Source organism: Gymnoscopelus microlampas (assembly GCF_963454915.1).
Source record: "Gymnoscopelus microlampas genome assembly, chromosome: 21".
Lineage (NCBI taxonomy): Eukaryota > Metazoa > Chordata > Actinopteri > Myctophiformes > Myctophidae > Gymnoscopelus > Gymnoscopelus microlampas.
This window is the reverse complement of record NC_139958.1, coordinates 38,846,640-38,918,728: the sequence shown is the minus strand read 5'-3', so window position 1 is coordinate 38,918,728 and position 72,089 is coordinate 38,846,640. Positions and strand designations below refer to the sequence as shown.

The 72,089-nt window shown below is 42.3% G+C and overlaps 5 protein-coding genes across 7 annotated transcripts; 2 read left to right on the top strand and 3 right to left on the bottom strand.

Moving 5' to 3' along the window:
• Nucleotides 1-15,233: 15,233 nt before the first annotated feature.
• crb2a (crumbs cell polarity complex component 2a) lies at nucleotides 15,234-44,291 on the bottom strand (the record flags this gene model as incomplete). Its single annotated transcript, XM_084047258.1, has 21 exons — nucleotides 15,234-15,455; nucleotides 16,433-16,559; nucleotides 17,103-17,219; nucleotides 17,846-18,178; nucleotides 18,750-18,994; nucleotides 19,545-19,852; nucleotides 20,765-20,930; nucleotides 21,954-22,244; nucleotides 23,704-23,993; nucleotides 24,719-24,862; nucleotides 25,353-25,677; nucleotides 27,007-27,515; nucleotides 28,867-28,980; nucleotides 30,134-30,304; nucleotides 32,129-32,268; nucleotides 35,307-35,502; nucleotides 36,848-36,962; nucleotides 37,704-37,938; nucleotides 38,125-38,275; nucleotides 38,947-39,138; nucleotides 44,225-44,291. 21 exons carry the CDS (start codon nucleotides 44,289-44,291, stop codon nucleotides 15,234-15,236), a joined length of 4,458 nt encoding a protein of 1,485 aa, XP_083903384.1.
• A 4,808-nt stretch (nucleotides 44,292-49,099) lies between these two features.
• On the bottom strand, nucleotides 49,100-50,209 carry LOC311037962 (UDP-galactose translocator-like; the record flags this gene model as incomplete). Its single annotated transcript, XM_084047257.1, has 1 exon — nucleotides 49,100-50,209. One exon carries the CDS (start codon nucleotides 50,207-50,209, stop codon nucleotides 49,100-49,102), a length of 1,110 nt encoding a protein of 369 aa, XP_083903383.1.
• A 6,316-nt stretch (nucleotides 50,210-56,525) lies between these two features.
• isoc1 (isochorismatase domain containing 1) lies at nucleotides 56,526-66,343 on the top strand. Of its 3 annotated transcripts, none has more exons than XR_014599991.1 (6): nucleotides 56,526-56,802; nucleotides 59,360-59,479; nucleotides 60,731-60,934; nucleotides 62,657-62,773; nucleotides 63,629-63,868; nucleotides 63,900-64,864. XR_014599991.1 is itself a non-coding variant. In XM_084046922.1 (6 exons), the coding sequence occupies exons 1-5, from the start codon at nucleotides 56,527-56,529 to the stop codon at nucleotides 63,773-63,775; spliced, it is 864 nt and encodes a 287-aa protein (XP_083903048.1). In that variant the 5' UTR covers nucleotide 56,526; the 3' UTR covers nucleotides 63,776-63,793; nucleotides 66,068-66,343. The 3 variants fall into 3 exon arrangements, 2 of the variants coding, with proteins under 2 accessions (XP_083903048.1, XP_083903047.1); XM_084046922.1 differs by lacking the exon at nucleotides 63,900-64,864 and adding an exon at nucleotides 66,068-66,343 and having other exon boundaries at nucleotides 63,629-63,793; XM_084046921.1 differs by lacking the exon at nucleotides 63,900-64,864 and adding an exon at nucleotides 64,993-65,181 and having other exon boundaries at nucleotides 63,629-63,793.
• LOC311037286 (coenzyme Q-binding protein COQ10 homolog B, mitochondrial-like) lies at nucleotides 58,155-58,883 on the bottom strand (the record flags this gene model as incomplete). The annotated part of the gene is made up of 1 exon (XM_084046408.1): nucleotides 58,155-58,883. The coding sequence occupies one exon, from the start codon at nucleotides 58,881-58,883 to the stop codon at nucleotides 58,155-58,157; it is 729 nt and encodes a 242-aa protein (XP_083902534.1).
• A 362-nt stretch (nucleotides 66,344-66,705) lies between the features above and the next one.
• Nucleotides 66,706-70,265, top strand: minar2 (membrane integral NOTCH2 associated receptor 2). The gene is made up of 3 exons (XM_084046863.1): nucleotides 66,706-66,863; nucleotides 68,907-69,149; nucleotides 70,040-70,265. Exons 1-3 carry the CDS (start codon nucleotides 66,717-66,719, stop codon nucleotides 70,235-70,237), a joined length of 588 nt encoding a protein of 195 aa, XP_083902989.1. The 5' UTR covers nucleotides 66,706-66,716; the 3' UTR covers nucleotides 70,238-70,265.
• The last annotated feature ends 1,824 nt before the right edge of the window (nucleotides 70,266-72,089 follow it).

Genomic DNA, 72,089 nt, shown 5'->3' with positions numbered 1-72,089 from the left:
TGCTGTAAAACACAATACGTCGGTCAACTCTAAAGGTCGCGACAGAAGGGGAGCGGTGGACGCGGGCGTTTTTTGTCCTCCTGTGTGGTGTGGGGAACACAAAGGCTGACCGCAATCCAGCTTTTGCCGTGCACAAGCGCGAGAATTTCACGGGACCGCGCCCGCCGGCCTCACCGCCCCCCAACTTATCCACGTGTCCCAGATAATCGCCCGCCTCTCATAGAAAATAAATTACATAGTCGCGTCGGCCGCTCCCCTTTTGAAATGTCCTTAAGAAGGAAAAAACAAACCTGGACAGACACAGGGAGTGCCAGTGGAGTGGTAACTTCCCGGTGCATTACAGGAGGCGAGGAGGATGCGTTAGATTCCTTTACTAAAATGCGCGTAGCAGCATCCTAAGAGAATATAAACATATTACACATACAATACAAATTCTCTCCAAATACAAATACAGTAAAAAATGTTATTCAATACGCCTCAATGTGGCGCAAATGTAATAAATGGTTGCTTACCATGCCCATAACATGAAAGGTGCCAAAACACAGAGAACGTCATGTGATTTGAGAAAACGTGGCGGGGAATTCATGTGCCACTGCAATTTATCAAGACAAACCTTTACCTTTGTAGGAGACCTTCCAACCTCAGACCTTTTCTGCTCTTCAGAAACTGGTCTGTCAACAGCTTTCTGAAATTACGTATGAAATAGAACCACAAAGATACAAATAAGAGTTTCACATCATTTCTTTCTTAATAAGTACATCTTATTAGTAATTTCTTTTTCTTGATATGTAACCATCTCTACACAGGAAAACGACAAACCTGAGCAGAGAGTGGGACTGTCGGGTCCTGTTGCCCTACAGCAGGCGGGGCTGCTGATGCAGTAGGTGCCTTTGTTAAAAGACCCAGAGCTGCACCCTAATATGAAAAATAATAAAACATATTACAAATAATACTAATTTTAACCATCTATACATATTTAATAGTAGAAGTGGTTACTCGATGTGCCTCTATGGTGGCACAAATGTAATGAAGGGTTGCTTACCATGCCCACAAACACAGACAACGTCATGAGACTTTAGAAAACGTGGCGGAGAATTCACGTGCCACTGAATGTTTTCAAGACAAACCTTTACTTTTGTAGGAGACCACATCACTGGAATCTTTGAGCTTCTCCTCGCTCCAGAAACTGGTCTGACGTCAGCTTTCTGAAATGTTGTAAAAATATTAACACAAGGACACTTTTAATGGAGACCAAACACCTTTTCTTTAATCCAAGTGTTCTTAATTTTGTTATTGTTTGCTGTAAAACACAATATGGCTGTGAACTTTAAGAAGTGAAAAAACAAACCTGGCCAGACACTGGGAGTGTCAGTGGAGAGGCAACTTCCTGTTGCATTACAGCAGGCATGAAGGATGCTGAAGAAGTCTTTGCAAAAAGGCCCCTAGCAGCATCCTAATATAACAGAAACATATTAAACATGCAATACAAATTCTCTCCAAATACAAATATAGTAAAAAAAATGTTCAATACGCCCCAATGTGGCGCAAATGTAATAAATGGTTGCTTACCATGCCCATAACATGAAAGGTGCCAAAACACAGAGAACGTCATGTGATTTGAGAAAACGTGGCGGGGAATTCATGTGCCACTGCAATTTATCAAGACAAACCTTTACCTTTGTAGGAGACCTTGCAACCTCAGACCTTTTCTGCTCTTCAGAAACTGGTCTGTCAACAGCTTTCTGAAATTACGTATGAAATAGAACCACAAAGATACAAATAAGAGTTTCACATCATTTCTTTCTTAATAAGTACATCTTATTAGTAATTTCTTTTTCTTGATATGTAACCATCTCTACACAGGAAAACGACAAACCTGAGCAGAGTGTGGGACTGTCGGGTCCTGTTGCCCTACAGCAGGCGGGGCTGCTGATGCAGTAGGTGCCTTTGTTAAAAGACCCAGAGCTGCACCCTAACAGGAAAAATAATAAAACATATTACAAATAATAATAATTTTAAACAACTATACATATTTAATAGTAGAAGTGGTTACTCGATGTGCCTCTATGGTGGCACAAATGTAATGAAGGGTTGCTTACCATGCCCACAAACACAGACAACGTCATGAGACTTTAGAAAACGTGGCGGAGAATTCACGTGCCACTGAATGTTTTCAAGACAAACCTTTACTTTTGTAGGAGACCACATCACTGGAATCTTTGAGCTTCTCCTCGCTCCAGAAACTGGTCTGATCTGTACATTAAATATACCAGTAGAATAACATGTACACACTTTACCCATACATCACAGGTACATTACACCAGATTTTACATTTAGGAAGATGACAAACCTGGACAGACTCTGGGAATGTCAGTGGAGTCATGTCTTGTTGTATTACAGCAGACGAGGGGGCCGATGAAGGGTCAACAGGTGTTGCTGAAGTGGCCCTAGTACGCTGATAGAATAAAAAGGTATTAGACCAAATCACAAACAATCTCCACCCAGATGGTTATGACAATCACCCTTGCTCATGAGGGACTAATATTGCTATTCAAGAAAGTTATTACAATTAAATGTATGAGTTTACTTTCTGTAGGTGTTTGTATCGTAATACAATAGGTGAGGCAGGAGGAGCAGCAGAAGCAAGGTCTTCAGAGACATTCTCCGTCTGAGCATTGAATACACCAGTAGAAAACATTAAACATAAAAAATGACAATGACAGCCATACTGGTGCATGATGGACTAATGCTATTCTTTGTCACTTACTTTGCATTCTGTCTTTAAATGCCCCCTCTTTCCGCCCGGCCGCACCCCGATGATCCGCGGCATAAAAGCAGGTGAGGCAGGAGGTACAGTATAAGAATGCTCTTCAGAGACAATCGCCATCTGTACATTAAATTGACCAGTAGAATAACATGTAGAAAATTAACACATACATTACACCAGATTTTACATTTAGGGAAATTACAAACCTGGACAGCGTCTGGGAATGTCAGTGGAGTGCTATCTTCTGACATCTCTTGTGGCATTACAGCAGACGAGGGGGCTGATGCAGCAGCACCCTAATAGAACAGAAATAAGTATTACACAAACAATAACAATTCCCACTAGTCCTTGGGCCACACGAGATATCGCTACCACTAAGTTGGCAAAACCTTACCTATACTAAATTGTTTTTTGGGCCAATATAAGTAAATGAAAATATGATAGAGTCTAGACTTTCCATAGGAGCAGCTTTTTATATTTTTTGACATGTTGTTATTTTTCTCTATAGGCGGATTTTCATTCATAGCCAACAACATATTAAAAGTTATATAACACACTTTTTGGACATCACACTGCTCCTTTTTTTTTATAAATTAAACAAACCTGTGTCCAATTAAAGTAGTTGATGAAGTGGGTGTGGCCTATTTGGTGGTGGAGCAGTTTTTTCAGGAATCAAAGCTGAAGTAGTAGAGGCCCTAGGAGGGGTCCACGCGCGACTGCTTTTTTTTTTTTCTAGTTTGGATTTTTGGCATCCATAGGACCTCTAATATTGGGATTTTGATGATCCCAAGAAAAAAAGTGGTCCCAAGTGTGTTTTTTTCAATGTTTTATTAACCCTATGAGACCTGCGGGATGGCTGGCTGGAACGCCGGCGAGACTGTCTTTCGGAGACTGTGGAACACTCAAATTTAGACGTAGCCCAAAGATAGAGATACCATTTGATTCCAGACAACCTCAGGTTTCCAATGGGACCAACCTTGTCATGCTACCTTGTCGGGAAGGGGGCTAAATACCTAATGATTCAAAGTTAAGACAACATTTTGGCGAGGGAAAAACGACCATCACCATTTTCCAAATGGTCCCTTGAGCTGTCACCTCAATATATGTGAATGAAAATGGGTTAAATGGATACCTACAAGCCTGTCCTGTACAGACATGCCAAATGTATGCCTATCTCATGCAGTTCTGGGCAAGAACCATGCAGTGTTTTGCATGCAGTACAAATATGTAATTTCTGCCTATTGTAAAAAGGAGACCACTTCTTGGAGAGGAGAATGCATCTATAGCTGTATGAGACCACTGTACTGTATCTACAAACCACTGTACTGTATCTAGACCACCACACTGTATCTATTGCTATATGAGACCACTTTACTGTATCTAGAGACCACTGTATTGTATATATACCACCGCACTGTATCTATTGCTATATGAGACCACTTTAATGTATCTAGAGACCACTGTATTGTATATATACCACCGCACTGTATCTATTGCTATATGAGACCACTTTACTGTATCTAGAGACCACTGTATTGCATCTAGACCACTGTGCTGCATCTATATCCCACTGTACTGAATCTATAAACCACTGTGCTGCATCCAATCCCACTGTACTGAATCTATAAACTACTGTACTGCATGTATAGACCATTGTACTGCATCTATAGACCACATACATTGACCACTGTACTGTATAGACCACTATACTGCATCTCAACTCAACACAGCTTTAAACATGTATATATAAAGCACATTTCACATGACTATGTCGCCACAAAGGCTCGGTAGATGCAGTACAGTGATCTACAGATGCAGTAGAGTGGTCTACAGATGCACTAGAGTGATCTACAGATGCAGTAGAGTGGTCTACAGATGCAGTAGAGGGGTCTACAGATGCAGTAGAGTGGTCTACAGATGCACTAGAGTGATCTACAGATGCAGTAGAGGGGTCTACAGATGCACTAGAGTGGTCTACAGATGCAGTAGAGTGGTCTACAGATGCAGTAGAGAGGTCTACAGATGCACTAGAGTGGTCTACAGATGCACTAGAGTGGTCTACAGATGCAGTAGAGGGGTCTACAGATGCACTAGAGTGGTCTACAGATGCAGTAGAGTGGTCTACAGATGCACTAGAGTGGTCTACAGATGCACTAGAGTGGTCTACAGATGCAGTAGAGGGGTCTACAGATGCAGTATCGGTGTCCAGAGATGTCTACAGATCACGACAGTAGTCTACAGACATACTAGAGGGGTCTACAGACACACTAGAGGGGTCTACAGATCACGACAGGGGTCTACAGATGCACTACATGGTCTACAGATGCACTACAGTGGTCTATCGATACAGTACAGCAGTCTACAGATACAGTAGCTAGTCTATAGATGCAGTACAGTGGTCTTTAGATGCAGTACAATGGTCTATATATGCAGTACAGTGGTTTATAGATTCAGTACAGTGGGATATAGATGCAGCACAGTGGTCTACATGCAATACAGTGGTCTCATATAGCAATAGATGCAGTACAGTGGTATATATACACAATACAGTGGTCTCTAGATACAGTAAAGTGGTCTCAGATAGCAATAGATACAGTGTGGTGGTCTAGATACAGTACAGTGGTCTCATACAGCTATAGATGCAGTCTCCTCTCCTAGAAGTGTTCTCCTTTTTACAATAGGCAGAAATTACATATTTGTACTGCATGCAAAACACTGCATGGTTCTTGCCCAGAACTGCATGACCATCTTGGATGGCATCTTGAAAATTATGCCTTTCTGCTAAGTATATTTTCCTGGATATTTGGGATGTTCTCAAGCATGCCTAAAGGTACCAGAATCAATTGAAAACCCTTTTGTATCAATGTTTAGGGAGGTTTAGTGGTACTCTTTCTTATATGCCTATTGACCGGTCTATTTCTCATAAAAAGTGCTTGTTTAAGATAAGGCTGAAAATGACCACCCCAGAATGAAATACTATGGGTAAATTATACATTTCCTGAATCCTTAGGGTCATGTCAGTATTCCAGTTGTTGTGTTTTGTGTCTCTGATGTTTCTTGATGCCACAGAACTAAAAGAAAATATATGGTTTAGGCGGAAATTGTTTGAAGCGCTCCAGTGACCACTGTACTTATCATACATAGTCACCAAAGGGCTCGAATGAAAGCTCAAAGTGTCCCCTTAAAAATGATACCAAACATAAAATATAAAACATTGTAATATGCCCTGAACGTGAGCCAATACCAAGATATGCACATGTGTCTAAAATGCCATTTTTCAATGGGGGGTGGTAACTTTAGCAGCTGATAACCCCAATTTAGCTGGGCCTCAGGAAGGTCTATCATACAAAAATAATATCTAGGGATGTATAGGAATAAAAAAATCCAAACTAGAATTTGCCATCCCAGGTGGTAGCGATATGTGAGATTTTGGGGTTTGGCCCAAGGACTACACCACCTACAATAAGTAAGAGTGTTCAGAAATCAACCAGGCGCAACTACTCATGCATGTGGTCGACTAATGCCCTCTGAAATAGGCTTTGAGTTGGGAGGAGTATCAAGTAGTTATTGCTCAGACCTGTGCCTTTGGTGCATTTTATTTACTATGGACAAACATTCCACTAACAGTCTAACCAGGTCAGTAATCACACATATTACCAACAAGGCCAGTTTAACTTAGTCTAAATTCAATCCTGCAAGTAGGCTCACATTCCACTAACTAGATCTTGACCAGGTCAGGTTATAAACTTCTATCATCTTCAACTCCAACAATGAAACTGAATGTCTCCCTCAAAGCTCACACACACAAAGGGAGATAGGACCCCCTGGAAGTCACTTTACTTTATCTTCCAATAGCACGCTTCGCCTACCCCTCACCCCCCATGTCATCTGAGCCTCTCTCTCTCTCCTCTGGAGATAAGGAAATCTAAGGTATTTATGACCTACAGCCTTCCAAACAAGCATTACTCCCCTTCATGCATGTATGTATCCACCTCTGCCTGTCTATGTCAGCATATGACTCTGGTAACATCCTAAATGAGCAGGAAATACATACATAATAAAAAGCCAGAGGTGTGGAATAACTCGATCATTCAATCTTTGGTGGGCCAATATGTAAATCATTACATATAATTGCCTATGCCTAATGCCTACCATGCCCTTAACATCAGAGTTTCCCAATCTACTTATTGATAAAAACACAGTGTACTTCATGTGATTTGGGCAAACATGGATGGTGTGTGAAGTCTAAATTACAATTGACTTCAAAGTGGCATTTGTACTTTGACTTTCTGTTGCTGCGCATTATTATTAGGTAATTACAGTATTACCATTATACTGTCGACATATAATCCATTGGCCAGATGAGATGTCGGTGTCACTGAAGGTGGCAAAGGTTCCTTATCATTTTTGAGAAGCTCTATGTGTCTAAGCTCTGGTGTCTAAACCTAAAACCTAGGGTTACACACCAAAAACACCTTTATAAGTTGAATAGTATTTGAGATAAGCTCCCAACAGCCATCTTGGACAACATCTAGAAAATGACACCTTTCTGTGATGTTTTTTGGATGTTCTCAAGCATGCGTGGAGGTAACAGAATCAATTGAAAAACCTTTTGTATCAATGTTTTGGGAGGTTAAGTGTTGTTATTTCAGATAGGCCTATGGCCCTGTCGATTTCTCATAAAAAGTGCTTGTTTAATATTAGGCTGAAAATCACCAGCATATGGGTAAATTATACAATTCCTGAATCCTTAGGGTCATGCCAGTATACCAGTTATTGTGGTTTGTGTCTGTGATGTTTCTTGATGCCACAGGACTAAGAGAAAATATGTGGTTTATGCAAAAATGGTGGGAAAATGTGTGCTAAACACTATAGTAAAACATATTGATATATGTCCTGTCCTGACCTGAACATGAGCCAATACCAAGATATGCTCCCATGTCTAAAATGCACATTTTAAATGGGGGAGGGTAACTTTAGAAGCTGATAACACTAATTTTGCTGTGACTCAGGAAGGGTTATCATAAAAATATATTATTTACAGACATAGAGCTTTTTAAAAATTAAAAGTAACCTTTGCCACCTTCAGTGAGACCGAGATCTCGTCTGGCCCATTGACTAGTATAGTAATAACGTTATATCAATGTTCTGTTTGTTTTCTTTGACTGATCTCCTTTCTCCCTCCCCCCCTTTTTTTACTATTGAAATTACATTACGATGGGAACTATGCACAGCTGATCGTTTGTGATTGTGAGCAGTATAAAAGCAAAAAAAACAAATGTAATATTATTAAATCAAATGTCATGATTGGGATTTCAGCCAAAGTCAAGCCATTTTAATGTAGTGTTACAGGACACAGTATTTTAGATTATTGCAAACTATTATCCATGCTTAATCTACATTATACACCCAGTGTAATACATGTTACATTACCGTTATTTCAGCTGCCAATGGTAATTCTGCGTCTCCACTTGTTGAATCTTCAAAAAGCGAACGTCTTGAACGGGGCAATTCCTTTCCCATTCGTTTGCGCCTTGTTGGGTCTTCTTTGACCGTTTTGGTTGGTGTTTTTTCGGGTGATGCCATGTTTACAATGTTTTGCTAGAGACTGACTACACGATAGTTTGTCAACAGCATTTAACAACTACTTGCGCATGCGTGACTCGCTCTCTCGTAGCCTGCTATGAGAATATAATTTCCCCGTGGGATAAAAAAAGGTGAACAGACGCTAAATAGTCTCCGGAAAGTACACTCACATTTATATATTATTTTGTATTTTAAATGTAAGATAAACTACGCCGCATCAAGGATTTTATTGGGTAGGCCGTAAAAATTACAATGCCCTTGATCGTGGACGGAGCTGTTTTGGGGTGAGACGTCTTTCCGGTTTGTCGCGATCCGGTCGGGTGATGACGCGTTTGACGTAGTGCGGTGACGTAGGGCAACTTCCGCTCCCGACCGGATCATAGACACGAAAAGGAACGATGCCCAGGCTACCCCTAACCTAAACCTAACAAAAGAAAAATATACATTTACTAAACTTACTTACCTAACTAAAGAATATACAAAAACAAAGTGGTTTAACCAACAAAAAGACCAAACACCCCTACAAGGCGAGTGAATAACTAAATACAAGAAATAATGGAAGTGGACAAATAGTTACAAGATAATGCTTAACTCAAAATAATACTGGGCAAAAAGCAACAAGTTTAACTATAATCAAATTATAGATTAAACTAAGAAACTGAAAAGTATAACTGAAGGGCAAACAAAGGTAGCTGAAGAACAAACAAAATAACTGATTGAATCAGAAGTCACTGATGGACAAATGAACAAACAGAAGGCAAAGAAACAGAAACAAAACAACACAGAACAGATCAGACCAGGCTACATGGGTTCGGGGAGACAGAGGGATTGAATCTCTGCAGCTCTTTCAAGTGAGAGCAACCAGTCCCCATGACAGACAGAGCAGAATGAGCTTTTGTAGGTGAGCTTCAGAGAACAGCCAGCCCTGGCTAGGGCGGAGACAAAGGGGCGACGAATGGGAGCAGGAGAACAGGGCCAGAGGCTGGACCTGTCAATCTGGACAGCTGGAAGGCAATCACTCACTCACTCATACCAGCACCACACCCAGACTCAGACTCACAGCTTCCACCACCACTCATGACCTTATATGGAACACAGAAAGACAACAATATAACACAAGCCACACATAGCACAGACATATAACCAAAATATAACCACACATAATATAACCATACGGCTAGGGCCGTAACATATAGGTTTACCATTTTCGGAGAGTTTTAGAAAACATTTAACCAACGAAAAGTATTAAAGAGCTTGTGATTAATAACTAGACACAGATCCATTGAAACTTCGGTTCTTATTTTTTCCATTTCCAATTTTGTTCCCAATTTTGAATGGACATACAGTATGTTGCTACGAGGCTCTCCCATTTGTTAAATATGCATTTTTCAGTATGTGAGAGAGCTTGCACGTTCATCTCTGTCCCTGGACCTAAAACGACTTAAGGCATGTGGAAACTTAGTGGAGAGCTACTGTAGACAGTCGCTCCCCCGGCTTCGGTGTGTAGTCAGACTGGCCGGACTTAAACAATCTGTACTGTTGGGCTGATGTTACCTTGAAGTGGGTAGGGTCTAACTCTGAGGCGGTGGCTGTCTCCGAGGACTTTATATCTGACCCCAGTATCTCTGTCAGAGCATCTATGACTGTGTGTGGAACAGAACACCAACTCCCACTGACTAATGCCCGAAGTCGCCTCTTATGGGCACAACAGCAAAGGCAGCGGCAACACTGGACTGAGCTGAGACTGCAAGGGAAGACTGCATGTCTCCCTGCTGTGGACCATTCTGTCTCTCACTCTGTGTTCAAAAATGTTGCCTTAGACAAGAGCATTGTTGTATTTACTCTGAAAGCGAGGTTGCAGGTTTTACCATCTAAACTTAACCTCTCCATCTGGTTTCCAGGCAACCATGCTACTCACTGTATACATACATCACATGGTCATGAACAAATAGCTGAAACCATGTCCCACATCTTAAATGGGTGCCATGTATACAGAGGACTCTACATAAGTAGGCATGAGAGAATTGGATTTGATATAAAAATATATCTCTTCTATTTCAGGTCCTCCATCATGCTGTATAACCATTCTAATGTGAAGCCGAGCATATTTAGCCTGTGTAATGATGATTCTGTGTTCTCTAACATTTCAGCTAACACCCCCGATGTCTTTGTTGTTAATGAAAACCATAGGGAGGTGTTCATTCTCGAGGTCGGCTGTACTTTTGATTACAGCTTAGAGAAAGCCTTCCTAACCAAAGTGCTAAAATATCATCAGCTATAGCAGACCATCTCTCAGCTAGGCTACAGATGTAAACTTTATTTTTGTATCTTTGGTAGCCTAGGGCACGTGCACATGTTGGTTGTGAGGGGTCTTCAAATGGTCGGCCTCTCCAAAAGGAGGGCCAAACAATTAAAATGGTACTGCTCAATATCAGCTATTATAGGAAGCCACTCAATTTGGAGGAGGCGTTGTTTCCTTTACCCATGTAAAGGGTAAAGTACTTTTGTAATGCTGTTTGATGTACATTGCTCTTCTCATGCTTCTGACAAGCATCACCCATATTTTTCCAGTATTTAAATCCCTGTCTGAATTTGTCCTCCCCGTTTAGCGCAAAATGCAGACACATCTTGCAAAACACAGCATCGTGACTGATGCTGTACTCGATGAACTCAAACCTGCCATACCAGGCGGAGGAGAAGCTCCTGGGCTTCTGGCCGAATAATGTAGCTGGGAAGCTCTTTAGTATGGGCTGGGCAGCCGGCTCGTCTATAGAGGACAGGTCTGATGGAGCAGCCGCCACGCCGGAGTGGGAATCTGCCTTCAGTGCCTTGGCCGTGGTCACCGGCCAGGAACGCGGTGAAGCACAGGACGAGGTGACCTTGGTGACGGAGGCCCTGGTATCATCAGGAGAACTGGTTCCTTGTGGTGGAACTTCCCCAGAGCTCTGTGGCACAGAGGAGGCAGTGATCTGAGGGGTGGAGGACAGGGATATTATTGTTAATTAAAACAATTGAAATAACGAAAACAAAACATTTTAGTAAACTAAAATTAACATCAAAATATGGCTTTAGAAAAACAAACAATACCTAACTGAAACTGTGTTTACAAAACTAACCAGAATCATAGAGCAATATTGCATACATGAGTCTAATATTTTGGTTGGACATATAAAACATGTCATCAAAATTGTCAAGCATCTTCAATAGCAAAAATAACCACAATTTACATGTTTTTTCCCCCTGGCTTCTTAAATCTCAGCCCTGACTATCCCAGATAACACAAAACTGAGACTATGCTAGACTAAATCTCAGACTTAAAAACAAAAACGAGCTAGTTCTGTGCCCTGTTGTCAAACATTGTCAAGCAGCAAAAATAGCCATAATTTACTATATTTTCCCCAAGCTTTTTTAATCTCTAAACTACCCCATATAATACATAACTGAAACTAACAACAAATAACCCAGCCTTAAAAATAAACTACACTAAGGCTTGAACATATTAAATATACTAAACTATCAAACCCACTTTGAAAACTAGTCAAAACTAAACTGAGATTGTGAACAAAAATGAACAAATAAACACTAATGAAAACATGTAAATGTATAATAACCTTGGTGGAGGTCCTGGTATCATCAGAAGAAGTGACCGGTGTAGAAGCTGAGGTCAGCAGTGTAGATGAAGGAGGTCTAGCAGCAGCAGAGGTGAACTCAACATGTTCTGGATGAATGTCTTCTTTCCCTGTGGTTGACTCATTGTGGTTAGCTGTAGTGATGATGACACAACCACTGCTCTGTGTTGTTTATATACAGTGTGTGAGGATGTTGTTGAAGACCTTATGCAAAGCAGGTGGGTGTGGTCTTGTCTATTGTTATCATTAAGTACCGGTCCTACACACTAAGACCCCAGTGATGGGTGTAGTGGGAGGGGGGCATCATTTAACCATTGGTGGACAAAGTACTCAACCCCAATACTTGAGTCAAAGTATAGATACTCCTCTAGTTAACCAAGTTAAAATGCTGAAGAAATTGCTATAAAATACATACTTTGTGAGTATCAGTAAATGTATGAAATGAATTCAAGAGTACACACATAGATATTTCTGGTCAAATAATTACTTTCAAGTGAAGGATGCTCAGTCAAACTTTTACTTGAGTTAAAGTACTCGGAATTGCTTTAAAAAATATACTTTTTGAATATAGCATTCAAATGTAAAGTGCTTTTAAATACACTAAAGAATAATTATGGTGTTGGTGTGTCCAGCATAGTTTAGGCCTACATGCAGCATTTCCCATTGTAAACTATTAAAAACATAGGCTGTAATCAGGGTGGAAAATCTCTTTAGTGGACACAGCACCATAAAGTAAACAGAGTAATACAACAATGAGAATAAAAACAATTAACCACATAAACCCAGTTTAATGGAGTCCCCCAGGGCTCTATACTGCCTCGGCACCCTCTTTTTTTTGCTCTACACTACACATTGTTGGCAAAAAAGTTCACGTCTTACATTGCAATTAACACTGAGTGTTAATTTGAGCGTATTGCAATGCGACTCATTGAAATACCGAGCTTGTAGATGTGCTTTTTTAACGTAATGTTTTACCCCCAGAATAGGGACAATATAGGGTTGAAGTGGTTAAAAAGGCTAAAAGCAGTGACAGTCAATACAACTGGTGTAGTATTAGTTTTAGTTTTGTACTATTCATTGTTTGGATGTCATGTCTGTGAACAACATCACGATTAAGCAGGGAGGTAAAACAGCTTCATAAGGCTGTTTATTGGTAGATAATGTCTCATAACTATATACAGTGATTCATCTTAATGCAGAATACATCTAAAGAAATGAGAGTGAAACTGAACCCCCAACCATTAAGTAGTTAAATACAGAGAGAAAAACTTCTTCAATTATTCCTTGATGTATAAGAAAAACAAAAGAGGCTATCTATCTATTTGTAAAAGTTTCATTTAGTCTCAGTTGTCATAACAGCATGTAAAGGCAGTCTAATGGTAACATGCTGGATGTGGTGTTCACTGGTCAATTTATCAGAGCTATAAGTTATCCTTTGTCTTTTACATTCTTGCATTCACTTAGGAGGGTATGTTAATCACACCAATCTGCTCCATTGTGGACAAGATGCATCTTTATTTCCATGCATGCTGTATGTTGTGTTAATGGCTCAATGAATCAAAGCAATGTACTCCATTGTTGAGCTAATTGTTAGGAGGTTATGTTAAACACATCTTCATCCAGGTACGCACGCACGCACGCACGCACGCACGCACGCACGCACGCACGCACGCACGCACGCACGCACGCACGCACGCACGCACGCACGCACGCACGCACGCACGCACACACACACACACACACACACACACACACACACACACACACACACACACACACACACACACACACACACACAGTATGACTGTAAACTTGTTGTGTATGAATGTGTTTATGTGCTTGGAAGGGTGGAACAGCCAGAGAATAAAATATGTAATAATGAAAAATGAAAGTTTTTCACCAATTCAGTTTTGAAGCATCTTTAATACGTAACGTAACACTGCTGATTGATCGATTGTATTTTATTTATTGTGTAATACAGTGGTTTTCAAACATTTTGTGTCCAAGGCACACCAATACCCGAGTGAAAATCTCAAAGCACACCTGTATTCATAGAGCCGAAAATAACCCATTTACTGTTTTCACTATAATGACATACTGAAAATAGAGGCGCCAGGGTTATAATATATAATTTATAAATAAATATATATATTTTAGGGTATAGAATTAATTTGCCCCTGTATTTGGAAATGAGTGTGCACAAAGTGCTGATTATGGTACATACAAATATAAAAGAAAAGGGAAAAACATACCTTTTTTATAGTTATATATTGCAATAATAGTGTGGTATTCACAAAATCCCAAGGCACACCTGGACTTGTCTCTGGGCACACCAGTGTGCCTTGGTACACCGTTTGGGAAGCACAACTAACCCTGAGGCAAGTGTATTTAACCTTGCCATGTTCAAAACTCTACCTTGGGGGAAAAGATTTCCCAAATGTTTACCTTTTTTATATACATAAATTCCTGAGCAAATGTTTAGTTTATAACCGCGATGTGCTGGTCGTACTCAGACATATAAAAGTTTTTTGTGTGTTTTCATTAACATTATGTGGATGAACACATTCCTGTTCTTTCTAGTCTCACACTAGAAAGCTACACTTCATCTAAAGAACTCATTGTGTTATCTATGAGAGATCACATTGCTGTGCAGCCACAGGTCCTGGAGTTAACAGTCGAGCTGTGTTTGCCACTCTGCCCGCACATGTGTTGAGGGCGCTGAAAACAGCAACACAATCCACAACCTTTTCCAAATCAACACGATTTTCATGTATTTCTTTCTGCCTTGGGAAGGTAATTTTAGAAGGTGTAACAGACATACAGTATACTGTATGTATATGATAATACCTGGTTCCTCTGCGTGGATCAGTAACGTCCTAGAATATTAATAACACAAAGTACATATTCCTTCCAGAGTCCGACAAAGTCAGTCCAAATTCACAAACTTCACTGGGGACAGTACCTTGGCCTTCCAATAGAGGGCAGTGTCCTATGAAGTGTGGCATCCAAGTCCTCCATAGCAGTGGGGTCACATCGTAAATTGTTCTGTAACCCACTGTCCAAAAGGACCCTCACGGGTCTGTAACTCTCAGAGTTAAATTAGCGCTGAAGATTTTAGTGTAGTTTGGGGTCCCAGAGATTTAAAGACAACAAAAAAAAATGAATACAAATCTTTCCAATGGGGGTCCATGGCCTCAAACTGGGACCTCTGAAAGTAAAAAAGGTAGAGAGTGGTTTCTCTAACCGTTTGGTCAGATCAGACGTTCTTCTGGGGGTACTTTAAGCATGCTGTCCATCTCCAGCCGCGCTCCGGCCAGCTCCTGGGAGCTGGGGCTGTACGCTCCCTCCGACTGGCGCTTTTTCCTCGCCGTCATCACCATGACGGTCACTGCCACGATGACTATGAGCACACAGAGGCAGGCCAGCGGGATGGCTATCACTAGCCAGGGAGCACGCTCTCTCTGAGCTTGTTTCTGTGGAGGAGGACAATGTCAGTGTTTACTTTTCAATGCGCCATTGATGACTTGGGGTGAACGTGACCTCATTTAACCATTTAAACCGCATAAACTTAGTTGACCGGGGTCCCCCAGGGCTCTATACTAAGCACCTTCCTTTTTTGCCTCTACACAAAATGTCTTTGCCGAACATAGCCTATCTGCAAGCTCACAATGCATCACAATGCAGCGCTTTATGAGCTTGTATATCTGCTACTTTGGGCAAATGGTCGTACAATAGGGATGCTATGGTTCATTTTGTCTGTTCTTATCCCAGGGACCTGTGTCATTTTCAGATTTCTTTGGCTATTCAAAAATAGCAGATATACAAGCTCATAGCGCATTCATTCCCTCTAATGAGCTTGTAGATCTGCTATTTTCCGGCTAAAGTTCTCCTCAGAATTGGAATGCTAATGCAAGGTTAATGTAAAAAAAAGAATCCTATCAAAAAAAGATTTGACGGCCCCCCTGTAGTTACTCTGAGGACCCCCTAGGGGTCCCGCAACCACCTGTTGAAGACCCTTGGTTTAAGTGGCAAGTCAAACCAGGGGTATATTCTACAGCAAATGACATTTCAAAATGTCCTCGCTAATCCTCAAGCTAAAAGCGCTGTTTCACTGGAATACAAGCAGCAATTCATGACATGTGTTTTATGTTAACATAATTAGGATGTGGTATGATGCAATTGAAAGCATCTCACACGTGACGTTCTCAAAGGTGTCATCAGAGGTAGGATTTCATAACAGCTTTTAATGTTTCCATGAAATAAAAAAACATTCTGTGTGTGCGTGCGTGTGCAAGCGTGCGAGTCTGTCTGTCTGTGTGTGTGTGTGTGTGCGTGTGTGTGTGTGTGTGTGTGTGTGTGTGTGTGTGTGTGTGTGTGTGTGTGTGCGTGTGCGTGTGCGTGTGCGTGTGCGTGCGTGTGTGTGTGCGTGTGTGTGTGTCAGAGGTCGTACATTGGTGTCACACATGGGTCCGATGTAACCAGGTGTGCATAAACACAGGAACTTATCGAGTCGGTCCAGACAGGACCCTCCGTTCCGACATGGATTAGATGCACACTCATCTACCTCTGTCTCACAGCTGTAGAGAAGATGAAGAAAATGCACCGTTAAGTTCACAAAGGTTACCACATATGTTGAGTAACTACTGTTATGCGAGCAAAGCTGACCAATTAGAGCAAACAAGTTGGGGTAACCCAGAGCCATATAAGGAGAGTTGCATTCACTTCATCGGGCCAGTCTTCTACAGAGCCTTCTATTGGCGAATAGTGACAAAGCCCTGAACCGGAAGTTTACGGAATGCACCGGAGTCTATGAGCGTTTGTCACTATTTCGAGTTTACATGAACCACATGTGGCGGGCGCTGTTTCTGCCCCCTAGTTGACGTAACTCTCCAATAGAAGGTTCTGGGGTAACCCAGTGGTTCTCAAACTGTTTTTCTGGGGACCCCCTGGAAACTCCTCAATGGCCCTTGGGGGTCCCCGGACCCCACTTTGAGAACTGCTGGGGTAACCTATCTGTCTGTCTGTTATATTAATGTGGTCAGTACCAAAGCATACATTGGTTAAGCCACAAGGGCAATGGCAAAAAGAAAGAAAGAAGATTTTTTCTAGTCAGGGTTTACCTGTCGCCTGCAAAACCTGGCACACAGGAGCAGTTTGCCCCCCATGGACCCTCGTTGCAGACGCCATCGTTGTCACACCGCACGTCTGTACCACACTGTAGTGGAGGGTAATCCCACCTGGTACACACACGCACACGCACGCACACGCACGCACACACACACACACACACACACACACACACACACACACACACACACACACACACACACACACACACACACACACACACACACACACACACACACACACACACACACACAGATGATATGAATCTCTGGACTAATGTGATAGCCTGGTACCTACAGTACACAACCCGAGGTTCCAAGCAGGGGTGCCAAGAGTTAATCAAAACTAATCAATTATAAAAAGTAATACATTTTAATAAGAGTACATTTGGGGGGAAAGATTGTTTTTGTTTTTTTATGTTCCAAAATTGTCAAAAATAGCAAAAAAAAATGGATCTACAAGCTTACAATTCATCAAACTGCGACGTGTTGAGAGCTTGTGTATTAGCTTATTTTGCTGCTTTTGACACTGTTGTATGACTAATTTGCAGTCTCATCTGACTAATCGATTTAGTTGATTATAAAACATATATACAAATATATATCCTAAAAATACACTTCTCAATTATTCGATTAATCGAAAAAAGTATTCAATAGAAAAAATAGTGAAGAAGAAAAATCCATCAGTTCATTAGTTCCAGGACAGATCCTCTATAGCTGGCACATACAGTACTCACTGGCAGAGTGGTCCGCTGTACTCGTCGGGACATGAACAGGTGTAGGTGTTTGGGCCGTCCTCGCACGTGCCTCCGTTTTGGCAGCCGTGATGCTCGCACTCGTCCAGGTCGGCGTCGCACACCTCGCCCCCGTACCCGGCGTGGCAGACGCACTGGAACCCGGCCAGGCGGTCCTCGCATGTCCCGTGAACGCAGGGCAGCGGCGCGCAGTCGTCCGTGTCCACCTGGCACCGCTCGCCCTCCCACCCGGGGTGGCACGCGCAGCCGTACTGGTTGAACAGGTCCTCGCACGCGGCCGCGTTTTGGCACGGGTTCGAGTCGCAGACGGGGGCGCTGGTAGGTGAGATAGGAAAGTTGACATGTTTTTTTTTGTTCAAGGTTTCTTTATTTTATATTTTCACATATAGGTCAATAACAAAAGGTATACAAAAACAGTGATATGTTACCCCTCCCACCCCCCCAAAGTTCCCGCCCCGAAGGAAAGTTGTTAACTAGTAGATTCAAATTATTATTACAAAACATACACTTGCCAATTGAGCCCTATTTTATGATTAGTCTATTCGATGATAGCCGAATTTTACAAAACTGTTACTTTCCAGGATTTAAATTCAGTAGATGTACAGCAGATGTATTGTACTTTTGATGCTTTTGTGTGACGCTGTAGTATGATCAATTACAGGGCATTAATGTACGAATAAACATAAAAGTTAAAATATGGAGATAGGTAGTTTCTGCCCAACAGAAACGCTTGGTAATCTAAGTATATTTTGATGCCAATACTTTTGTATTTTTTACTCAAGTAAAACGTTCAATACTAGCCTTTTACTTGTAACGGAGTATTTTTATATTGCGGTATTGCTAATTTCAGTGTAAAAAAAAAAATCGGAGCACTTCCGCCACTGACCTGGTGCAACCCACGTTGATCTTCCCGTCTCCGACGATGTGGAACTGGGAGGTCTGCGGCGCCTGGCGGTCGTCTACGTAGGGCAGGTAGACTCCTCCCACCCGCACCGCGCCTAGGCAGCCCGCGAAGCTGTCGGCGATGGCGAACACGGCGTCCTCCTCGTTGAGGAAGCCCAGGTCCACGGCCGGCCCGGGCGAGCTGCTGGCGTCCGTGATCCCGTCGACGGAGATGACCCAGCGCGACACCTCAGAATCAGAAGAATCAGAATCAGAATCAAATATAGAAACAATCAAAACATTTTTTTTGTCTCGGGTGGCTCTTCAGGATTCTCTTCAGGAAAAGTAGTGAAAATAGCTGATCTGCAAGCTATAGGCGACATGTTTTGAGTTTGAGATGTATTCATTCATTCAACCATTCATTCATTCATTCATTCATTCATTCATTCATTCATTTTAAACGAATTAAAGTGAAAGTGAACTAGTGAAACTATTGTCCTGTCTGTGGGTTTTATAAATATTAAATCAATGAAAAGTATTAACAAGAGATTTTGACAAAATAATAACTATGCTGGATCCACACAGGGGATTGTTTTTCCCCATTTCCTGGAAATTAACAGTTTTGGACATACAGTACTGTAGGCTACAACGTTTCTGCATGACAGCAACTCAGATTAAAATTTTCTTTCTTTCTTTCTTTCTACCTATACCCAACAACGATGATAATGTAGTAGAAGGTATGTAGTCTACGTGATATTTTACAACGCTAGCATCACGTTGCATGATGAGAAATGCCCACCTCGCTGCCCGGCTTGGCCGACGCGATCGTCACGCGGTGCCAGCTCCCGTCCGAGACCCGCCGTATGCCCGTGAAGACCAGCGCCTCGACGCTGTTGCCGGCGTGGAACTCCACGTGGACGGAGGAGTCCAGGAGACCCACCATCAGCAGGTCGGACCCGGACCCGGACGCGCCGAGGGTGGCTCGCAGTAGCACGGCGTTCTCGGAGCGGGTGCGTAGCTCGATGTACAGGGAGGTCACAGCTTCGACCAGGGTGCCTTCGGCGCTGAATTGCACGGGGTTGTTCTCAAACGTGGCGCTGTACACACCTGCAGGTCAAACACACAGGGTTTAGGTTTGGTTGGTTCGGTTTGAGTTCTTCTAAGACAATCTATTGGTGTCATTTGGAAACAAAGTAATGAATCTAAACCAATCTGCATGATTGAGAAGAGAGAAGGTTAACTAGTAGGCCTACTGTATGGTAGTGTACAGTAAAGGACCACTTTACCCATTTTCATCCTATCTTCACATGATTTGTCCTCACTAATGCTCATCATACAGTAATATGGTAACGTACCATTTCTGTCTACTCACTCTGTGTCTCAGAGGAGGCCTGTGGAGAGTTCAGAAACCCGCCTACCAGTGACATCATCGGTGGGCAGGTCATTTCAAACAAGAATTCAAACGTTTTATTTGATTCGATTTTTTTATCGATGCAAGAACAATGGGCTTCTATTTCAGCATGCTAACTTTTCAGGAAGAGAAAGGCTGCAGTTGCTATTGGCTTGGAATCCTCATCGATGATGTCATTGGTGGGCAGGTTTCTGAACTGTCCACAGTCCACCAATGAGATGCAGAGTGAGTAAAATGGGTGAAGTGCTCCTTAAATACGATATAACTATATCTGTATGGTAGAGAAGCATAACACTATATATCACTAGTGGTTGGAGGTGGTCTACCTACTCTGCCGTTGAGACATTTAGACCTTGGAGTTAGGTAGGACACCTACTGTTTGACAACGTCAATAACGTATTTAAAACATTTTGAAGAAGTTCAACTCACGTTGTGAGCTTGTAGATCGGCTATTTGAACTATTTTTAAATCTTTTTCGAAATAGTAAGAAATGGCAAAAACGTTTAGGGATAAGGGGTAAGGCGGCGTGCAAGATAGGGCCCTAGATGCGCCACTATTGTATTGCTTTCATTCTTTAACAAAGAATCAGCAACGAAAATCTCGCTTACATTCATATCCATCGGCCAGGTCCATGCAGTACCCTCCGTTGACACAGGGGTCGCTAACGCACCACACACGTGTCTCACAGGTCTTGCCAGTGTACTCCTCCGGACAGAGACATGTGAAGTCATTGAATGTGATACCGCACTGACCTCCATTCAGACATGGATCCTCCTGTAGATCACAGATGTTTAGAAGAATTTAATCTCAACTAACCAAACCAAAAAAATAAGGCCAAAGACGAAACAAAACACTCCTGGAGCAAGGCTCTATTCACAGCAGCCATATTATGAAGACATTCACAGGTGTTACCAATGATACTAATGAAGGCTCTGTTCCATTCTGGTCAAACAGAGTCAGGGTGCTGATATTATGCATGTTGGCTCACTGGAAACACTCTGTTACACCAGTGGGTCTACAGTTGGGGTCCAGGGACCCTGTAACTCTGAGAGTGTACAAATGGAACCAAATGGACCCGTAAGGGTCCATTTGGTTCCATTTGTACACTCTCAGAGTTGTGGGGGTCGTGGAAACCACTGTGCTAGACTAAATGGAACAGAGCCTTCATTAGTATCATTGGTAACACCTGTGAAAGAAGTGATCATATGGCTGCTGTGCATAGAGCCTATTGGGGTTAAACTTTTCATGCACACTCCCAGTAGGCCAAGGAAGAACCTCCACCCCATATTTTTCATAATTGGCCTGATGGCAGTGCTATAAAAGGCTGCTTCTGATTTTGGCCTGCATCTTGAACCTTGCAAGGGTCCATTTGGTTCCTAACTATCAATAATTTAGCCGGGGACCCCCTGGAACCCCCTCAAGGACCCCTTAAGGACCCCTTGAGGTCCCCGGACCCTACTGTTACGGAACCAGTCCCGTAACACAGTGGTTCCCAAACGTTTTAGCTCAAAACCCAAAAGAGAAGAAATTAGACGTTTGCCCGGGACCCAAACAGTATAAAATAGCAGATCTACAAGCTCACAACGCATTGTTTGTGCCGAGTTGTGAGCTTGTACATCTGCTATTTTCACTATAATTTTTTTTTTTAAATGTATTGATGGAAATTATTCGATTTTCGAAGTTTTTTTGATGAAATACTTTTGAAAAATGTTGGAATTGTTTGTAATTGATGAAAATGTTATGATTTTCTTTGTTTAAACTACTTTTTTCCTTTGAAATAATACACACATCCCTCACCTTACAGGTGTCATCACTGACACAGCCGCTCGTCATGCTTTCATTTTCGTCGCTGTGAACCTCCTCATCCTCGGACCCGTCCCAGGGCTCCGCCTCCAGACGCGCGGCGTCCAATCGCAGGTCCTGCAGGCAGCCTTTGAACCCGCCCCCCCACGGCTCGGAGCTCCACCCCCCGGGCAGGCCTCCTACGTAGGCCACATCCCCACCGGCAACCTCCACTTCAGGGACGGAGCCGATCCCGTAGCGCAGGTCACCATGCTGGAAGAACACCTGTCCTTGTTGCACATCCACCTGGAGAGGAGGAAAGTACTTTTACTCAAGTGCTGTACTGTACTTAAAGGGGTACTTCACTTTAACCCATTAAGACCTGAGGCCATGCACGTGCACACATAGACATCAAAGGGGGCTTGAGCCCCTGCCCTTTTGTCTGTCGGTAAAAAGTGCCCTTGTCTCCTCTGACTGTAAACTGTAGAAACCCCTGCGCGCACCTGCAGTAAAGCTTACTTAACTGAGACCCGTGCCGTGCAGTGCTCGCGCAGAATTATAGTTGATTTACAAGCTCACAACGCGTCGCAACGCCAGGCATTGTGAGCTTGTGGATCGGCTATTTTTTGGGTGCGCGATACCGCCCGGCAAACGAAGTATATTATACACAATCGAAACCTAACTGAGGCCACAACTGAACGCAGTGAATGCACGCAGAACACGGACCAATTGTTTGAGACAGATTAGGTATGTATGGACCAAAAATATATATATATAGCTGTTAAATTACTTGTCAAGCAGGAGCCTATATCTCTCTCTCTCTCTCTCTCTCTCTCTCTCTCTCTCTCTCTCTCTCTCTCTCTCTCTCTCTCTCTCTCGGTGTCAGCAGCAGTGGTGGGAAAAGTACTCAATTTCTTTACTTAAGTAAAAGTACTCATTATACAGAAGAATAAGTGGCGTCGTTAGGCGGGGGCTTCGGTGGCTATAGCCACCAATGTTTTATCCAAAGCCACCAATAAAAAAATTATAAAAAAAAGTTGTTTTAATTTTTTTTTTAAATATATCTATAACCCAACCCTAAAACCGAAATAAAGTAACAAAAAACGGGTAAAAAAGTACCCGAATCCGACGAATATCCGCAAAATTTCGCGCGCGCTTCGCGCGCGCAGGGGGGACACATGCATGTGCCCTTTTCAAATTCCAGCCCCTGCCTCTCCAAATCTCTCTGCACGTCTCTGCCTGAGGCCTCTTCTACAAAAGCCTTCCAGTAGTTCTCACACTTTCAAGGTTTCTCAAAAATGTTCAAGGATAGCAGATATACAAGCTTGTATATCTGCTATTTTTGAATAGCCAAAGCTAAAATCTGAAATGACACAGATGCTTTATTCCCGAATGTTTGAATGGTTTGAAACACTTCTGGGGTCATTTTAACGTCTACTCAGGCTTTTGTGTTGCACCACAGACAGTTTTTGTTGACAGACATGTCGCTTGATTCAATATTTGGATAGGCTATATAATTTTGTATTTCTTTTAAAAACCATGAGTCATTGAAAACACATGTTCTTGCTTCTGGTGACTGATCATTGTGACCATGTAGATGTGCTATTTTTTGCTATTCGTTGTACAAGAAGTGTCTAGAACGTGGTTAAGCATGTTTTGTGTGTGCATGCGTGCGCATGTAGGGGTCTCAGCTTGTGTCAGAATTCGGGGGGTCTCCAACGAAAAAGAAACAACCAAAAAATGGTTTGGAACCACTGACACAGACCTGTAGGAACCTCTTCTCTCCGCTGGTCATGAAGATGGGTGCGGTCACAGGGACGCCATTGGCCAGTGAGCTGACAAACACCCGGCCCATTCCCAGGTACAGCGAAAAGTACACCTCTCCTTCCTCCTCCTCCTCTTCCTCAGCGTGGCGTCTCAGTTGGAAGAGGAGGCCGTCAGGCTTCAAGGAGCGCAGGAACAAGGACACACTGAAGTCCCCGCTGTGTCCCTCCGCTACGACATAGGAACTGAAACTCACCGAGTCTTCATGGCTGTACGTCCACGATGGAAACTCTGTTCAGGACCACAACGGAAAAAAACAAATGTGTGTTTATGTGTGTCATTGTATGAGATTATTACAAAAGCAAATTCATCTAACAGAGCAGCAAGAAATGTGGTTTTACTGTAACTTTGATATCGTCTCTGTCGGGCAGAATGTATCTCCGCGTTTCAACTTTTTATGTCAGTTTATGTGACGGTCAAACTGTGCTATTATATATAGTATATAGTTTTTATGTTGTTCATGCTGGATTTCTTAAACCGTTATTTCATTACATGCAGGATTATTACTTATTTTTTTGTATTATTATCTTGTCATATTGTATTGTTGTGTTAGCACATGTCATATAGAACATTTCTTTGCTTCTACCTGAGCAAATGACAAATAAATCTCTCTTGATTCTTGATTCAATATCAGATCATATCGTTGCTGTCGGGCAAACGTAAATTATCGCCTTACTTAGTCACATGAATCAAAAGTAGCAAATCTGCTAGCTCGAATGAGCTTGTAGATCATAGATCATATGTCCAAAACAGTTTTGGACATATGAGACGATATAATAATCATCATTTTATGACATCCCTAATAGCACATATTCCCTGTGTTTATGAGTTGGGGCCACATATCACTCAATGCAGATGTTCATGATTTTTTTCAGTAGCGGACAGACACTGCAATCATAAAGACTGGTTCTAAAATATCCCTTTTTACCTATTTCGCCAGTGGCAAATGGTCTTACCGTCAGAGCAGCTTTCGCCATGGTAGGGTCTATAGCAGTCACAGCGGTAGCTGGTCCACAAGTCCACACAGCGTCCATTACCAGAGCAGGGGTCAGGCGAACACCATTCTGTTTTACTGCAACCCAGCTCCATGATCTGGTCCTCTGCAACAGGGTCATTATAGTTAAAGGACGACTTCACCCATTTTCAACCTATCTTCATGTAATTGGTCCTCACTAATGCTCATGATAAAATGGCACCATTTTATCAGTCTGTGTCTAATGTGGGCACTTCAGAAACCTGCATACCAGTGACCAGCGTTTTTTATTAACGCAATAGCAATGGCTTCCAATATATCATGCTAACTTTCCAGGAATAGAAAACCTGCAGTTAGCTTGGATTACCCACTTGGATGACACCCGCTTGGATTCTTTCTGAACTGTCCACAGCCCTACTCTGAGACACGGAGTAAGAAGACAAAAATATGGTACCATATTTTAATGAACATGAGAGAGGACCAATTGAAAATTGGTAAAGTGGTCCTTTAACTAAAACTAACAAAATATCCAAAACTAGAATTGGAAAAACATTTTAGTTAATAATAACTAACTCAAAATGTATTATGTGACAAAAATAAAAATAAACTATAATAACCTTGTGGCAGCTCCTGGGGTAGGATGGCTTTATGGTCGATCAGCAGGTCCTCCATGCACCCGATGAAGCTCGCCCCCGTGGCAGTGAGTTCCAGTAACTCCTCCGGCGCTCCGGCAACGTAAACGTGAGCGAACGCGTCGGAGGGGTGGAAAACGGGCCCGTCCGGATCGCCATCGGCGACCCTGCAACCCGGGTCGCCACAGCCGGGGCCTCTCACGATCAAAACCAGACCCCCGTCCTCCACAAACACATGGGCGTCCCACCAGCCCCCGTCGCTGACCGGCTCGGGGAACATGACGCTTAACTCGGCGTCCTCGGACAGCGCCTTCAGAACGACAATCAGAATCAACGTTTTTGTCACATCATAGGTTTACATTTGTATTAAAGTCGTTGAAATAGTTTTTTTGTGCAAGCTCCATCTTTTGTAGTTTTCAGGAAAAAGGGGGTAAGAGAGAGGGAGAGTAAGGAGAACGCATGGGAAAGAAATAGCTGGGAGGGAATTCAGAAAAATCGTGCACTTGGTGCTCCTAGAAAAAGATCTTGATAATTTTGGCCGAATTCCCTTCCAGCTAAAAAAACGGGTCAAAGACAAATCTATGATACGTACATGTATACATAATAGCATAAAAAGGTAGCAGGTGGTTAGACATAAGGTGCAACACGTAGCAGTTATTCACGGTACATGCGGTTAGACATCAGGTGCAAAAAGTAGAATGCACATGAGGTTAGACATAAAATGCCAAAAAAAAGTATAAGAAGGTGCAATACATGAGGTACAGCACTAGAAGGGTATAGACATACCTTCAGTAATGAGGTACAGCGCTAGAAGGTATAGACATATACCCTCAGTACATGGGGTACAGCACTAGAAGAGTATAGACAGATACCTTCAGTACAAGGTATAGTCATATACCTCCAGTACATGAGGTACAGTACAACACTAGAAGGTTATATAGACCATACATGGGCCACATGCGGCCCTCAGATTCACTTAATGCGGCCCACAGGTTAATATCGGAAAACTGATATATTATTGATTTCAGCTGTTACAATTCCAAACATGCAAACATGACCCGCTTTAATTACCTCAGTCTATATTAGTAGCTTAAATGACTAGTATTAACATTCTATTGTATTTTTTATGTCCAATGTGTTTGTATTTAAGTTCATAAAGTTAACGTAATTATAACTAAATGGATTTGAAATTCAATAAAAAAAAATACTTTTCAGGATTCCACTTCAAAAACAGAAAAAAAAATCAGGATTCCAATTCAAAAATAGCAAAAATAGCAGATGTACAAGCTCAAAACGTGTCGCAGCGGCTACTTTTGCTACTTTTGTGTGACATTGAATTAATTTACGAAAAAGGTTAAAATATGGAAATAAGAGGAGACGGCCACAGCCAGTCGTGGCTGTGTGGCCGTGTCCGTCCAGCCAGGGGTGGCAGGTGGCTCCGTTTTGACACTCGTGGTCGACGCATCCGTGGAGCTGAACCTCGCAGTGGTCTCTGCCCAACAGCATATACTGTATGCAATGTGGCCCTCTGGAGTGAGTGTGGAAATATAGTGGCCCTCTCCATCCTCAAAGTTACCCACCCCTGGTATAGATATATACCTTCAGTACATGAGGTACAGCACTAAAAGGGTATAGATACCTTCGCGTGAAGGCTGCCGGTTTCGATCTCCAGCAGCAGGTGGTTGTCGGCGTCGCCTCTGTAGAAGAGCAACATGTTTGGCAGCGTGGTTCGGAAGCGGAGCCGCACGCCTCCGGGCTCGCGGTGGTGACCGTCGTCGTCGCTGTGTTGGTGCGCGTCCCTGACTTCTCGTTCCTCTTCCGGCGCGACTTCGACGCGGACGAAGCCCAGGGCGCGGAGGGAGAAGGTGGTCGGCGTGGAACAGTGCTCGTCGTAGAAGCCGTGAGCGCAGAGGCAGTCGTGGCTGTGGCCGTCTCCGTCCAGCCAGGGGTGGCAGGTGGCTCCGTTTTGACACTCGTGGTCGACGCACCCGTGGAGCTGAACCTCGCAGTGGTCTCCGCCCCAGGGCAGGTCGCCAGGCTCCGGCGCCGGACAGTGGCAGGTGTAGGAGGCTACGGCGTCCTCGCACCGGCCGCCGTTGTGACACGGCTGGCTCTGACATTCGTCGATGTTCACTTCACACATGTCGCCTGGGGGGGGGGGGGGATGGTGTAGTGACTCGAGTAGGGAAGCATGTTTTGTTGCTGTCGGGCAGAAACCTTGTATCTTCATGTTCTAACTTTTTGTGTTTTTTCGTAAATTCACGCCCTACTGTACTTGATCATACTATAGCGTCAAACAATGGTATCAAAAGTAGCAGATCTGCTAGCTCGAAGCGCAGTGCGAAGCCTGCAATAGCTTTGCCAGGTTGAAAGTGGTTAAAGGTAGCTGATTTACTTTTGTTAAATAGCTCTATATTCTGATAGTACTCATTGCTATAGAGTGTGTGTTCAGTAAAGGGAGTCTCCCATGTCTCACCAGCTCTTTATTAAACAGAAAATGCATTTTCAGTGCTCTCTCCCGATTGGCTTAAATGTTGTCACCTACCTGAAAATGTATTTATGGTCTATTTACTAAAGAGCTGGAGAGACCCCTGTGACCGAACAAACGCTCTGTAGCAATGATTACTATCAGAATATAGTACTTTAACCTTTTAACAAAAAGTATAAAATAAAAAAAAATAACACTTACCCTACCTTTAAGTATGTCTGCTTGTTTTATAAATATTTAACCTATGTTAAGTATTAACAAGAGCTTGCGACTTAACAATAACTACGTTGGATCAATTGGAACAGAGGTTATATTATTTTTACTTTTTGGACATAAAAGGTTTCTCCCCGACAGTAACATTTAGAGCTGAAGAGAAAGCATGTTGTATTAAACACCTTAAACACATTATTATCCAGGATTATTTGTTACAAATGATTTGATCAGACAAAGTGCTGGTCAGTGGTGGAAAGTAACTAAGTACATTTACTTAAGTACTGTACTCAAGTACAATTTTGAGGTATTTGTACTTTACTTGAGTATTTCCAATTTTCAATACTTTTACTTTTACTCCACTACATCTCAGAGGCAAATGTTGTACTTTTACTCCACTACAATTATTTGAACACTTTAGTTACTAGTTACTTTGTAGATTTTGATTATTATTACAAAACATACATTAACCACTTCAGCCCTAATATACATTTCGGCCATTTGAAAATAGCAGATCTACAAGCGATGTGACGCATTGTGAGCTTGTAGATCGGCAATTTTCTAAAGATTTTTAATACATTTCACACCTTGAAATGGGACATTCTGCATAATGAGTACTTTTACTTTTGGTACTTTAATTCCATTTCGATGACAATACTTTTGTACTTTTACTCATGTACATTTTCAATTCCGGACTTTTACTTGCAACAGAGTATTTCTATATTGCAGCATTGATACTTTTACTTAAGTAAAAACATTTGAGTACTTTTCCCACCACTGGTGCTGGTGAAAATGTCTGACCTGTGAATCCATCGGAGCAGGTACAGATGTATCCATTGATCTGGTCCTCACATGATGCACCGTTCTGGCACGGTTCAGACTCACACTCATCGATGTCCACAGAGCAGTTCTCTCCTACAACGTAACACACGACAAATCAAACATTAATCTATAGCAGCTATAGCAACTTTGATGATGGAGAGGGCCACTATATTTCCACACTCACTCCAGGCGGCCACATTGCATATTGTTGCTGTCGGGCAGGTATATCTCCATATTTTAACTTTTTCCGTAAATTAATGCCGTACTTCGTCATTCTAGTATGTCACAAAAAGTATCAAAAATAGCTGATCTAGCTCAAAATGCAACGCGTTTTGAGCTTGTAGATCTGCTATTTTTGGTATTTTTTAATTGGAGTCCTGAATTCTTTTTTGGCATTTTTGAATTGGAATCCTGAATCTAGATCTACAAGCTCACAGCGCGTCACTTTGTGCCGCGCTGTGAGCTTGTACATCGGCTATTTTTTAACATTTTGTGAAAAATCTTGAAAGTGTGAGAGAAATGCTGCTTTAGAAGGCATTTGTAGAATCGGCTGGTGACAGGATTTCCTTCCTCCTGGTGCAGCAGTATAGGACATGGTTTTGTGTGGATAATTGCAGGGACCTTTCAGGTTTACCTTGAGCCTTGGCCTGTAACAGTTGTTCTCTTGTTCCGTTATACAATCGTTTGGCCTTTTACTTGTTTTCTGTCTATTAGTGTTTTCATACACCTTCAGGACACCTGTAGAGTATGCTGTTAGAGCTGACGTTGTTTTGTTTATCTTCCAAGAGATTATTATGAGACTTATGTTGAGGGATTCTAGTGGCAACCTCCTGATTGAGTTGATTGTGACCTCATTTAAGGCCCCTGCATGCTACCAAATGAGGTGGTCACCCTATCACTGTTTGTGACCACCGAGACGCATGCGCCCCCCTTTACCCTATTGGGGTGACCTATCATTGCATAGTGGTACCCTATATAAACGTGTGTGTATGCCCTTTACCACTATATATGTCCTGATGAAGGTCTGAACAGGCCGAAACGTTGACGAGCAATAAAAAACCAAGTGGAGCTTTTTGCAAACTTCACCAGTGTGCAGACTATATTCTTTTTTCATTTGTAGAATCGGCCTCAGGTCTTAATACGGAGATAAGACGTTTTCTGCCGGACAGCATACGATAATGTAAGGGGGAGGATTGGTATAATGGCTAAATTAGGAGAACAGTTAAAAAAGATAATTGCTGCAGACCTGCGTATCCAGGCTGACACTGGCAGATGTATCCTGCAGCGTTTGAGTAGTGGAGCTCCCAGTCCGTTTCCCAACTGGAAGGGTCAGACCGCTGGAAGCACTCTGCTCCGTTCTCACAGGGAGAGTCAGCGCACTCATCGATGTCTATCTCACAGTGCTCTCCTTCATAGCCTGGAGAAATGATGAGAAAATGTTGCTTCAATGGCTTCTATTCAGAATGCCAAACATGTTATTTTTAGCTCAACACCGTCTTAATGTTGTGTGACCCCAAAAAATATTTCGTCAAGCCCATTTTTGGGTCACAGGCAAAAAAGGAAATATCCTTTTTTTCTTCTTCTTTTTTTGTACAAAAGAAAAAAGATCTCAAAATAAAGAAATCATCCAAAAGAAAAATCCAGAGAAAAAAATCATTAAAAAATGAAATCATAGAAAAATTAAATAAGGGCTTAAGTGCTCATCTATTTTTGGTGTGTTTGGGTCTCAGGGAGCAGCCAAATGTCAGGGACGGCAAGTTCATATTGGATAAAACCATTTACAACATATTTTGAGCGTATCGATCAAAATGTAATAATAATGTGTAATTGTCACAAAATCCCAAGACACACCTGGACTTGTCTCATGGCACCGTTTGAGAACCACTGACTGAAGCACCAGTAAGTGTAGTTTTACAGTAGATGGGCAGATAATGTGTAGGTTGACGGAATACAAGAAATGCTCGCCACCATGGGTATTCCTAAACGTAACCTCAGTAAAACTATGCCTAAACCTATAACTTTATTCCTAAACGCAACCTCAGTAAAACTATGCCTAAACCTATAACCTTATTCCTGAACGCAACCTCAGTAAAACTATGCCTAAACCTATAACCTTATTCCTAAACACAACCTCAGTAAAACTATGCCTAAACCTAACCTTATTCCTTAACGCAACCTCAGTAAAACTATGCCTAAACCTATTCCTTAACGCAACCTCAGTAAAACTATGCCTAAACCTAACCTTATTCCTAACCTTAACCTCAGTAAAACTATGCCTAAACCTAACCTTATTCCTAACCTTAACCTCAGTAAAACTATGCCTAAACCTATAACCTTATTCTTAAACGCAACCTCAGTAAAAATATGCCTAAACCTATAACCTTATTCTTAAACGCAACCTCAGTAAAACTATGCCTAAACCTAACCTTATTCCTTAACGCAACCTCAGTAAAACTATGCCTAAACCTAACCTTATTCCTTAACGCAACCTCAGTAAAACTATGCCTAAACTTAACCTTACCTTAACCTCAGTAAAACTATGCCTAAACCTATAACCTTATTCTTAAACGCAACCTCAGTAAAACTATGCCTAAACCTAACCTTATTCCTAATCGCAACCTCAGTAAAACTATGCCTAAACCTAACCTTATTCCTAAACGTAACCTCAGTAAAACTATGCCTAAACCTAACCTTATTCCTAACCTTAACCTCAGTAAAACTATGCCTAAACCTAAACTTATTCCTAAACGTAACCTCAGTAAAACTATGCCTAAACCTAACCTTATTCCTAAACGCAAGTTACGCAACCTCAGTAAAACTATGCCTAAACCTAACCTTATTCCTAAACGCAACCTCAGTAAAACTATGCCTAAACCTAACCTTATTCCTAAACGCAACCTCAGTAAAACCATGCCTAAACCTATAACCTTATTCCTAAACGCAACCTCAGTAAAACTATGCCTAAACCTAACCTTATTCCTAAACGCAAGTTACGCAACCTCAGTAAAACTATGCCTAAACCTATAACCTTATTCCTAAATGCAACCTCAGTAAAACTATGCCTAAACCTAACCTTATTCCTAAACGCAAGTTACGCAACCACAGTAAAACTATGCCTAAACCTAAGCTTATTCCTAAACGCAACCTCAGTAAAACGAATGCAAGAATACAAGAACCGCTGGGGGGCGAGCAGTCCGTGGGAAAAAATGGGAGCGAGCGTTCTGGTTATCGGTTGGCGTACCCGGCCAGCAGAGACAGATGTATTGTTTGACTCCTTCCAGACAGGTGGCTCCATGCTGACAGGGGTCGGACGCACACTCCAGGATGTCCTCCTCACAGTGGGTCCCCATGAATCCTGTGTCACCGCAGTCACACTCGTAGCTGTGTGCACACAGATGTTTTTCATCTTAACAACATTGAATCTCGGACACCACCGAGGAGTCTCGGGCAGTGGTTCCCACATGTTTTAGCTTGAGACCCAAAAGAGAAATCTGATGTCTCCCCGGGACCCAAACCAGTGAAAATAACAGATCTATAAGCTCACAACGCGTCTCACGAGACGACGTGTTGTGAGCTTGTAGATCTGCTATTTTCAGGTGTTTACATTCTTTATTCATGGGATTTCTTTTATAGATCTGTTATAGATAATGTAAAAAAAATAAAAATCTAAAAGATCCATGAATAAAAAAAAATATTTTTCAAAATAATTTCATATATATATTTTATTCATTAAATTATTTAGAAAAATGTTTGAATTTGTTTTTAATTCATGAAAAAGTTGTTTATTTTTTTTAAATTTCTGAAAATCTTTTGAAATAAAAATAAAAAACAAAAAAAACAAAACGTAGGAAAAGTCAAATAAAGGGATATTTACTCGCACCCCATAAAGATGGGTCCGTGGGTGGGAGGTGGAGGGTGGGGGCCTCCCGGTGGGGGCTCCTCACAATTTACAATTTAGCAGAGGTGGAGACTTGGACTCGAGACTCGACTTGGACTCGAGTCCCGATTTTGATGACTTGCTTGATCAAATCAAAAATAGACTTGGACTTGCTTGGGACTTGAACGCCAAAGACTTGAGACTTAACTTGACTTGAGCCCTCTTGACTTGAAAATTCAAGTCTTTTCAAGTCACTTAATACCCAAAATGTTAAAAAAGTGTCGCATCAACCAAGGGCGCCGATACTGTGGGTGCCTCGGGGCTAAAGCACCCAGGGGAAATGACACCCATCACAAACTCATCACAAAAAAAAGGAAAAAGAAAAAATCTTCGACATCTGCACTTCATTTTTTGCACCAAATTAACTGAATTAGCCGCATTAAAGTGATGCGCACCCAATAGCGCGAACATAAATCGGTGGCTCTGGCATCAACTATAATGTTATTAGTCAGAAATCCCGGCCGTCAGTGACACCTAGTGTAGTGTTGCCAAGTCTGCTTTATTTATTTACCGCAACCCAATTGATGCACGTTACCAAACAAACAAGACACATGCCGGCTTCACTCCTGCCGTCACTGTTGCAGGTGGAATAAAATGTCAACTCCAGCAGCTATAGCTTTCGGTTTTAAAGATTACGAGGTGGAAGATAAGACAAGAAAAGCAGTATGCAAGGCAAGACCTATACTTCACATTAACATTACTGTGTGCTAAGTGCAAACTATAACAGGTGGTGGAAAGTAGTACATTTACTCAAGTACTGTACTTATAATTTTGAGGGTTTTTTACTTTACTGAAGTATTTGCAATTTTCAGTGAGTACTTTTTCCACCACTGACTATAACGAGAGGGAGGGGGAGAGCGAGAAAGTGAACAAGAGACCAAATACATCAACATTGCTGTAATCATAACGTGAGGGGGGGAGGGGGCAGATACCTATAAGTTAACATTATTGTAAACGTAACAAGAGAGAGAGAGAGAGAGAGAGAGAGAGAGAGAGAGAGAGAGAGAGAGAGAGAGAGAGAGAGAGAGAGAGAGAGAGGGAGGGGGGGTACCTATTCAAGGGGTCATCCCATGCTGGCTTGTATTGGACATTTTTGTCAAATTCTATTCTATTCTATTTTTGCCATGAACATACAAAATGAGTAGACAAACACATAAAGAGCTATCCCTAAATGACCATTACAGGTCTGTAACTCTGAGAGTGTACAAATGTAACCACATGGACCCGACGGGTCAGAGTTATGGGGGTCCTTAAAAAATAAAACGTTTGAGAACCACTGTCCTAGTGGACTCCTAATGTACCATACATAGTGTCATAGTAAATCAGTGTCATACACATTCTGAAGAAAACCTGGAGACCATTGTGATAATAGAGACTGCCTGCATGATCAGGGGACACATTGAATTTGTGTCAGATCCTGTGTCTAGGTGAGACATGATCTACATGTCTCAATAGAAGAGCAGGGAGACAAAATACAACCACCCTGATTGTATAAGTTATGTTGTATTAACATACTCTACCATACAGATTGGACAAAATTACATTATATTCATTTTTTAAAAAAGGGCCCTTTTAAACCCTGTCCTCAAGGAGGAAATTAAAAGTACAGTATCTGCGTTCTGTTGGCCTTGTTTTTAAATAGATGTAAATTGTAAAAAATGCTCATGATTTATGTAAATCTTTATCATTAATTAGCATTACTAGACCATACCCGGTGAAGTGCGCAGGCGAAAGTAGTTGCAAACGTGGGGTTATTGCACGTCCTGTCGCGCGTCCTCCCTGCGCGTCCCCTCGCGCCAGCCCCCCCCCCCCCCCCCCCGCGCGTTCAACAGAACAATTTTGGGGCTCAGAGGTTTGGGCTCACAGGTTGGGCTCAGAGGTTTGTGGAATTATAGGAAGATGACTTGTGTGGGACTCGAAACAAAACGCTGAGGACTTGGACTTGACTAGGGACTTGCCTGTGTTGACTTGGACTTGGACATTTAGCAGACGCTCTTAATCCAGAGCGATTTACAGTAGTAAGCAAGGAAAACACAAGGTAATACATCAAAAGCATAGAAATAGTGATGGCAGGTGAGCTAGCAGGGTACAGTAGCAGTGGCAACACAGAAATGTGTGGGGAGGAATTCATTGGCATGAGGACAAAGACCAAATGTTTTAATTTCCATTTCTGCTAAGGGGTTAGAATTGAATAAATCTATATATAAAAGTCTGAATAATCACTAAACCCTGTATTACACAGCACTTTGTTGTATAGGGGTGGAAAAAGATAGTGAAACTAGCAGATCTACAAGCTCACATCACGTCGCATCTCGTTGTGAGCTTGTAGATCTGCCATTTTCACTATTTGTTTTAAATAATCGTTCGTTGTTCAATCGAGGTGAATGTTTTGACATAGGCCTAGTCATGATATTGATTTGAAGGTGCCCAGCCCTAGTTAATATAACTAGGACTTAGGACTATAATGCCCTGCATGTCATACCTGTTGACCATATCGTGACAGACGGCTCCATTTTGACAAGGATCGCTGGCGCACTCGTCAATGTTGATCTCACACTGGGTCCCATCGAAGCCGTCTACGCATTCACAGGTGTACTCGCCGATGAGGTCATGACAGGTGGCTCCATTGTGGCACGGGCTCGACTCACACTCGTCTGTCTCCATTTCACAGTTCACTCCTGATGAAAGGTGGGGGAAATGGTAGAAATCACGGGCCGTAATTACATGATGCCTCGAGTTTATGGAAAAAACTTGTATGGTGAGAATGGTGATGAATATCGTCTGCCGGACGGAAACCTTGTATCACTGTATTTCATATTTTTTTATGTTCTTTCATAAATTAATGCCCTATATATATATATATATTGTCGTATGGCAGCATTTTGTCATATGAGCTTGTTGTCACGTTGTCATGCTTGTAGATCGGCTATTATTAAACTTTTCACCTATAATGACATGCCCACAATACGTTTGCCACGTAGAAAGTGGTTACGTGTGTCTGTGGGTTTTATAAATATCGAACCAATGAAAAGTATTAACCAAAGTTTTTGACTAAATAATAACTACATTGGATCTATTGGAACGCAGGTTATTTTTTAGTCCATGTTTACGACTATATTTTTTATAGTGATCGATCGTTTGGTTCCATTTGTACACTCCATTTGGACCCCTCGTGGCCCCCGGACGCGACATTGAGAACCAGTGGACTACTCCACGGTGTCTTGCATTTTAAAATCAGATGCGAAAAATGATAGGTTTTTTTGTTTATTTACTATGCCGGGTAACAGAGGCTTCTGGTGGGAGAAGCATTTCTCAACTCAAACCCATGAAAAGTATGGTTGGTCAACTTTGTCTAAAGAGAGTCAAGGCCGTCTGAATGGACTGACGGAAATTGCAAATGAGCACCAAATTCCTCACAAATTGGATTAGCCTACTCCAAGATTATTGAAGAGTTTGCTGGGGCGAAGTGAGACAAGTGTGCGTGCGTGCATGTGTGCGTGTGTGTGTGTGTGTGTGTGTGTCACTGTTCTGCATCATAAAACAGGGTGGGGGGTCCAATTTCGAAAATGCTGTCCCTAGCAGCCAGGCCTTGTTTTTGTTTTTTTTTACATACAAGGTTTCCACCCGACAGCGTCAACATACTGTACATGATCACCCAGGCATCCATCGTTGCCTGAGGTTGGATACAGGGGCCTTATTTATTTACCAAAAAAAACTATGAGAAAATAGCATTTGATCAACTCTTTATATTAATGAAGAGATTAACTTTATTGTCAACATAAAACAGCCCCGAAGGAATGGCAGTACAGTGTGCTTCCCGCACTGTAACGTATATTTGCTCAAGTATACACTTTTGAGGTACTTTTACTTTACTTGAAATGAGGTACTTTGGAATGAATGTTTCATTGTGATGCTTTAGTCCAAAACCAAGGACCGCAATGGAAATAGGTTTCTATGAGGAGCATGTAACATGTGTTTTTCTTTTAAACATTGTTCAATACTTCTACTCCACTACAAGTATACCTTCAAATCCAATGAGGCACTCGCATTCGTAATGGTCCCTTCCGTTGATGCACGTGGCGTTGTTTTTGCAGGGGCGCGACGCACACTCGTTGATGTCCATCTCACAGTTGTAGCCCTGGAAGTAGGGGGACAATATTTTAACTGGGACCCTTAATTCACTTAAATTTGTGAAAGATCGCTGATCTACAAGCGACCCAACGCGTCGCACTGTGATGCGTTGTGAACTTGTAGAACGGCTATTTTCACTACTTTTCTTTTTTCCCACCAGGATGGGGACAGTTATTTTAGCATTTAGTGACCGCACTTTTCAACAGAACAGAACATGACAAACATCTGTGTAAGCCCTATTTTAATTGTGGTGAAAATTGAGTGTTTTAGAGATATTTGACAGGACAGACAGCTTGAAACTGGGACAATAGGCCCTATACGCATAAATGCATATATTGGCATGAAATTGGGCTACTTCTTTTGGCCCAATTGGTATCAAGTACCAATTATACTAATTAAGGCTCTGTTCCATTTAGTGTAGCAGAGTCTTTCCAGTGAGTCGACGAGCACACTAGCAGCACGCTGACTCTGACCAGAATGGGATAATACAAACTTAATCAGTATCATTGGTAGCACCTGTGAAGGAAGTAAGGAAGTGGCACAATTTCATGCCAATATGGCTGCCGTGATAGGGCCTATTCTGGGACTCCCTCTTTCTTCGGCATTTTGCCCAGGTGGGCGTGGTTATGATTTCGCCCAATCCTAACCCTAACCCTGAACTTACAGAAAAATACCTTAACCTAACCTTAACCTTAAGAGAGAGTCCGGGCCTATTCCGGTAAAACCGAGACTCCGGTGGTCACCGTACCTGGAAGCCAGGCACGCAGAAGCAGTGGAACTCGGCCACTCCGTCCACGCAGATCGCGCCGTTCTGACACGGATGCGAGGAGCACTCGTCCACATCCTCCTCGCAGCTTTCGCCCATGAACCCCGGCACACACTGACACGTAAAGCCGTCTGGCAGCAGCACGCACGTCGCGTTGTTCTGACAGGGCTCGTCGATGCAGTCAGTGACCTGGCTTTGGCACTCATCTCCTCCATACCTGCAAGGATGGTTACAGGTGGTGTAAATCAAAATGCATTTGCTGTTTATTAAAGAGCTGGATACTATCAGGGTATACCGTTATTTAACATTTTTATTAACACCGAAACCATCACTTCTTACACCAACTATAAGAGATTCTACAATAAACAAATGTCTTGTAATGAAAACATAATACATTCCTTACCCAGCAGGACACCTGCAGAAGTAACCATTGAGCTGGTCTATACAAGCAGAGTGGGGATCGGAGCAGGGACTGCTCTCACACTCGTCCACCTCCTCCGTACAGTTATCACCCGTTAGCCCATCCGGGCATGTGCAGTGGTACTCCGTGGTGCCTGGAATTAGGGGTGCAGACAGTTAATCGAACTAATCGGTGTAATCGATTATAACAAAGAATCTGTGATTGATTTTAATAATTTTTAAAAGTATCTATTTTGGGGGGGATTTCGATATGTCTTTTTGTCTCGCAGCCACATTGTAGATCGTCTATTTTTGCTATTTTTGTGTGACACCATTGTAGGGCTTAAGTGCTTAATCAGGCTAATCAATTTAGTTAAGTATAAAAAAATCTATTAGACGTTTTTCACTTCGATTAGTTGGTATATAAGATATAAAACAAATTATCAAAAGATATAATGCTTCTCGATTATTCGACTGATCTTTTCATGTTCTCTTTGACATGCTTATGTAATGTTCTCCCTGCTCTCCTTCTCCCTGTCCCACTCCTTATTTTCCTTCCCCTCCCTTTCTGGAAAACAACAACAAATTATGGAGCATAGGCAAAAAAAAGAAAAACATTTCACCCACTTCTTTACATGTAAACCAGTGATGTGACAATAAAGTTGATTCAGATACTGACTAATCGAAAAAGTAATCAATAGAATAATCACTTAAAATATCGTCTCTGACTCTGATACTTTGGATGCTGTGACACTGTAGTATGTAGTATAAGTTAGAACATGGAAATAGGAGGTTTCTGCCCGACAACAACAATATCAAAAGTTACCCGGGATGCTAGTGCAGTCTTCGCAAGGAGAGAAGACGCACGCGTCGTACAGCTCATGGCAGTCTTTGCCCATGTAGCGCACCCCGTCTCTGGGACAGATGCAGGCGTAGTCGTCCATGCTGTCCACGCACGGCGCTCCGTTCTGGCAGGGCGCCGACAAGCATTTGTCGGACGTGGCCGAGCACAATGTCCCTGAATGAAATGAAAGGAAATGTTTAGTGATATACAGTTCCATTCCATGTTTTTTACAGATTAATTCGATTTTGGCCTTAATCGTGCAAACCCTAATGTCAGAAACTACAAGTTAATTTCCTCTCTGCTCCACAAGGAGACACTAAGATTTTTCATTGTACCTGTGCTAGTAAGTACTGTACTGTACTCATTTCCTCCCACTACAAATACAGGCCTGGACGAGGATATTCTCCCTTTGTCTCGGTTCCAAATCCAAACACATTTTAGCTGATTGTGTGTCTGCCGATGTTTGCCGCGTGTCTTTTGAGATTTGGTGTAGAGGGAAAGAAGGGACCAAGTACAGACCCCTGGGGGACCTCAGTCAAAGTGGTACATCCACGCTGTCGGGCGGAAACCTTGTATGAGAAACACAACAATGTAATTGCCAAAGCATATTCCTATGTGTATTACACAATGGCTAATAAAGGAATCTGAATCTGAATCTGAATCTGAATCTGTCCAAAACTGTTACTTTTCAGGAAATGGAAAAAAAAAAGAAAGCTGTGTTCCAATCCAATGGATCCAGTGTAGTTATTATTTAGTCACAAGCTCTTGTTAAAGCTGCACTACAGTATGTAACTTTCCTCTTCTACCCCCGGATTTGAACCCGGTTTCCTGCGTAAGTGCTGAAATTGCCCTACTTAATCATACTACAGCGTCACACAAACACATAAAAGTAGCAGATCTACACGCTCGAAACACAGCGCTTTTGAGCTTGAAGATCTGCTACTTAAGCCATTTTTGAATTTGACTCCTGAAAACTAACAGTTTTGAACACATGAGGTTTCCACGCGACAGAGACAATATAAAAACCCACAGGCACAAAAAGTCTATGCATCATGTGTTGAGATGCATTGTGTACATCTGGTATTTCTGCTATGTTTGTGTGACACTGTCATATGACAAAGTATAAAACGTGGCATTCGTTTATGACATATATATATATATATATATGAAAAGGTGAGATATGGAGGTACAAGGTTTCTGCTCGACAGCGACGATATAGGATTTCAGTTGTTAACCTTGATTGGGACCTTGACCTTTGACCTTTTTGAGATCCTTGTAATAAGGTGTCTTGACACACTGGTATGTAATGAATCTATCCACAAGTTTGTGCTTACTGGGGAAAAGGGGGTGTGTGAATTATGGGCATCTCTTCCTGTCATTCAATTCATTTCAGAGATCAAATCATTCAACAATAATGTGGCAAGTAACACAACCGGACAGAAAACAAAAAGGGTCATATTAGTCTGCCAACCTGCCCCAACAAGATATGTCTCCACACAGCTGATTCAAATGAATGATCAATGGCTCTATAGCCTAACTTCTGGGTTACTTAACAAGCACCATTTAATCACCATGCAGAGATTCAGGTGTGACAGCAGTAACAACAGCCAGTAAGAACACAGGACAGGAGTAGGCTAATCTGAGTTCCCAGAAGTTTGGAATAGGCTACTGCTAAGAGCAAGTGTCAAGAGCCATTGATCATTCATTTGAATCAGCTGTGTGGAGAGAGATCTTGTAGGGTAAGTAGGCAGACTAATTGACCCTGTTTTATTCAGTCAGGTTGTGTTCCCAATCCCACATTATTATTGACTGTCACGGATCACCCAAATTCATTGAAGCTGTCAGGAAGCTGTCCTCACAATTCACGCAAGGCCTCATGGGACACTGGAAACTCGTGTAGACGGTCACACATGGGCAACATACGGCCCGAGGGCCGGACCCGGCCCTTTGACCATCTCACACCAGCTTGTGAAGTCCACAAAATCTGAATTCTAAAAGAAAATGATGTCAATGTTTTTGAGGGAAATAATTTAATTTGGCTCCAATTAATAGTACATAACTGCATTACACATAGGCGCAGATACAGCAAGCACCCACTGGGAATGCGCCAGTCGGACTCGGACGGTTAAAATGCTTTGTGACCAATTATTTGTTTACTAACATTGAGCCTGGACGCACAGGTGATTGTTTCACGCAATCAATTCCCAACCTGTTTCGGGGTGCACTGGTTTCAGCACACCCCAACCCCCTCTTGTGTGTGTTGGCTAGTGAGACGCGTCCTAACGAGACCTGATATAATGGGTTTCGTTGCGCACATACTGGCTGCGTGCAGCCAGTGTGACGTCGTCTGTTAAGGGGTCATGCACTGCGCAGGATGCACGATTCCCGGTCTTATACCGCACGTAATTCTGAGAGAGGTTATTGCCCGTCGGAAAAGGTCTCACAGTAAATTAGCCTCTCTTACAACAATGTTGTAAAAATGTTTGTATCCTCCAGTTTAGCCATGATGTGTGCCTGTGCCTTTTCTCACACGCACGCACGCACGCACGCACGCATGCACGCACACACACACACACACACACACACACACACACACACACACACACAACCCCCAACACTTTCTCATCACATGATCTAAACAGATGGAGGGAGAGGCAAGACATGCCCCCTGGTGGAGATTTGCACTGAATGCACTTTTGTTTACTTTTCACATTAAGTGAATTCATCAAAATCAGCTATGAAAGTTGCATCTAGTCTAGTCTGGTTACAGAAGGGGATAGAGCATTTGCTGATAGGGCCCCCTTTTTATGGAATAATCTTCCTCTGGAAGTTAGACAAGCTACCTCACTGGCCATTTTTAAAACTTGTCTAAAGACCAACTTTTTTAGAATGGCTTTTAACTAGAGCACTATACCCATCTGAGGACTCCATTGTATGGCCTCTATTGTTGTTTTCTGCTTTTTTGCTGTTGGTATTTGTCTTAATTGAACTGTCTGTGTCTTGTTTTTCTGTTTAATGTTCTGCTTTCCACACACTGTCTGTTGTGGGTTGTGTTGTGATTGTGAAGCACTTTGTAAACTTGTTTTTAAAAGGTGCTATACAAATAAAGATTATTATTGTATTGCTTAAGCCAATGGATCTCAAAGTGGGGTCCAGAGACTCCCAGCGGAGCTTGAGAGGGTTCCAGGGGGTCCTCAGCGAAATGATTGATAGCTAGGATAAAACCAGGGCCTGTAACTCCAAGAGTGTACAAATGGAACAAAAATACACTCTTACTGTAACTGTAACTGACCACAGTTATGAGGGTCCATGGCCTATTGAGAAACACTTGCTTAAAAACAAGACAGTCTAAGAAGCTCACAAATAGCATCAACTTGAAAGTGTTTGTTTATCTCATTGTACAGAATGTACACTGATACTGATAAGATTGCCCACTTCCTTTGTATTTAATTTATAGTGTGTGTGTGTGTGTGTGTGTGTGTGTGTGTGTGTGTGTGTGTGTGTGTGCGTGTGCGTGTGCGTGTGTGTGTGTGCGTGCGTGTGTGCGTGCATGTAAATGGTAAAATGGTAAATGGTGCATTTATGGCTCCTATCTCCAAACCGCTTTACAAGTATACATTCACCTTCAAGGTCACACACCGATGGTAGACGGTTTGGTAGATGGTTTCGTCCACCAAGGTGGACGAAACCAGGGAGCCCTAGGCCCTAGGCCCTATCTTGCCGCCTTTTCCCTTATCCCCAAACTCTTTTGGCATTTTTTACTATTTTTAAAAACATTTTGATTTTTTTTCAACTAGCCAATCTACATCGACACGTTGTGAGCTTGTAGATCGGCTTTTTTAATTATTTAAAAATGTTTTTCAATATAGTCAAACATGGCAAAAGAGGATAAGGGGTAAGGTGGTGCGCAAGATAGGGCTCTAAAGCTATTTGAGGTTCCTTTTTTTCCATTTACTGAAACAGTTTTTGACATTTTTCCACCTGACTGATGATATTATAGGCTATTCTTGATAAACTATACATATTGAAACTATCGTGTACTCTTGAGGCAGTTTTGTACTTGACAGCAAGGATATTATGGCGGTCCATACAGTATCCCTCCCAACATTGTTTAAACGTCCAACAAAGAACATAATACAATTTTACGCTAAGGCCCTTTCACGTATGCTGTATGTTGCTGAGCAATGCTAAGTTGAGTAGCCCTGCTGTAGGAGATGCATGATGGCTTAGAATCATCTTAACTTTCCTTTGTACCTAGTATATGTATACATTTCTACAGAACATTCGCCACCTTTTCTCCATTACTTTTGTGTGACACTGTAGTATGATCAAGTAGGACATTAACCGGCCCGAACTTCTAGTTAAATTACAAAAAGGATACAAAAGTTCTGCCGGACAGCAGTACAGCATCAAAACAAACACTCCCTGCCCTTTTGTCCAGAATGCCACTGCTGCTTATGAAGGTTCCTTTTGTAATCATGTGGAACATGCGGTTCATTCTGCTGTCATGACATGGTTCATTCCGTGCTCTCTCTCTCTCTCTCTCTCTCTCTCTCTCTCTCTCTCTCTGATGCTCTATTAGGAAGGGAAGGAGGCCAACTATTTTTGCACGACTCAGTAAGCAGGATGTAGAACTGACACAACACAGAATTCTGCAGAGCACTTGTTGTGTGTTTAGTGACAGAGGGGGCCGGTGGGAAGGAACCACTTTCAGCCTGGCATACGCAAAAAAAGATGACAGTTGCTGATCTACAAGCTCACAACGAGTCGCATTGCAACACGCTGTGAGCTTGTAGATCGGTTATTTTCGGCATTAAAAAAAAAGGTTAAGAAGCCATAACTGACTTGTTTTCATTGGAAGTTCAATTTGAAAATGGACTTTTCTATTCATTTCCATTTAAAGTTATGTTCTGTTAGTTCTGTTCATTACATTTATGTTAAACTAATTTGTAAAATAATACTCATTTCTCATTCCTAAAACGGCGCAGTATCAGCGACCATTGGGTATCGCTCATTTTCATCTACCCTTTGAATTCACTCATCATTTAACTGATAAATCCAACCAGTGCATTTGTATTTGGCTCTTATCTATATAACTTGCAACCTGTTGCTTAGGGGATTACATGGCAAGCGGTGACACTGTTATCTCCCCACAGGGGACGTTTAAATCTGTCACCTTCTTAGCTACTTCATCCGCTGCAATTCTATTGCAATGACAAATCCATCTAAAAAGGGTAAGAAGGAGAAAACAGCCACTCACCCCATTTAAACATCATCATTGTCAACAGCACTGTCTTCAGGTTCAAGTGGACCGTCCCAGACTCCATGGCAAGGCAGGTGGCCTGGCTCTTCACCAGAGAAACAATATAGAAACTAAACAAAACAACACGAAAAGTTGGACGCTAGAGAGTGACCATGCTGCAGGCGGTTTGTTCTTGTTCATATGTAGGTGTCGGGTGGTCATTGAGCAGACAGGCCATGATGGGACACTAATGAGCGTATAACATTGGTGTTACAGAGGCATACTGCTCTGGGCTGCAGAGTTTAGAAGGTAATCAGCCATGAGGAGAGACGGAGGAAACGAAAACACGGGGTGGATTGTAGACGTGTCCTGCTTGGGATCCGATCAATGTTAATCATCTTTTCTGGATCAGGGCCCACCCAAGTGGATGAGCCGTGCATTTTCTGTGCACGTTTATTTGAATGATTGTGTTCTGGCTTGGATCAATGGAACTAACGTAGTATACTTTTTCGCATTATTTCGTTGCTTTAATAAAATCTTAGTGTTGCCAATAGGCTCTATGCACAGCAGCCATATTGGAAAGAAATTGGGCCTCTTCTTACTTCCTTCACGGGTGTTACCAATGATACTAATGAAGGCTCTGTTCCATTCTGGTCAGGGTGCTGATATTGTGCATGTTGGCCCACTAGAAACACTCCATTTTGGTTCCCAAATGGACCCTTATGGTGGGTGCATGTGTAACTCTGAGAGTGTACAAATGGAACCAAATGGACCCGTGAGGGTCCATTTGGTTCCATTTGTACACTCTCAGAGTTATGGGGGTCCTTGAAAATAAGAGACCACTGTGCCACACTAAATGGAACAGAGCCTTAATTAGTATTATTGGTAACACCTGTGAAGGAAGTAAGGAAGGGGCCCAATTCATTCCCAATATGGCTGCTGTGCATAGAGCCTATTATTTGGGGGCCCACTTGCAATAACCTCACGGCCCACCAGTGAATCGCTGATGAAAGTGGTAAAGGGTGCTATTAGACAGATACTCGGCTGGTTGTTTGACCAGATCCGAAAGCCGATGTGAGATTATCCAAAGAAGTAGGTACAACCGATATGTAATGCTTTAGGCTGTGAAACCAACTACTGGTGAGTTGTATTGCTGCTTATTTCTCTGGAGGGAGTTAATGTTGCTCGGGTCACTGATGGAACTCAATTAACCAGGGAGTTCCGTTCCCTTTTATACCGTTGGCTGTGGCCCTGGTGTCATACGGTGATGTCAGTCATATCAATATATGGAGCGGCTATGTCGGTTATGCCAAAACATGGGACTATGATGTCAATCCTGGAAGTTTCGGTTAGCTCTATATATGGGGTTCCAGGAGGGGTTCTCTGATGTCAGAGCTAGGTAGGTTAGTTATCTCCATGTATAGAAGTCTAGGAGAGATTATATGATGTCAGACTTGGGGAGGTTGATTGTCTCCATATATGGGAAGGTTGGGATTCGAATAGGTCACTAGGGGTCGGGGCTGAATAGTACATTCATCCCCTTATATAGGTTTCTGGGCATCATGCCATGGTCCACCTTGCGGTGGTATCCATCTATGGTTAATGCTAGCAAGTAGGGGTGTAACGATACGTTTTAACAACGATTCGATACGTATCACGATACTTGGTTGTCGATACGATACATGAACGATACAGGTTCATTTAGAACGATACGATACGTTTCGATTCAGTGATTTAGTCGATCCGATACATGAGCGATACAGGACAGGTTAATTTAGAACGATACGATTCGATTCAATGATTTAAAATCGATGTAGTAATTATAGTAATAGTAGTTTATTTACCATTTAATTCTGTGAGGAAAATAAATACCTGGATACTGGATATAAACCCCTCTTTCTCTTTTTTCTTCTTAAAACTACTTAGTATTGATAAAATTGATTATTTGCATTGCAAAACGATTCGATACGATTATTTGCATTGCAAAACGATTCGATTCGATACAAAGTCAAACGATACAATATTTTGCTGTTTGCATATCAATATAGTAGATTGTTGAAAATTCAAAGCGATTTTCCGATGCAGTTACTATATCGTTACACCTCTACTAGCAAGTATGCTCTGAATGTTCTTTACAGGTGAATTTATATTGCCCATTATCCAAAGCACTTTACAATTGTATTTCACATTCACCCATTCACACACACTGACAGCCGAGGAAAACCTCTTGCTCAAGGACACTTCAACAGCCAGGAGGAGCTGCCGGGGATTGAACCGGAGGCCTTCCGATTCCGCTCCACCGCCTGAGCCACTGCTGGCCTTTGCCACGGGGAATGGCATGCACTCCACTCCGCCGCGATCCGGCCCGGGTTTCAGTGCGCGTCTCATTAGTGTCTTCAGCAGTGGCTCTTTGTGACATTGAGGATTAGCACTCTGTGGTGCATTACCTAGCCTAGCACTGACCAGTACACCATCCCCCACCACACACACACACACACACACACACACACACACACACACACACACACACACACACACACACACACACACACACACACACACACACACACCACTACACTACTCTGCCAACATCCCATTGTTGTGTTCTGCTGTCATCTCTACTGTACACTGTACAGTCCGGCAGTGCTTGTTTAACTCTGTGAAGTGGTTTTGTGCACCGCTGAACTTTGTTGTCATAGCCAAGGAGTTCCCAGCCCTTTCCATGCCGGAGATACCAAATATCATATATTATAGCCACTGGCTGCTGCACAGTGGCTTCATCAAAAGAATGCTTGCAAACGTTAGAAGATTCTCTTTTTTTCACAATAATTGAGATCACACACACACGCACACGCACACGCACACGCACACGCACACGCACACGCACACGCACACACACACACACACTGGGGATCACACACTTGTGTGTGTGCGTGGTGCGTGCAGCGTGCATGTGTGTGTGCGTGTCTGCATGTGGGTGTGTGCGTGTGCATGTGTGCGGGTGTGTGTTATATTTATCTACTTTCCAATTGCCCCCCCCCCCCCGGCACCCTTTGACACTTGGAAGACCTGTGTCATCGCATGTGGATGCAGACGCGACAGGTGGCATTAAGGATCAGCCTCAGCCTACGTCTTAAGGAGCATATTGGTCTGTCATGTTGTGACTCATGGTGTAACTGACATCACTGAGCACTGTCTGAACACCATTCTGCAAAACATACAAGCTCACACAAAGCATACTACACGTTCCCACAAAACATACTACACGCTCACACAAAACATACTACACGCTCACACAAAACATACTACACGCTCACACAAAACATACACGGAGTACACGCTCACACAAAACATACTACACGCTCACACAAAACATGCTACACGGACTGGAGTACACGCTCACACAAAACATACTACACGCTCACACAAAACATACTACACAATCACACACAAAACATACCAGTAAGACTCCCTAATCGGGAGATAAGCGACCGTAGGTCACATGTATACAGAAGAGGGCTGTAACGGCGATTGGTTCCTAGTTGTGTGGGCAATGGATAGTTTAGTTACGGCATTACACTTGGGGGTCCCCGAGGCCGCTGGGGGTCCCTGGAGCTCCGGGGGTCCTTGGAGGGTGTAGTTTGGCAGGTAAGGAGTGTGTGTGCAAAATCTGGCATGGATCGGGGCAACGGGTGCGGAGATATGAGCAGGGCAAAAGTGTGACGGACGTGTGTGACGGAGTGACGGAGTGACGGACGGACAGGACGGACACCTGGAGCAGGTTTCTATAGTAAGTGCGACCTACGGTCGCAACTAATTCTTACTTTTGAGTACTTAAAGTAGTTTTAAAAGCATGTACTTTTGAATTCTTAAGCATTTCAAAAGCATGTAGACTACTCCAGTATTTTAACTCAAGTACAAATTTGACAGAGAAACTTCTAATAGACTCATTTGACCAGGAGTAATCTATACTTCGACTCAAGTACTCAACTGGGGTTGAGTATTTTGTCCACCACTGCATAGTCTAAGTGAGGTCCTGGGCGGGGTTCCAGGGGGTCCCCAGCAAAATGTTATTATTAAATATGGCTCTTTTATTGCTACTTTTAACTTTTTAATGGATCCTATGTAAGTAAAGCCTGATAAAAGTGTCAAACTCCCAAAATCCACCAGAATTGGTGGAAATTACATCCACTCTGTTAAACATTTCCTGGGGGGGGGGGACCCCCAGCGGGGGGGGGGGGGGGACCCCCAGCGTGGTCAAGAGTAGGAATAGCCAAATGGAGACATTTTATTAACTGGTTACCGTTAGGTCTTACCGATGAATTAATCGATAACCGTTAAGGAACATTTTTTAAGGGCCATAATACATTTTATTTTGAAGGGCTATAAGTCTACACAGTTGTGTCTCCAGCAGAGTTTCTAGTGTCTCTATCCCTCTCTGGAAGAGGTTGCACATGAACTCTTCAGCCACACTGAGGGGCTCCAACACAAACAATACCAATACAAAGACGAGGCAGAAGAATAAAAGTGGAAGTCACGTGTGGTTGCAGGTGTAGACTTGGCCAAAAAACAATTAACACATTTTTGTAAAAAAAAAACTTTTTTGGCCGTAAAAAAAAAGAAGATTTTAATCGTTAGTATTAACCGGTTGCCGATTTCTTAACAGTTAACGGTTATCGGTTGGCCATCCCTCGTCAAGAGCCCCCCCTCGGGAAAAAATCTCCTGTTATCGGACGGTCTGAGGTTGACAGGTATGGTGATGTTGTCTGAATCAACTTTGTTTGTGTTCTTTAAACTTCGTTTAGATGCTGAAAGAGTGACTTTGAGAGCTGTTTCACCGTATAGTGTAAGTCAATGAGGGGCACCTCATTGACTTACAATGATGTTTTGTCCTCATTTTACCACGATTGACCTGAGGTGTAAAGTCTCCGCATCTGATCCGCTGTCAGTCCTGTGTCCTCTCACGGCAGATGAAGAAGAGGGGTCAACAGCATACAGATTGTACATGCAGATGGCTGCGATCACCATGGCAGCTCCACACACAAACTGAAGGTCTATTTGGAAACCGAACAGGTATACCGACATCACCATGGAAACCACAATGGAGAAGGACGAGGCGAACCCTTTGAGGATGTTGTCGGCGTACTTCACCACCACGGCCACCAGGAGGCCCCCGAATGCCTGATTGAGAACGGACATCCACACCATCGGAGTGTAACCGAAGAAGAAACCGTTAGCGGAGACCTGCGCTCCGTCTTTCCAGCAAAGTGCCAGCATGCCGATGGCCGTGCCAAAGAGTCCCATCTGGACGTTCCGGACCCAAAGGGAGGGAGAGGTTCCTTTGAGGATCTTCTCAAAGTAGACGCCCGCAAATCCCGACGACAGACAGCTGAACAACACGGCGGCCAATCCCACAACTTGGTTCTGGCCGGATGAATCAAAGCCCAGTTCCACCTGGCCTTCCTGGCGCACCTGTACAACGGCCACCCCGGCAAACAAGATCAGCAGAGAAACCCACTGAACTCTGGACAGAGACCTCTTCAACATCGTCACACTGAATAACGCCGTGGTCAGGATCTTCAGCTGGTAGGTCACCTGGAAGGTGGCAGCAGGCAGGTTGGAAATGGCGACATACTGCAGGTTGTTTTGTAGCGTGTAGAAGAGGGACGGGACGGTTAGCTTCAGCGTTTCTCTGTACTGGATGAATACGCTGTCATGCAGGAGCCATACTGTTCGCTTTGGATTACATCTATTCTGCAGGAGGAGGATAAGCAGACAGGCCAGAAGTTTGAGGATCTCCGCCATGACCACGGCTGAGGTTTTGAAGAAGCGATCGCCGGGCTGCATGCAGACATATCGCATGTTGAGGATGAGACATGCATTCTGGACCACCAGCAACACCAGGCTGATGTATTTCAACTTCCTGCTGTTAGTTTCTTTGTGGTGTTTGCGGCCTGACGTTTCTGTGGCCATTTTCTCTTCTGCCCGGGCCTGGATCGCCATGTGGGGAACAGCCTTAGTCCTGGAGAGATCTGTATCCAAGAGTCGAGTCCTTGAGATCACCTGGAGAACGCTGACTGAATCTGTGGCCTCTCCAGTGGTGCAGAGGTGATTTTATCTTTGGTGGTAGGCTATTTTAATGACGTTGCGTGCACGTCATTAAAACAATAAATCATTGATATGCATCCAGCCTCATTCCTATGTTAATTCATGCTGGCGACACTCAGCAGTCGACAGCTTTTGTAAACTTTGTTTAGAGATGTGAACTTAAGGGTTGTTTAACTGGTTGTTTAACTGGCCATATCCATATTTGGAGTCCCAGTCATGCCCGAATACAGAGTCCCCAGATGTCATACTTAGATGTATCAGTCAGCTCATATCGAGTTCTAAGTTAGTTGTACCCAAATATGGGTACAACTAAAATATATTACCCCTAGTACCCCCTCGGGAGAAAGAAATTAAAATGTTATCCAAAAAATATTTTCAGAATTCTTCTTTTCAATTATTCAATTAACCTACACATGAGCAAGATTAAGTCCGTTCTAAATGTTATTTTTACCAGGAGAATGTCTCTGTCATGTCGGAATCCCACTAAGGTCAGAGTGTGGTCAAGTTTTACTTGAATCCCAACACCTCTATTCTGGCCATGTCATAATAGGCCAACATTTGGCAAAAATAGGTGAACTTCCTCTACTTCCCTTTGGGGTCGCCACAGCGGATCATCTGTTCCGAGTTCTGTCTTCTGCGTCTTCCTCTGTAACTCCTGCCACCTGCATGTCATCTCTCAGCGCATCCATGAACCTCCTATTTTAGCCTTCCTCTTCTCTTTCCTGCAAGAATAGGCGAACATTCACCCAAAATAGCAGATCTACAAGCTCACAATGCGTTATCATTTTGTCAAAGAGATTTTGCGTAGAGTGGAAAAAACTCACACCCTGTGTGAAGGTAGCGGAGCCTTTGATACATTTTGTCATCGATATGTGTTTATAATATGTTTATAGCCACGTGTCACGTGAAGCTTGACCAATCACTTTGTTGACGTACGCACCTGACCAATCAGAACGTTGACACACACGGACAAAGTCAGGTATAGAGCAGGATCCAGGTATAGAGCGGCTAGCACTACTGTCAGCACTAGATTAATTACTTACTCACCTTCTGCAAAGATGAGAAAGAGAACACACGTTGTTCCATACGCCCACATTGTCTTGGTTTCAGAGAGCATGGTGGTAAATATGAACTTTTGTCCCAAAGTCTTCCCACTGAGCATTTCGGGCTATTAGACGTCTAAAATACGTCTAAGGGCTATCTATATAATTGGTCTAACAGTGAAAGTTTTTTAGATGTCTCGGCTTAGCCTAGACGTTGATTATCAGTTTTTTAAGTGTCTATTTATAGACCGTCTATATTATAGCCGTTGAAATGACGTCTATAATATAGACGTCTATAATATAGACATCTATATATAGACGCTTAAAAAACAGCTTATCAACGGCATAGCTACAACACAAACAGTTGCCATGCTGCCTAGCAACACTGATTTGAGCAGGTGTCTCCCTTACAGTAATATGGCATGGACAGGGCAGAAATTTCACGTCCATTAACCACTTAAACCCCAGCATCCTTTTTGTTTGAGAAAGCTTTCGCAGACATTAGCAGATCGACAAGCTCACAACGCGTCGATCGGCTAATTTCAGCGAAGGCTTTCCCCACAATAACAGAAAACAGAAAATTCACTAGAATAGAGCCCTGAGGGACTCCGCTCAACCATATGGGGTTTAAGAGGCCTCAAAATCTGATCTGCCCTGAAGCCACAGTGGCCTTGATGCCCCTCAAGCACTGCCCCAGCCAATTGTACTGTTTCCTCCTCTCTATTGTCAATACATTTTTGCCAGACCCAGGGGGTCGGCCTACATGAGGCTTTGTCGGTTGGTCGGTCTGTCCCTCTTTTCCTCTGCACACACGTCATGCGAAGCCCGGCCATTCAGATTTCAACCACTAGGGGTCTGGCAGTGCTCCGAGGAGCACTTTTTCTAGTTTTTGAACACCAGTGTCTTTTGTTGAGATTCTGAATTCTTATCTCCCCTCACTCCCCATCTTCAAATCAAACCAAAGTTTATTTATATAGCACATTTAACATGACCGGTCAATCAAAGTCTTGTACAGGTAAAAAACTAAACAAAAGAAAACAACAAAAACAAAGAGCAAACAATGCAATATAAACAGACAATAGCATACAATGAAATAAGCATAAACAAAACAAACAGTAAGGGAAAGACAGGGCTACATCAGCTATCACTGAAGGCCAGGGAGAAGAAAGTAGTCTTTACTAAGGATTTAAAAATAGCTATCGACTGGGCAGCTTTGATGCGTATGGGCAAATTATTCCAGAGCCTGGGGGCAGCCGCCGCAAAGGCCCGGTCACCCCTGTTTTTTTTCCCCGTGGGTGCTGGCACCTCCAGCAGCAGCTGGTCGGCCGACCTCAAGGCTCTGGGTGGGGAGTGGTCGGAAACGAGATCTGCAAGGGACGGGGGTGCCAACGCATTTTGAATTTTATAAACAAACATTAAAATCATGGAATCAATTTGGAAGCGGACAGGGAGCCAATGGAGCGAGGCCAAGACTGGAGTGATATGGTCTCGCATTCCTTGTCCCAGTGAGAAGACGGACAGCGGCGTTCTGGATCAGCTGCAAGCGCCTTATAAGCAGCGATTGATCGATGCCGACATATAGAGAATTACAGTAGTCCAATCTGGATGGAATAAATGCGTGGAGAACCCTCTCTCGAGGTCATTTTTTAGAGAGGTAGGGTTTAATCTTGGCTAGAAGTCTGAGATGAAAAAGTTAGTTTTAACAACAGAACTAACCTGTTTGTCCAGTTTGAAGGCTGCATCAAAAGTGTGTGTAAGAGCAAAGGGGACCTACAGTAGGATGTCAGGGGGAGGGGTGGGAGATTCGAGGCCGAAAAATTATAATTTCTGTCTTGCTATCATTGAGATTGAGATAATTTGAGCGCATATATGAGCTGACCTGAGGGTTGTGATTTTATCGATAAAAAAATAATTTAAAAAACTCACAGAGGGTGGGTGAAGGCACAAAAGAAGGTATAGTGCAGGGATTTATGAGGGAATTAAACACATTGAAAAGAACTTGGGGTTTGTGGCAATTTTTGGAGACTAAGCTGGAAATGTGTTCCGTTTTGGCACGTTTGACGGCTTTCTGATCATCGGAAAGGCGGCCCCGTAGGATCTGTAGTGAGACATGCAGTTTATAATTTTGCCATTCTCTCTCTGCTTGCCTACATACGCGTCTGAGAGCATGGGTTGAGTCATTGAGCCATTGCTCAGAAAGTGCTTTCGTGCGTGTGATTCCTGAGGGGAGCAACGGAGTTCAGAATATCGGTGCATGTGAGGTTGAACCTAGAAATGAGCACTGAGATCACCACTGTCATCAAGGGCATGAAGCGATGAGGCAAAAACTTTTGGCTCTTGAGTTTTTATATTGGTAAATTTGTCAATTCCTCTAAATTATTTTGAGAAATAAACAGCGTATTTATTCATTTATTTTACTGATGGTTATACTATGTATTAAACATTTGAATTCATTATTTCCGTGTAGTTAAAATCATTGTTTAATTTGATTGCCGTCCTGCACTGGCATTTGGCCTTTGTGCGCTCAAACAAAATGTACTACACCAAAGGCCCGGTGGCCTTGGCCCTAAAATGACAAAATTCCAGGCCTGGTATTCAATATCCTTCCATAAATTCACTCCTGTAAATCTTGCTGTGAGTGTGTGAGTGTGTGAGTGAGTGTGCGTATCTCACGTATCCATCCTTCGCCGGCCGATCGAGACTTCAAACTCACCATGTGTAGCGCCGAGGACCTGAAGGAGTGTGGTGCCCGGCGTCAACCCAGATGGACAGGCGGTTGTCCAGAACCACCAGGCATCAATCCGATCGATATGCCCATGTATAGGCATATATATATGGAGATTCGGTTGTCCAGAAGCTCCAATCCAACCGATATACCCATATACAGCATCAGTATATGCCCATATATGGCCATGATGATATCGGGGATCTCCATATATCATTATTAAAGGGACACAGACAGACAGATGGGTTAGTACAACGGGCATGTGCATATAATGGTATGCAATACACTGAATACATTATCCAAATATTCAGATCAAAAGCTCAAATGACAGATCAACTGTCATCAAACTCTTTCTGGAAGAATTACGGCCTCAAAGTTTCTTAATATAAAATAACTCACGTTCAAAACAGGAGACATGTGCTCTTGCATGCTCTACCTGCCATAAGTGTTACAGAATGCTGCAAAATCTTGGATAGTAGGCTACGTCAGATTAATGTTTATCTAAAATACTATCAATAATCTGAACAGAAATGAAATATTCCACTATTCCACTTTATTGTTATTATTGTTACTCTGACTATGACCTCAGTCAAGTTGAGGTAATCAGAACATTATTTTAATCTAGCTATTAAGTTATTTATTTATTTATTATTCAGATTATTGTCTTAAAGCTACAGAGCAACGGAGGGCTAATATTAATGAATAAAGTTATGTTAACCGATGCGATGCAAAAGTGCAGACTAGCCAACACCTTTCTGGGAACTCAGATATCATAATCTGAACATCAGTTACAGGTGCCTGACGCAGTGCCTCATCCTTCTCTCTCTGACCTTGTGTGACCCGCAGGACCGAGGCCCCCAAAGAAGATCTTTTTTTTCCATTTATGTATAACTTTTTTTTTTTAGATTTATAAGAGACAAAAATAAAATGTATTGTTTCATTCATTTCAAATAGAAGACAAAACCAATACCTTGTAGCTTCTACTCACTTGAGCATGCCAAGTAATTCGTAGCATTCTTGTGAAGAAGGAAAAAAAAAGAGAAATGTACACAACACTGACGATAGTGCTGTTGTCAAACAAGTCTATGAAGCTATCTATGAAATCTATGAAAAGGTTTGATCTGCAGCACAATTCTTTACAATAGTGGGGGCCCGGGTCCCTGCTTCATCTCTCTCTCAGCTAAGGGGTCCTTATTGGCCAGTGGTGGAAAGTGACTAAATACATTTACATTTTCAAGTACTGTACTTATTTTTTACTTTTATTTTATAGTATTTCCAATTTTGAGTCCTTTTACTTCTACTCCACTACATCTAAGAGGCAAATATTGTACTTTTACTCCACTACAATTATATGAAAACTTTAGTTACTAGTTACATTATGTAGATGTTGATAATTACAAAGCATACATTAACCACTGCAGCCCTATATAGGCCTACATTTCGGCCATTTGAAAATAGCAGATCTACAAGCTCACAATGCGTCGCGATGCGACGCATTGTGAACTTGTAGATCTGCAATTTTCTAAAGATTTTATTCATTTGAAAACTTGTGAAATACATTGTGCATATGAGTACTTTCTTAGGCTACTTTAAGAACATTGATTTTGATACTAATACTTTTGTTCTTTTACTCAAGTACATTTTGAATTCTGGACTCTTACTTGTAACAGAGTATTTCTACATTGCAGTATTGATACTTTTACTTATGTAAAAAAATGTAGTACTTTTGGCCTGAAAAATGTTGAAGACCCCTGCATTTACACTGTAACGCTGTTACAATCCAATAGATGGCGGCATTGCAAAGTTCCTTGCAACCTTTAAGCATCGATGAAGAGGTTCCGCTTTTAAACTAGCCCCACTGCGCATGCTCCGCAGTGTTGCCATGTCCGGTTATTATAAGCGACTTTGGGCTTGTTTTTCCCATAAAGTTGCTTGTAGATATTGTTGGTGGTTGAGGTTTTTTGGGCTTGTCTCTAAAGTGTAGTTGCTTATTTGGGCTTGTCTCTAAAGTGTAGTAGCTTATTTGGGCTTGTTACTAAAGTGTAGTTGCTTATTTGGGCTTGTTTCTTAATGTTGTTTAAACCAAATATTTTCATGTCAAGGACCCCCAGATTAATATGAATTTGTCTGCAGACCCCCCACATCTGAAAATATTTTGTGCCAGGGACCCCCGTACAAGAGAGAGAGAGAGAGAGAGAGAGAGAGAGAGAGAGAGAGAGAGAGAGAGAGAGAGAGAGAGAGAGAGAGAGACAAAGCCTATGTCTTGTTTTCATTGGAGTCCTTTACTGTGTTGTTAAATGTTTCCTCAAATATTCCACATTTATTTTTTTCACATTTTCTTCCAGTGCTTCTTTTGGGCTTGTTTTCATACACATTGTTGCTTGTTTCTCTCACACAACCTGGCAACGCTGCATGTCGTCAGTGTGACAACAAACACAACAAACATGGCGGACAGTTCCACGGTCAGCGCAGAAGTCTCGGTGTTGTTGTCCTTCTCTGCGTTCTCCCGTCCCGGCTCCCTGCCGTCGGGCTGTGGCCGTGACGTCATCCTGCAGAGGTTCGCGTCCGCGTACGGCCGTGACGTGGACGCGCGTGTCTCGCACGTCATCCAGGTGTTTTCAGAGGAGTGGGGTCAGTACGTGGACGTGCAGGAGGACTTCGCTGTCTCGCACACATGCAAGCTGAGGCTGGTGCCCTGCTGCAGCCTGTCACCTCACGATGTAAGCATAGCCTTGTACGAATGCTAAATATAAGGTGCTTACCCGCTTGCCCCAAATGTTAACTAGCGGTCCGGCGTGTTTGTGCAATGTATTAGTCCATATTTTTCAATGAAGAAGTGTTTTAATCCCGTCTGTGGCCGAACGCCATTGTTTCCCGCTCGTTTACTTCCTGCTTACATTGAGTGTAATTCCGGCTTTCACCGGATGCGCCCCGTCACTACCGCCCATTGCCACATGTGGTGATCTACAAACTCACCACAGGTGAGCTTGTAGATCTGCTATTTTCAAATGCCTGAAATGTATATAGGGCTTAAGTGGTTAATGTATGTTTTGTATTAATAATCAAAATCATCAAAGTAACTAAAGTCAATTGTCAAATAATTGTAGTGGAGTAAAAGTACCACATTTGCCTCTGAGATGTAGTTCAATAGAAGTAAAAGTATTAAAAATTGGAAATACTCCAGTAAAGTAAAAAATACCTCACAATTGTACTTAATAGTACTGTACTTGAGTAATGTACTTAGTTACTTAACACCACTGCAACCTGTCACCTCATGACATAAGATCACTGCACTGCACTTTATTATCATTCCCATCGACAATGTGTTCATGCATTCGGAATGAAGTTTTCTTTATTTCTGATACTGAAATATGTATTTAATGCATAACAACACACGTTTGAAGCTTTGTTGCAAGTAATGTTAACTTAGTTGTGAAATCCCTTAAACTAATTAACTGCACACACATAAAAATCCAAACCTTCAACAATAACATTAACTTGTTTGTCTGTGCTGTTAATTTGGTTAAGGCAGTGATGTTAATTACTTACTACTACTATTAAAATAATAGTAATAGTAATAACTATAAATATCTAATGTGTTTGATATTACAATGTTCACAATGTTCATTAATATACGTGGGCCCTTCCAATTAAACTGATAAAGTAAAGCAAGGTTTAACCAGAACCACTGGTTTAAATGACATTGTACTTGACGATTAATTGTCGCTTAAATAAAATAATTGCTATTAACGATGTAACTGTTTCTGCCGTTGAAACACTGGAATATTATGACTAAAAACATTACATTTCTGTTTGTTTTTTTGCTTCGTAAACATAAGGTGCACAGGCGGGCAGATAATGACAAATAACTTGCATAATTTAATGACGTTATACTTTATATGAATAGTGGAAATAGCAGATACACAAGCTCAAAATAGCTTGTAGATCGGCTATTCCCAGTATTTTTTTTTAAATGTTTGAAAGAATATGAATGTTTTTAACGATTTATGCAAAAAAGAATTGTGACTATCTGTGATTAGGGCGATGTTGTAATAACCGTGACACGGGGCCCTCACGTCTGGCGCACCTCGCGAAGCATCGACTCCCGAGGGATGCGGGTCGCCGGGCCGTGGAGCTCGCCGGCCCGCCGCTCGAAGGCCGCCACGTTCCGCCTCACCGCCTCGCCGAAGAGGCGCGCGTACAGCCCGGAGCCGACCCAGGTGCGGAACTCGAAGGCCGTCCGAAAGTCCACGGTGCAGGTGAGCGGACAGTCGGGCAGGCCCGGCCCGAAGCGCCACGTGGTCTCCATGTGGCTGAAGAACCTCCCGTCGCTGCTCACCGCTTTGACCAGATAGGGCCGGACGCTGGTGATCAGAGAGGTGTATCTCTCCACCAGCGGCGGGAAGCCCACTTCGAGCAGCGCTTCTTTGGGGCTTTTCGTGATGGTCCGGGACTCCTTGCACCAGGGCACAAAGTGCTTATAATCGTCGACGTTGTTCACTATTTCGTACATCTGCACCATGGAGTATCCGAGTAGCCGACGCTCCAAGTACTCTTTCCTTTTGTTGAGGAAGTTCGCGATCGTTCGGCTTTGAGTCGGCGCCGTCGCGGCGGCGTGGTGCCGGCCCTGAAGGCGAGGCGCTCTTGGAGTTAGGGCCGACGGAATGTTCTGTCTCGCGCGCTCTCCGGCCCACGCCGGCGGACGGGACCGAAGTGGCGTGACCGCGTTGGCAATGTCCGGGGAGTTGCTGAACGTTCTCAAAGCCGCCAGTAACCGCCTGCCGCTGACCGAGGCGGCCATTTCTATGTGACCACACAGGTTCAGAGGACTCAAATTCAGCGTTCGTAACTCAATTTGCGATGGTTATCCGTGTCTGAGAGCCCTATCTCAAGGTCTTCCCGTTCCTTTTAAGCTGTTTTTTTCTGTGACGTTTTAGTGATGTTGTACACGTCCATATTTGGGCGCTGTAGTTCTCTGCAATCCTCAATATAAATCCTTTCTCACTCACATGTTATTTGCTAATATTGTCGCTTTCAGGGCAGAAATCTCCATATTCTAACTTTCCGTGTTTTTTTTTCTTCGTAATTTAACGCCCTACTTGATCATACTACAGCGTCACTCAAAAGTTACAAATCCACAAGCTCGAAAAGCGACGCATTTCGAGTTTGGTTCCAAACCATTGTTTGGGAAATATGGTTAAATGGTTATACATGGTATATAAACTGCTTAATAAATAGCTAATGCATTTTTTATATAATTCATGTCCCTTCTACCAGATGACGCCATTGGGTAACTTGTGTCAGAAGACCACTGCATTCTTCTGCTGCGACCTGCAGGAGAGATTCCGACCGGCCATTAGTTATTTTGAGGACATCATCACCGTGGGACAGAGACTGGTAGGGTTCATTCATGCTACTCTCATACTTTCTTTGTCCGTCAGTGTGTTTGTTAAGTTATTGACCAATGAGTGTCATTTAATTAACATGCCCATCATCTGTTTTTACTGACATCATAGATCAGTGGTTCCCAAATGTTTTAGCTCAAGACCCAAAAGAGACCCAACTATTGACAATAGCAGATCTACAAGCTCACAACACGCTCACAATGTGCTACAACAAAGCTCATACAATTGGGGTGGTTGTGTTTGGTCTCCCTGCTCTTCTATTGAGATATGTAGATCCTGTGTCTAGGTTTGGACACAACCTTTTTTTAAATTTATTTATTTATTTTATCCCACGATTTTGTAACCCTTTTTTCACCCGGTGCCAATTTTCTAAGTGATCCTGGGCGCTACACTCCCCCCACAGCCTAGGGAGCCCAGGGTCGAGCTCATGCCTCCTTCAGTGCATGAGAGCCAACTGACCTTCTTGTCACCTGACAGGGGGGAGTTTCCCCGGTAGGACGTAGCGCGTGGAAGGAACACGTTATTCCAACCAGTTCCCTTCCCCTTCATCAGGCGCCCAGGCTGTCATGGGGGAGGCGGTATAGCGACCAGGATTACTGCATGTTTTTGTGAGGGTATTTTTGTGAGGGTATTAACTACCCTAGTAGACAACTACCCCAAACTCCACACACAGAGTAGGCCCTTTCGCCAACCCCACCCAGGGTATGTGGACACGACCTTTGACACGATGCTGTTTCTAGTTTGGCACTAAGGTCAAAATCAAATTCCTCCCCAAATAAAGCAGGCCAAACTCTATTAGCTCAGTGCGAAAACGTTACGTTTACACCATTATATTAACTATTAGTAAGTTAACCAGGAAAGACCAGGAAAGTATCGGTGCAGATATACAAGCTCATTGCGCGGCACTATGAGCTTGTAGATCTGCTATTTTTTTTTTATCGTGAAAAATATTGCAAATCTTTGAATATATATATATTTTAAAGCGAAACATTTTTAACTCAAATCTTTGCTTCTGGGGGTCCCTGGAACAAAATATTTTGAGATGGGGGTCCGCGGCCAAATACATATCATTTTGGGGGTCCTTGACATGAAACATTTTGAGAACTATTATTATAGTAACATACATAAAAAAAAAAAAAAAAAATGTTGGGATTCAGAATCCATTTAGTAGAATCGGCCTCAGGTCTAAAGAGGTTGATAATTAAATAAACCTGGCCTCTTTTTTTTCCTCTTGTCTGTCCAGCTGCAGGGGGCCGGGATCTTGGACATCCCGGTCATTGTGTCGGAACAGTACCCTAAAGGTCTGGGCAGCACCGTGCCAGAGCTGGACCTGAGCAGAGCCAAGCTGGTCTTCCCAAAGACCAGGTTCTCCATGGTGCTACCTGAGACAGAGGCCGTCCTGGCAGAGCTGCCCGCGGTACGCTCCATAGTGCTGTTTGGGATAGAGGTAAGGACGTAACACACACACACACCTCCGATCTAGGGCTAGGCGATATGACTGCAAATCACGATTATTTAACCCATTCATTCCGGGAACGCATCTGTGTCATTTTAGAGTTCTTCGGCTATTCAAAAAGAGCAGATCTACAAGCTCGTAGCGCGGCACCGAGTTACGAGCTTGTAGATCTGCTATCTTTGAAAGATCTTGAAAATTTGTGCAATTCTTTGAATGTATATATTTTTAAAGCGAACATTTGTCACTCAAATCTTTGCTTTTGGGGGTCCCTGGAACAAAACATTTTGAGATCGGGGTTTGCGGCCAAATACAAATCATTGTTGTTTGGTTGCTATATCAGTGATGCTCCAACTTTTTCCATGTCAAGGACCCCCACAATTATATGTATTTGGCCGCGGACTCCCATCTCAAAATGTTCTGTTCCAGGGAGTCGGAGACCCCCAGAAGCTAAGATTGGAGTTAAAAATGTTCTCTTTAAAAATATATATTTTTATATATTCAAAGATTTGCACAAATTGTCAGTGCCGCGCTATGAGCTTGTAGATCTGCTATTTTTGAATAGCCAAAGAAATCTAAAATGACACAGATGCTTTCCTGGTCCATGGATTAATGAATGATTATTTCTTATTTTAAAACAAAACCGCCACCATTGTACAACAAAGTAGTGGTTAATTATCAGACTATTTAGTTGATTATTACCGTTTTTGTAATAATAATTTATATAATAAGTTATATAAAGAACTTTCGATTGGAGTAGATTCCCGCCCCTGATGTGTATATTCCTCTGTCCCATCCAGGCTCATGTGTGTATATTCCTCTGTCCCATCCAGGCTCATGTGTGTATATTCCTCTGTTCCATCCAGGCTCATGTGCAGGGGTGCACATAACTTTTTAGGTCTGGTACGCAGAAGAGCACCTGGAGATGTGACTTCGTGCGCATGGTCCCGTCCCACCGGACAGTTTTGTCAACGGGGGGGGGGGGGGGGGGGGGGGCGTTCATCATCGGTGACATCATCGGTGACGAGTGCCTCTAACAGCCGCTGCTGGCTGCGTGCACGCAGCGAGGCAATGCCAGGCGATGCGAGGCGACGCGAGTCATATCTCTACCCCTGTGCCTAATGGCTGTACATGGGGCCGACGGGTGCTTTAGAGTTATTGTGTGAGTGTGGCTTCAGGAAGTAAATTCCTAGCCTCGATCTCCAGGCTTTTATTTTTTAGTTTTGCTAAAAAATAAAAGCTTGGAAATTCCTCTCCCAGCTGTTGGTGCGCAAAAGCGCCTCGCGTCGCCTGATGTGGTGCGCATTTTTTATTTTGGGTGCGCATGCGCACCTGCGCACCAGTTATGTGCACCCCTGCTCATGTGTGTATATTCCTCTGTTCCATCCAGGCTCATGTGTGTATATTCCTCTGTCCCATCCAGGCTCATGTGTGTATATTCCTCTGTCCCATCTAGGCTCATGTGTGTATATTCCTCTGTCCCATCTAGGCTCATGTGTGTATATTCCTCTGTCCCATCCAGGCTCATGTGTGTATATTCCTCTGTTCCATCCAGGCTCATGTGTGTATATTCCTCTGTCCCATCTAGGCTCATGTTTGTATATTCCTCTGTCCCATCTAGGCTCATGTGTGTATATTCCTCTGTCGCATCCAGGCTCATGTGTGTATATTCCTCTGTCCTATCTAGGCTCATGTATATTCCTCTGTCCCATCTAGGCTCATGTGTGTATCCAGCAGACAGCGCTGGATCTGATAGGCCGCGGCTACGAGGTTCACATCGTAGCGGACGCCACGTCTTCACGGAGCATGGTGGACAGGATGTTTGCTTTTCAGGTGCACATAAGACTTATTCATAAATAACGTCACATAGAAGAGTGCTATATATGTATAGTGCAATATTATAGAGAGTGACAGGGATTAAAACCGGGAACGCATCTGTGTCATTTTAAGATTTCTTTGGCTATTAAAAAGTAGCAGATATACAAGCTTATAGCACGGCACTGAGTGCCGTGCTACGAGCTTGTAGATCTGCTATTTTTGAAAATCTGTGCTAATCTGTGAATATATATATATTTTTAAAGCAAACATTTGTAGAATATTTTGTTCCAGGGACCTCCAGAAGCAAAGATTTTGACTTACAAATGTTCGCTTTAAAAAAAAATATATATTCAAAGATTTGCACACATGTTCAAGATTATTATTTTTTTTGCAGATCTATAAGCTTCATTTATGTCCAAAAAAAGCTTTAAAAAGGACTTTGCAAAAGAAAGCTGCAATGAGTCGATTTATTCAGGTGATAAATCGACTGGGTGTCGTCTGTTCCTTGCATTCCTGGTACTTCAAAAACGATTGATATTGATATTGATTTGATGCTCATATTAACCTTAGGAAGTATTAAGTTGGTTTATATTTTCACATGCATTCCATAAATTCCATAGGGCTAGACCATCAACCTGTGATGGGCATTGCCCTATTAAGTGAAAGATTAACTATTTATTAAATAAATAACATATTGAAGGTGTTTATAATTTTACATTTTAGTTATAGAAGACAATTATAATGTATTAAGGCCTATTTAGCGTATTAGCAAGAGCTAGTGACTCATCGGATCCAGGAAAAAAACAATCCGGAAAAGTTTTTCCTGACTTTGATTTGAACATTTCTGTACTTATATCTCGTATATTTCAGAGGCTGTCTCGGGCGGGTGCCATCGTCACCACCAGCGAGGCCGTCCTCCTACAGCTGGTCGGGGACAAGGAGCATCCCAAGTTCAAGGAGGTCCAGAGCGTCATCCGAACCAGCGCCCCGGAGTCTGGTCTCCTCACCAAGGTGTAGATTACACCGTTTCTCCAGGTCGGTTTCCGGACCCCCCCCTTTGGACCGCTTTGGACCCAAATGGACCCCTTTACCGGGCCTGTAACTCTGAGAGTGTACAAATGGAACCAAGCGGACCCGCAAGGGTCCGTTTGGTTCCATTTGTACACTCTCAGAAGAGTAAAATGAACACTGAGGATGTTACAGTGTAGTTTGGGGTCCCAGTATAGTTTGGTCAAGTAATTCTTTAACCTTTTTTAACACCCCCCGATCTACACTGTAAAATCCTCCGTGCTTATTTAACTTGATTGAACCAAATGGACTTGTAAGGGTCCATTTGGTTCCATTTGTGCACTCTCAGAGTAACAGACCCGTAAGGGTCCAATTGGACTCCTGCTGGCCCCTGGGCCAGCTGTTTGTAAGCCAGTGGTGTAGATTAGAAGGTTCCACGTGCGCACTTGTCTGCTGGGAGAGGATGACAGTGGAGACAAGATCAGGGTGTTATGTGAGATGTCACCATTGACTCTTGTGCCTTATTTATGCTCGCTGTACCAAATGACGGTGTCCCGCGTCGACAGTAGTGTTTAGATCGGCTATTCTTGGTTTATGAGCCGTTTAAAGGGGGTGCAAGGGATATTTTCTTGTTGAATAGCTCTTTAGTAGACAGAAAATACATTTTCAAAACCCCACAGAGATCATTATTTATCTTCAGCTTTAATTTTAGAGAGACATTTTAGAGAGACAAAAACGACAACAAACAAAAACATTAGCAGACAAAAATTGGAACTGAAACAATTTCGTCTGCTAATGTTTTTGTTGTTGTTTTTGTCATTTCCAATTTTGCTTGTTTATCCTGTATACTTTATTAGTTCTCTCTCCTGATTGGACGAAACTGGTATCCCAACCTGAAAATGTGTCGTCTTTACTGAAGAGCTGGAGAAACGGGGGAGACCCCTGTTACTGAACAAAACGTAGAGCTATTTAGCACTTATTTGAACAAAAGAATGTCACATTCAGCACCATTAATGAGTTATGGAGTTATCTGTTATCTGTTGGTGCGAGCAAGCCTGTCAAACTGAAATGATTGTAAATAAACGTAGCAAATTATCACCGAGTTATTATTTGTTTATTTATGTGTTAGTTTGTTAGAACGTCGGGTCATGTAGCTACGTGGTCATGAAAGGAGTCCAAATCTTTGTCCATAATCTTCTGGTCTACTTGTGGTTCCTCCATCACAGAGCACACAAGCAACAACAAACATGAGGGACAATATCTGAACTAGTACCTGCTCCAGTGGTTCACAAATATGTTCATGTCAAGGACCCCTGCATTGATATGTATGCGGCCACATACCCCCATCTGGAGAAAAACAATTGTGCCAGGTACCCCATAAGAGAAGAGTTGTAACAAAGATTTTGTAGCCGATCTACAAGCTCTCAATGCCTTGGGCCAAAGTGAAAAATAGGGTTATAGTAACTGGTTTTGATGCTATATTAACTTATTTAGCTGGGGACCCCCCTGGGACCACCTCAAGGACCCATGGGGGTCCCCAGACCGCACTTTGAGAACCACTGACGTACACAACCCAAATGTAAACAAATAGCACACCACAAGATGAACACAATAGCAGGGAAGAAACACAACCATAGTGGTTATTCAGCTATTCTTTATGGTGGTTGAGGAGCTCTATGCATCTCTGTCATACAAATAACCTGTTCAGCTCCTGTAATATGGTTCTTTAGAGCAGTGATGCTCAACCCTTTGAATTTCAAGGACCCCCAGTTTGACATGCATTAGACCACGGACCCCCATATGATAAAGGACCCCAATCTACACTACAACATTTTAGCTATAACCATTTTTTTAATAATTTGGGCTATTAAAAAATAGCAGATATACAAGCTCATAGTGCGGCACAGAGTGCCGCACTATGAGCTTGTAGATCTGTTATTTTTGAAAAATCTTGAAAATGTGTGCAAATCTTTGAATGTATATATTTTTTAAACAAATATTTTTAACTCATATTTGCTTCTGGGGGGTCCCTGGAACAACATATTTTGAGATGGGGGTCCGTGGTTAAATACAAAAAAAATTGAGAGTTAGAATGGTGATTTGTTGATAAATCGTTTCTAAATATTGGTTTCTATATACGTATGTTCGGTCAGTTGCCCAGCCCTATAAGTTGAGATCTCTCTCCTCATTGGTCGCGACAGCTACTACTGCGTTCCAACAAGAATGAGGCATGGGGTTGGGTTTCAACACCCCTGTTAAATGACACCTGGTGTAGGTCTGGCGTCTCGTGAATAATTCCAGAGCCTTACAGACAGAGAGAGGTTGTAGTGAGGTGACGGCATGAGTAGAGCCACCTGGACGCAGCCATTCTGGAACCCGGTTAGAGTGAGGCGACGTTCTAGACACCACCGTGTTGGACTGAGGCAACATTCTGTGGACCAAGGTTATAATAGTTTGGAGATTTCTCATTGTAGTTTAGTTAATTTAGATTTTTTTTTTCTAATTCAGTTAGTTTTCATTCGTTTTCATAGCCGATTTGCTAGTTTTTATTTTTGAAAATACTAATAGTTTTAGTTGTTTTTTTTATTAGTTTTAGTGTTAGTTTTAGTATTTTTACACTTATTTCTATCAGGTGTAGGATTGAAAAAACAAGAAAAAAAAAACAAGAGACTGACGGACTGCGAGGTGCCATGCGATGGTGCCGACAGCTGGTGTAAAACTGGTACAGTGCAATAAATAGATTAAGATTTCAGACAAAAACGAAACGAAAGGGCATTTTGTCTATAATTTCAGTTACTTTTGTAAACACACAAAACTGTTTCAGTTTAGTTTATTTTTATTTTTTATTCTCGTTTTTTTTTATTTCAGTTATCGGAATTTTAATTTGGGTTATTTTGTTAGTTTTAGTTAACTCTAACCTTGCTGCGTGGACACCATGCTGCACAAAAGGATGGACGTCTCGGCTCTCCCCAACAACAACCACCCACAGAAGTTCCTCCAGCTGGACGTGGGGATGCTGCCCGCCACACACGGCATGTTCCAGGTGCGGGCGGCCATGTCCAGCCACAGACACTGGCACAACAGGCTCTACGAGCAGGTACTGTACTATATATACTGTATTAAGACCAGCATCTGTCATTTTAGCCACTTTAACCATTATTTTATACTTTGGCTATTCAAAAATAGCATATATACAAGCTCATAGCACGGTACTGAGTGCCGCACTATGAGCTTGTAGATCTGCACATTTTTTGAAAAATCATGAAAATCTTTGAAAACATATATATATTTAAAGCAAACATTTTTGACTCAAACCTTTGCTTCTGGGGATTCTACAAATGTCTTCTAAATCCTCACGTTTTTTTGAAAAAAACGTATGTTGCTATAATATCAGTGGTTCTCAAACATTTTCATGTCAAGGGCCCCCAAAATGTTATGTATTTGGCCGCGGACCCCCATCTCAAAATATGTTGTTCCAGGGACCCCCCAGAAGCAAATATGAGTTAAAATGTTCGCTTAAAAAATATATATTCAAAGATCTGCACACTTTTTCAAGATTTTTCAAAAACAGCAGATCTACAAGCTCATAGCACTGCACTGTGATGGTACAGACTACTATAGGTGCTGTTATATTTTGCCTTATGACATTTGTCGCACTTCAATAATTTAGTCACCCCATGGAGACTTGAATTCATGGATGTTTTTTGTCGCATTCCTAAGACAATCATTTGATGGCCAGCGGACCGGTAGGCGACACGAAGGAGACTCTTTATGTCTCCTACCGGAACCGCTGCCGGTCATCAAATTTAATGCGACAAAAAACAAACGATATCCATGAATTCAAGTCTCCATGGGGTGACTAGTCGATAGAAAAAAAGGGGGTGAACTATCCCTTTATAATGCATTAATTGCACCCACTGCTGTTAGGGTGGGTACATGTATTAAAGGAGGAGTTCACCCCAAAAATGACTTATTTTCTATCAATTGCACACCCCATGAAGCCTTGAATTCATGGATTTATTTTTGTTTTTGTGGTATTCCTAAGCCAGCAATAATTTGATGACCGGGTGTGTATCCGGTAGGAGACACAAATAATCTACTTTGTGTCTCCTACGGGATACATTAGCCGGTAGGAGACGGGAATGAAATTATTGGTTTAGGAATGCCGCAAAAACAAAAATAAATCCATGGATTCAAGGCTTCATGAGGTGTGCAATTGATAGAAAATAAGTCATTTTTTGGGTGAACTACTCCTTTAATAGCACCCTCTTTAGATCCACTGACCCTCCTGATGTCATCAGCATGATGTGATGAGATCCACAGGGAAGCCAGGGTGTTATTAGAGCCGTCTTGTTTATGTTTTAATGATGTTGAACAGCATGCTAATGAGGAACATATCTGCTTTCAATGCTCTCTCATGTGAATGTACCACCGGCAGCTTGTGCCTGTTTAGCAGTGGTGGAAAAAGTACTCACAATCTTTGCTTAAGTAAAAGTATCAATACTGCAATGTAGAAATACTCTGTTACAAGTAAAAGTCCGGAATTCTAAATTGACTTGAGTAAAAGTACAAAAGTATTGGTATCAAAATGTACTTGCAAAATGTCACACTTTCTGACGGAAGTGAACAACCGTTTCACATATTTCCCTGACTAGTCGCTTCGCGCCGCGTTTCGAGCTTGTGGATCTGCTCGTTTTGAACCATTTTGTGTGACGCTGTAGTATAATCAAGTATAGGGCATTAATATGCTCTATGCACAGCAGCCATATTATCACTTCCTTCACAGGTGTTACCAATGATACTAATGAAGGCTCTGTTCCATTTAGTGTAGCACCGTGGTTTCCACGAGCCCCATAACTCTGAGAGTGTACAAATGGAACCAAATGGACCCGTTACACACCTGTAAGGGGCCATTTGGAAGCCCATGAGGGTCCCTGGACCCCAACTGTAGACCCACTGGTGTAACAGAGTGTTTCCAGTGAGCCAACATGCACAATATCAGCACCCTGACTCTGTTTGACCAGAATGGAAAAGAGCCTTCATTATTATCATTGGTAACACCTGTGAATGTCTTCATAATATGGCTGCTGTGAATAGAGCCTATTAGATGTTTTATTTAAAATCACATTATTCTCCACAGCAGGACCCAAGTGCGTTGCCGGAGCACAGGCCTTCTCCTCCGCCGGAGGTGGCTCCTGTGGAGTTTGTGGAGCGCTATCTGGAGCACATCACGCCTGTCACCTTCAAACCCAACATCAAGAGGAACCCTCTGTACACGGACGCCAAGATTGTGGAGCCAGAACCAGAGAAATGTAAACCCTCCTGGACCATCCAGGAATACGACAGACACACCCTTCACGGTAACCTGGCAGACTACATGAAGGTACATTTTTGTACTATGATGTGTCTTTTCTTTCTCAAACCTTTTCATGTCAAGAACCCCCAAAATTATATGTATTTGGCCACGCACCCCCATCTCAAAATGTTTAGTTCCAGGGACCCCCAGAAGCAAAGATTTGAGTTACAAATGTTCACTTTAAAAATATATATATTCAAAGATTTGCAAACATTTTCATGGTTTTTCAAAAATAGCAGATCTGCAAGCTCATTGTGCGGCAATTTTTGAATAGCCAAACTATAAAATATGGTTAAAGTGGTTACAATTATTGTGACACTAACTAATTTAGCTGGGGACCCCCTGGTACCTCCCCAAGGACCCCTGGGGGTCCCTGGACCCCACTTTGAGAACCGATGTATCATAATATACATTTTCAATTCATGATTTCTCCCGAAATTGAGAGTGCCGTGTGTGTGAGCACATTGGCTTGTCATGCAATGCTTTTCTGTAGTGTAGTTGCAAATCTTGTTGAATAGGAAGGGCTTCAAATCAAATCAATCTTAAAAGCCGCACGACCTAACTGATTCTTGTAGATCTGATATATAATCAGTAACTGATTGAGGCTTGTAGATCTGATATTTTCGGGAGTTGGCCAACATTAAGCATTACAACTTAACCACTTGATCCCTACGTATCCGTATTCTGGGGCTAACATTCGACGAAAACAAGCTCACAAGCTCAAGATTTTTGTAGAGTGAAAACAGGAGGAGGCCTATTATAGAGCCCTGGGGAATCCGGTCAACTAAGTATAAGTGCCACCTAATGGATGATACAGTAGTTCAGCTACATTTGGTGTGTATGACATATTGCATTTTCTTTTTACTTTTAAACTTTTTTCATGTTAAACGGCATTTTGTTTTGTTTGTGCTTTGCAGGAGGACGAGAATTCACCAAAGGAACTGGACTTTTGGCTTGAGGAATTGTACACACCTGGATTTGACTCTTTACTGAAGAAAAAAGAAGCCGAATTCATGAAGAAAAAACTTTGTAAAATCCTGGCCATTGTCTCTCTGTGTATTTGTGTCATTGTCGTCATTACCGTGTCCGTGGTGATGACAAAGAGAGCTGGATAGTAACTACACTCCGTGGCATTTTTAAAGGCGTACCATGTAACCTTTTCAATTAAACAATTTTTGATAATATCTTCTCCAAAACATTAGTAAACTGATTTTTTTATTTGCAAGTGTCCCCCCGACACACGCCAAAAATGATGCAGGCACTGGAAATGTACCCGAAATGTATTTATTTATGTATATAAACATGTTCTGAAAATGCATGCAGCCCAATGTGACCACTTAACACGGCAGCCGTGCAGCTTCCGTGTTAACCCATTAAGACCTGAGCGATTCTTAAAAATGTTTTCTAAATCCTAATAGTTTTTTGAAAAAAATCTCAAAAACATTTTTTTCAAGATTTTTCAAAAATAGCAGATCTACAAGCTCATAGCGCGGGCTTGTATATATGCTATTTTTTAATAGCCAAAGAAATCTAAAGTGACACAGATGCGTTCCAGGTCTCAAGTGGGCCGCGTGCACTTTCTCGAGATTTTCAAGTCGGCCCCGATCCTGAAGGTTGGGAACCACTAATACACACAATTCTTGTTTATTTGGAATGTTTTGTTTTAAATTGATGTTGCACTACTGTTTTATACTGTTACTTTATTATTTATGCTACATTGTGGCTGTAATTGACCAATTTATTAAAGAATTTGCTATTTATTCCTTGATTTAGATATTTTCGAGTAATGACATTCATTCTCTGTAGTACTGTGTGTATTTGTTTATGTTTTACAAAGGGTTTAATCTGAGCCAGACCATACAACTCTGTGTGTGTGTGTGTGTGTGTGTGTGTGTGTGTGTGTGTGTGTGTGTGTGTGTGTGTGTGTGTGTGTGTGTGTGTGTGTGTGTGTGTGTGTGTGTGTGTGTGTGTGTGTGTGTGTGTGTGTGTGTGTGTGTGTGTGTGTGTGTGTGTGTGTGTGTGTGTGTGTGTGCGTGTGCGTGTGTGTCTCTCACTTGTAGGTATTGGATTGGTATAATTTTATACGCAAGTTGAGGTACAGTATTGGAATCGACGTATTGGAATTTACGGTGTAGCATACAATAAGATAATTTGTAAATGCATACTGTTTAAAAAACATTACTAACCGGTTAGTAAAGTAAGTGTTATTTTAACATTATTGAGCTGGCCAGCTGGGTGAAACATGCTATTTCAACCAGTAGATGGCGTCAGAGTTATGGCAACAGGGAATTGTCTATTCTAACTGTTCAGATCAGGATAGTTTGTAGGTGAGGGTTATACCATATCATATCCCTACTTTTTAAAATTAGTTAAAGCTCTATATTGTGGTAGTAGACATTGCTATAGCGTTTGTTCAGTAACAGCAGTTGAACATTTATTTTCAGATGAGTCACCAAGTTCCTTCAACCAGGAGAGACGACCCAAAAGCTGCTACTGTTCCAGTATTTTGTCACATCTTTATTTATTTTGCCCCATCACTTCCAATTTCTCTACATCTCAGAGGCAAATATTGTACTTTTACTCCACTACTACAATTATCTGACAACCTTAGTTACTAGTTACTCTGTAGATTTCGATTATTATTTAAAAAAAACATACATTAACCACTTCAAACTTATATACTTTGCGAGGCATTGTGAGCTTGTAGATCTGCCATTTTCAAAGGATCTTATACATATGATAACTTGTGCAATGGGACATTGTGCATAATGAGTACTTTTACTTTTAGTACTTAAGTATATTTTGATGCCAATACTTTTGTACTTTTACTCAAGTACATTTTGAATGCTGGTACTTTTACTTGTAACAAAGTATGTCTCCATTGTGGTATTGCTACTTTTACTTGAGTACAAAATGTGAGTACTTCTTCCACCACGTTCATTTCTTTATTTCGTATATTATGAGTTA

What these genes read in the sequence shown, in the direction of transcription:
- isoc1 (XM_084046922.1), top strand. Translation starts at nt 56,527, where the DNA reads ATGGCGGACAGTTCCACGGTCAGCGCAGAAGTCTCGGTGTTGTTGTCC. An exon ending in GCAGCCTGTCACCTCACGAT is followed by an intron (nt 56,803 to 59,359) that starts GTAAGCATAGCC and finishes CCCTTCTACCAG; the next exon opens with ATGACGCCATTGGGTAACTT. An exon ending in TAGTGCTGTTTGGGATAGAG is followed by an intron (nt 60,935 to 62,656) that starts GTAAGGACGTAA and finishes TGTCCCATCTAG; the next exon opens with GCTCATGTGTGTATCCAGCA.
- minar2 (XM_084046863.1), top strand. Translation starts at nt 66,717, where the DNA reads ATGGACGTCTCGGCTCTCCCCAACAACAACCACCCACAGAAGTTCCTC. An exon ending in ACAACAGGCTCTACGAGCAG is followed by an intron (nt 66,864 to 68,906) that starts GTACTGTACTAT and finishes TATTCTCCACAG; the next exon opens with CAGGACCCAAGTGCGTTGCC. An exon ending in ACCTGGCAGACTACATGAAG is followed by an intron (nt 69,150 to 70,039) that starts GTACATTTTTGT and finishes TGTGCTTTGCAG; the next exon opens with GAGGACGAGAATTCACCAAA.